Below are 60,948 nucleotides of genomic sequence, written 5' to 3' on the forward strand. Positions count from 1 at the left end.
ATTTTGAATCAGTCTCTGCAGTGGATAGCATCTTATATTAAATAAATATAAGACCTGACGAAGAAGCACAAAAACACAAATTACCAGATTAGATAGCTTGAACATTAGACTGAAAGTAGAAAATAAATTTGCAGTGTGCTTCTATGATGGTCAGGATTCCTCTAGACTCTAGCTCCCTCTTCACATTCCAATAGAGCTTGGACAATGGAATCCATTGTTGGTCTCTTGTTTTTATCTTCTTCCATGCATGAAATTGCAAATTCGATCATTTTCTCAGCTTAGATTCTATTGAACTCTCCATTCAATCTTGTATCAATTGCATCTTCTATCCATGCCACCTCTTCACTCTGAATTTTTCTTTTGACATCCCTGAGAAACTTTGTCAATTCAGTCTCCTGCTCCTCACCATCCTCCAACACCCAATTGGATAGCCGAATGCCTTTCACTAGCTCCAAGATCACGACTCCGTAGTTGTAAACATCAACTTTTTCTGTGATTGGAAGGTTTAATGCCCACTCACACTACACCAAAATAGGTTTTTAGCGGCGTTTTTTTTAGCCTTTAGCGGCGATTTCACAAGCGCCGCAAAAAAACGCCGCTATTGACAGTGTCGCTAACATTTGCGGCATTTTTTAAAATAAACGCCGCTAAAGGTCATGACCTTTAGCGGCGATTTCGCCACAACGCCGCTAAAGGTCATGACCTTTAGCGACGTCTCCCAAAAGACGCTGCTATAGACCATGACCTTTAGTGGCGCTTTTCTGAAAACGCCGCTAAAGGTCATGACATTTAGCAGCACTTCTATTACAAACGCAGCTAGAAGATTGACTTTTAGCGACGCTTTTTTACAAACGCCGCTAAAACATAACTTTTAAAAAAGTTTAATTAAATAATATTTATTTCTATAATAAATATTATATTATGTTTTATTTTTGAAATTTAAACTTTAAGGATAAAAAAATTAATTCAATTAAATTTTCTATTAAAATTTGAACTTTTAAAAATTAATGAATTTAAATTTAGAATAAAATATTATGTTTAAATAAATGAGCAATCTACCTCACAACTCATCTGATCTATATTAACTCGGCCAAATATAAAAGAAGCTACAAAACACGTAATAATTAACAATCATGATTAAAGAAGCTAGTACACAAGGTAGCTACAAAACCCTATTTCAATAACACCTAATTCAAGTTCCGACTAAGATAAACGACCATGGAATGCAACATTAAATAACACTCTACTTGAAAAAGTGCTAAGCCTTGGCTTTTCCAACTTGAAGAGATTGAATCCTCCACTACACCTTCAATATCTAAAGGATGCAAAACCAAATGATCAGATAAACCAACAAACTTGGTAAACAATAGAGATGTTAAAAATAAAAAATATATATAGCCATTAAGGCTCAAAAAAATATATAACAAACAATTATGTGCAGCTTTAGTTGCAGGTTGAACCATACTAACAAACAATCTCAATCATAACTCTTTCATGTGTCACAAATAGGCATTCTTTCTAATGATTGTCTAAACTACTTAATTTTTTAACAAGGAACAATAGTATTAATTTGCAAAAAGCAGAACAGAAACATGCTAGCTGCACTACTGTCAATGAAGTGGAAGTACTCACAGGGACATATAACTACATACAGGTGTGCTACTGTCAATGAAGTGGAAAAGCTTTTTAGCAAACTGCATTCATGCACAGTGACTAAAACCCCATTTGCTTCAAACGATGCCAAATACTTTCTGCACAAGAAATTGTATTAGAAAAACAACTAATTAACCCCATAGTTTATCAAGAGCCGCTATTTTAGAGACCTGAATAGATAATGACACTTGAGCTATACATAATTTCACTTAAAACATGTCAGCCTGATAGGTATATGGTAGATAGAATAATATACAACAAAACAAAGATAAGGCAGATTCCAATATATCCCAAATTTCCAAAGTTAATATAGATAGAATAATAACATGTACCGTTCACCGGCAACATGTACAATACTAATCACTACAAAGTAAAATCTATCCGGATTGAAATTTAATTATAATTTTTTCATAATTAAAATTTAAGGACCATAGAAAAGAATTCCAAAACCAGTAAAGCATGTGTGTGAGCAGCTCAACTAAAATTTGAAGAGATATGTTTAAAGTTTCCTAGCATTGCCTGATTTGGTTCTCTATAACCATCACCGATCGATGTCCCCTCCCATTATTTATCACCGTCATAAACTCATCTTATCATCCAATGTCTCACAAATATAAAAGAGTTGGAGAGAGATTGAAATTATTCCAATTGCATATAAGTATAGGAAAATATAATGGATATGGAAATGCTTTGTAACTCCAAACCAATTTAAGAAGTCCATTTTGACTACCTAATTCCAACGACACAACCTCAAGTTTTTAATGAACTACATAGCATTCTATAATTAAGGAACTGCATCATAGACCCATTGAATTTAGAATTTCATTATCAGTTCCTTAATTTTTACACTAATCCATCAGAGTATAGGCTAAAAAACTATCAAATTTCGGCATCTACTGACATTGTCCCAACATCCAAAACAAACTTAAAGAAGTATATAATTATCATGTAAAAGAAAATATTCATCAAAGTATCTACCTCTCTCAACTCCTACCCTTAACAAAATTTTGACGTGGGATGGTAGAGTGATCTGTTTTGATAGTTGGAGAATTTACTAAAATGATTAATTATATAAGGATAATTATTTATAGTAAAATTTAATAATTTTATAATTCTACAAGCTATCGTTCATGCACGCATTTTTGCCCCAATCCAATGTTTTATTTATGTAATGATCTATATCATACCCATAGAAATCCACGTGAGGAATCTCCACGAATGCCTTTAGCTGTTGGGACCCTGAATAGGTTTTATTGAACCTTGGCTTGTAACATTTCTTCCAATTACTTGGGTCGGCCATCTCGTATCCAGGTAGGTAAGAGCATTTTGGAAGGTTTGGTGTATTAACACAGATCCCATTCCTCCCACAAATGCTATGTACTTTACACAATTCTAGAACAACTTCCCAGGTGATTTTCCACAACCCTGTTCTATAATTTAAGTTATAACGTTAGTCTCCTCTTGATCTCTAAACCCAAATCAGAAGCATCGAATTACAGCCTATCGCTTGATGAAAACCTCCCCATGTCATCTAAAAATGCAATCCTGGTACTGTTATAGCTCGTTCTTTCATTTTGAAATACAGTGTTTGTCAATATTAGGCCAATACAAGCTTAAAGTATCAGACCCATAATACTTCAATCTCAAGACATTATCATTGTCGAAGAAAAAACTAAAATATCCAGTAGCATTACTTCTATTTTCTAACCTGGAAATCAACTTCTTACTCTTGGTAAAGAGTTGTTGAGGAAGAAGTGTATCTTTAGGGAAATCAAAGCTTTCCAAAGAATTTTGTCATGAGAGTTCTGTTGCGAAGTAGCCATTCATGCAATGGCAAACTATTCCTTTGAATTTGCGAGCTCACTTGAAGTTGCCAGCTTAAATAAATCTGTGAGCTCTACATTTGCGAGCTCAATCAAAAGTGCGAGCTCATCAAAAGATGCGAGCTCAACTCAAGTTTCTTGCTAAGTTAGATGCAAGCTGTTATGAGTTGTTGGCGAACCCCAAATCAAGAAGGGTTGGCATATTCTACAGATGATATTTTGTAATTAGTCTGTTTGCTGAGATTACTTCCTAAAGAAAGCAAAGTTAGTATTCATTTGAATTTTTAGGTACTGACTTTTACCTAATCAGTCGATGTATAAGTTTCATCTTTGTATTTTCAAGGTGTTTTAGTGGGGTTTGTTGAATTATCTGTAACCACTGCACCCATATATATTGTAATTCATGTCAAAAGAAGATGAGGATGAGAGAATTTGATAACAGTCTTACGGCACCCTTACGGCACCCATATATTTTCAAGTATTTTTCCTTGTTTTCTCTGTATTTGATAGCAAGTACGACACCCTTACGGCACCCCGAGCCAGTTTGGTCCAGGTCAATGACGACTTGACTGGTCTGGTCTAGCCACCAATCAGACCGTCGGCCTGGTTTTACATACTAGACCCAGTTAAACCAGTTTTTGGGTCTTGGTTTCGGTTTTAGGCTCCCTAGCCCAATTTACGATCTCAGGTCCAATTTTCAAGTTCAATTACCCATTTGACCAATTTTCTGACTTGAAAATTAACTTTCAAAAATATCAAATTAATTTTAATTAATTTGATTAATTTAATTTTACTTGATCAAAATTAATTTTTCCAAAAATCACTTAGATTTTCCAAATTAATTTTTCAAGAAAATTCTGTAATCAAATTCTCTAGTTGAACAATTTTAACGACCACCTAATTTAATTCCACATCAAATAGATCGACTCAATTACATTATTTTTAAAGTCGTAGAATTTTCTTCTGATCCAAATGCAGTCTGATCGAGCTTTTGTTGAGCTAGCGGAGGGACCAATCAGGCATATACAATTAGGCTCTAGTGATTGCAATTATATCTAGAAGTATCGTTCCGTTAATTTGCAATTACCTAATCATAGAGTTAGTCTGCAAGAAGTATCATGATTAAAAACTCCTTATTGTACACTCTTTACGAAAACAATTCATCCAACTGTTTTCTCCAATAACCTCATCATGTGTGTGTTACCCTCATATGATATATTTGATTCCTTTGAGTTAAATCCGTTCACTCAATACAATCATATTTTATCTCATTAACACCATTGTTTCTTCTTAATGATTGATATGATCACTATCAATAAATGACTATGATAAATTGCTCGTTAGAGAACAAGCAACCCGTGACCACATTTCATATTTATCAATCCACACAATGCCAATGAGAGGATATCATTAAATCTTTAATTGATCTATGAATTCTACTGTTGCTAGTAAAGTCATGCCATACACAAGTTATGTACCCAACATACCGGCTATCAGATCGATCATCTTTAGAGCATAAGCCTCCACTTATATTAAAGCATATGAGTTGTATACGTATAGTCAGGGACTAACTCAGGATTTAGGTAAATCACACGATGAACGTGACAAGTGAATTAATTCACAAACAGATTCAGAATTAATCTATCTTGGGTCCAGTCCAATGTATCATTCTACCAATGAATACATCTATGTCTCTATTCGTGGAGTCAACTACTCCGATAGCAAAAACTAGTCATCTCCCCAATTGGAGTTGTAGACGACATGATAATCCTTCTCAGTTTTTGAATCAAATACTCACTTTGATTCTTTTATGGGATTACAGACTCATTTAGATTATATACTGAAGTAAGTTGTCTTTCTCGTAATGTAAACATTCTTTACAATGCCACTTGGAAATTTTGCCACGTTGTTCTAATGCATGCTCAAGTGTTAGTAAACTCTTAATTAAAGTATGTGTAGTAATTTGTAAAGACATCTAAGGATTTTTTTGACTTAAAACTTATGCAAATGTTAAAAGAGAGGATGTTCCATTAATAATGAGTCATTTTGTATTTGTATAATATGAGATGGCGGTGTAGGGTCTTAATATCCGGGATTGGCGACCAGGGCAGATATAGGGTGTTAGAGTCATAGAAGTATTGGTGGACATGTATGAACCATGTTGAATATGAAAAGATTGGATAAGGCCACTATGGAAAAACATATGTCAAAATGCAAATTCCTGCTTTATGTTGAAAAATGTTTATACAAGGTAAAACTAAGAAATATAAGTATAATAAGTACAAAAATAATTAAATGAAAACTATTATGTGAATGAAATGTCCCTTCACTATTAGGGACTTATTTAGAAATTGAATATAAGAAATAAAACCATTATTAATTCATTCTATAGTGACGAATGCCATGAGAAATTTGTCACTGAAACTGAACTTAATACTAAAATGGTTAATGACATATAAAGTAAGTTGAGATTTCTGTTAAACCCTATGATAATGTCATAAGCCATGAAACTGTTACTGAATTCTTTTATAGTGACCTAAGTTATGAAAATCTGAACTGAAACTGAATTAAGTTGAAACGAAATCTTCTAATAACCTGGATTAATAAAACAAAGCCTAGTAACTTAATGAGTGAGCTAAGATATATTGACATGCCAATAGGATGTGAGCGGTGTGGAAAGTTTCCAAGGGAGTGATTCAAGCTAGGCTAGTATTTGAGTAGGTGTTATTATTATCATTATTTGAATTGTGGGAATAAGGCAATGTGGTAGATTTGTTGCATGAATATTGCCATTATGTTTTGGATGATTACTTGGATTTGTTACTCTTTGAATTTATAGATGTTTGACATTAGTTTATTGGTATTGCTTAGCTTAAATCATTGACGATGCTTGAGTTGTAGTTTCGGGTATTTTTTATGTCAAACTTCAGAGTTAAGATGCATGTTGAATTGATATAGGTATGGTTGTGCTAAATGCTCTGCTTTGGTGTTGTTTTGTTGTTTTGTGTAGAGGTATAGATAATCGGGTATTTAGTATCAATACTTTCATGATATTTCAAATGTGCGGGAAGTCAGTAACTTAATTTGGTATCGCTACCGTTTCTTGAGTATGATACTGGGGGTAAAAATACTGATACTTTTTTACTTGTATTGATAGTTTGTTGGATTTAAATTTTGCAAGAAAATAGAATTCTGATTTGGTACCAATTTTCTAAGCGGTATCGATATTATTTATGAGAAATATCGATACCATTGAGCTAGTATCGATACCTACGTAACTTTTGGCAATTTTTGTTAAATAGTCCTTAAGCATGCTTCTATGTCATGATATGAATGTTTAATGTATGTTTAATGAATTTTAACCTTGCTTAGGGTATTCTCCACTTGGATTCTCTATGAATGTTAAAATTTTGTTGATGTTTGCATGCTAATGAGACGTTGTGTAGTATGTGATGTTGTGACGGTGGTCGCCCTGTTACTTGGGCTCAGCGATCGGGCCGAGTATAGGGTGTTCTATTTAGTAGTATCAGAGCTTAGTATATCTAACACTTGGACTTAAGTTAGTGATGTACGGGCTAGGGTTGTGAAACTCATGTTGTAACACCCCTAGCCCGTATCCGTCACCAGATTAGGGTTACGAGGCATTACCAAACATAAGCACAGTCTTTCACAATCACTTAATACAAATCGTGCACAAAATTATATCGATTTTTTTTATAATAATTTTCAACTCAATTAGCAACCAATCACTCATCCATATAAGTCAAGTCTGCAAACACAAAACACATGACCAATATAAATCGAACATACATTATTAATCATATTACAAAAATAATCCATGCTATAAAATTGAACATATCAATATCATTATCTTTTTCAAATCAAAATTTCAATTCAACTAATATGTATCAAACCTTACCACATGTGTCTTATAAAACTTTCATACATGAAACATTTTTCTTAAACAATACCAATTAATAAAATATAATCATGTGCTTTACTAATTCATACACAATTCACTATAATATCTTTAATCATTTTCGAACATCAAAGACATTTCATAACATACCTAATCCATATGTTCAAAAAATCAATCCAAACCAAATATGCCTAACCATTTTAACTCATCACAAGACTATGCATAAGACCATATTAATTTAAACCATGTAGTTCTCAACTTATAATATTCACACATTTGCATTACTTAACCAAACAAAACCAACATGATTTTTACCACTTATAAAACATATACTAATCATGCTTTAGAAATTAAACATATCAATAATATTTATTTAATCATATTTCATTTTCATGTACTCAACTTACATCAAAACATTCATTTATAAGCTTTCCCACATGCGCACATTAGCCTAAGTTGAACTATACCTCATGGTTAACTAAGCAAAATTGTACAAATACATACAAGCATATCCTAATGACCAAATTTCAATTGCAACATAACCAATTCATACATTGCTCACTTGACTAACATTAATCATTTTTTTCATGTAATTTAGCCAATTCAAAGCATGCAAATTCCATATGCTATAAATCATGCCAAAATTACCAAAATTCATGACATAGGCACATATGTATTCATTTACCTGCCATCAACCAAATATAATAGCTCATCACTGCCATTTCCCAAACTAATACATAAACAAATTACAGTCAAAATCAATAATAAACCATGCCCAAACACATCCAACAACCATGCTTAATTCACTTGAACCGAATTTTAACAACCAGAAATGCATATTATACCCAATCATATATCAAGCACACCATAACATATTTCATGAAACATAATTCCCAACACGAACTTATACCATGACCGAAAATGCATAAACATAAGCATCATTACTAGCCATTTTTGCATGGCTTTACATACATACAACTTCAAAATTGACAACAACAATCGGTAGCCTATACAAGCCATATTTCAAAGATCAAGTTTTTTTTATTTAAAAATACCGAAATAGCAATCGATAGTGTGACAGATTTTCTTGATGATCCTTGAGCTCGTAACTAACTTCCAAAAACTATAAAACAACGAACAAACACACACAATAAGCTTGAATAGCTTAGTAAGTCATAAGCAATTAAATTATCAAATGAACATTATATGATTATTTCAAGTAGGCCGAATACTCCTAATCTCAAACACATGTATTTATAATCACATTCAAACAATTAGTTCACAATATTATATTATACAACAACACCTACGTTTACATTCAAACTTCATATAAACTCAAACACATCTGAATCATTTACTTCAAACTCACATTCGGTTTGTCGTACCATTGCCCGTTGAACCGTTCAAAATCAAATAAACTACTCAGATAACTCGAAAAGCTCGTACAATTCCAATGTCCCAGACATGGTCTTACATGTAATCAAATATTGATGCCACTGTCCCAGACAGTGTCTTACACGAAATCATATACAACGCCAATGTCCCAGACATGGTCTTACACGTAATCATATATCGGAATCCTATATCATGACATATGTATCCTAACTATTCCTAAGGTTCGTATGGGGCTTTTGGACGTCGTAATTCAATCAATTCCAGCTCGTAATTAATTCTCCCATACTTATATCAAATTCGGCATATACCCAAATATATTTAATAATTCAATTCAGCACTTATAATTCATATACATTCGAAATTAACGGCATTTATTTTCCTATGAACTTACCTCAGACAAAGATGAATGGATGGAATCGACTACTCGACCACTTTCGATTTTCCCCGATCTAATTTCGTGTTCTTTTGTTCTTGATCTATATAACTTCAAATTTGGCTATTTAATAACGCATTTCATTCAAATTTATTCCAAAAACACATAAATGGGAAAATTATGCTTTTGCCCCTAACATTTCACAATTTTCACAATTTAGTCCCTATTTCACAAAATACAAAATATTCAAAATTTCACCGCACCCATTGTAACACCCCTTACCCGTATTCGACACCAAAATAGGGTACGAGGCATTACCGGAGTTTACTAATTAATTTTCAGACATTTCATTTTTATCTAGCATTCATATTTATAACCAATCAAAATCAATACATTAATGAGCTAACATTAACCGATTTAACTTATACATGCCATTATAACCAGAATCAAATCATCCAAAATTACCGATAGAACCAATGGATACTGTGATATATCTCTTCCAACTCAATTTAGCTTCCGATATATAATCAGCTAAATGTATCAAATAATTATACATATTACCAATAATAATTTAATTCCAATAGTAATACACACATATATATAATTTTCATTACCAAATAGCATTCACTTCAATTAAAATTGTTACAGAATATAGCTCATTCGAGCTTACCAGACTAAATTGCGTAAATACCAAAATTCGGGGATATTTTGGAAGTTTTCTATTTTCTCAAATTTTCACCCAATCTTGATCTAAATTAATATTTCATTCCATTTACTAATTTAAATAATAAAACAATTCATTTCATGCAATTTGGTCACTTTTTGACATTTTACAAATTTACCCTTAAAGTTTTACTTTTATTCAATTTAGTCCCGAGTCTAAAACGTGCAAGTTATCCATGCTAACTGAATATTCATATATATATATATATATATATATATATATATATATTCCTCCTCCTCCTCTGCATTCCACATCCTTAATTTATAATACATGCTTATAAGTAACATTATCTATGATTTCACAATTTACTTGTAAATTTATTCAAAGCTGTCCATCTGAGTCATAGCCACTAAATTATTTTTATCTTGAGATACGGAACTGAAAATTAGGATCCGCTAATTTTACCTGAAACTAGACTCACATACCTTCTTACCATAAAATTTTCAGAATTTTTGGTTCAGCCAATAAGTACAGTTTATTCTTTAAAGTCACCTTTGTTCTGCTGTCTGACAATTCCGACCCTTCTTCACTAAAAATTAATTATCTCTTTGTTCAGAATTCGGATGATGTCCCCATTTGTTTCTATTGAAAATAGACTCATTAAGGATTTTAAACATATAAATTTTAACCCATAACTATTTTTTTTTACAATTTTTAATGATTTTTCCAAGTAAGAATAGGGGAACCCAAATTCATTCTGACCTTGTCTCACAAAATTTATTATATCTCATAATTTACAATTCCATTACTTACACCGTTTCTTTTATGAGAAACTAGACTCAATAATATTTAATTCCATATTTTGTTCATAATATAATTCGACTTTCATAATTTATGGTGATTTTTCAAAGTGAGCCCACTGTTACTATCCAAAATCATTTTAGTGCAAAATGTTTATTACCATGTTTATAACACCCTTATTTTCTTTCTCTACACTATTTCTCGTCACTTTCTCTTATTTTCTCTTCACTAACATATCAAGAACATAGGACCATATATACAAAAACTTTACATTAACATCATTGTCATGCTTTTTCAATAATATCAAACTTAAAAATATATTAAAATCTTGATGTACTTACCTTGTCATATTGATTTCAATCTTTAACTTGATTTTCTCTCTCCTCCAGCTTCTATTTCTTGAATCTAACTTGATATTCTAGCTCCACATAGCCTCCTTGTTATCTTTCTCTCTTGATGGATATGGAAATTCTTTTGATTTCTAGATAAAAATGATGAATTTTTGGTGGAAGGACTAAATTGTAAAGAAAGTAAAACTTTCTTTCTTCTCTTCTCTTCTAACATGAATTGCATGGAAAAGATGGTGGGTTGGATCCTTCCCATCTTTCTTTCCACATATATATATACTAAATATTAAAATAATAAAATAATAACATATCATTTAAAAATCAAATCAAAATATTAATAAACTAATATTTATTTATTTAATTAATCTAAAATATCTCCAACATCATCATTATCTTCTAGATTTCTCTCTCTTCTAATTGACCATTTTGCCCTTCATGATCTTTTAAAATTCCACCTTGAGTCATCACTTAATTTGGTAAAATTGTGATTTAGTCCCTCAAACTTCTTCACCTTTTTCAATTTGGTCCTAATCCATCCATTTTTCTTAGTTTCTAGATCATTCCACCCTTAAAATATTTACACCATTGATCCTTCAACTTTTCATATTTACACTTTAACCCCTTAATTTTTTGAGTATTTACTCTTGGGCAACAAAACTTTTCTCACTTTTACGATTTAATCATTTCTTGAACTAATATGTCATAATATACGACCCAATGTTGACATAACTCCAAAATTTCCCCTTTTTGACGCTTTATTTTCTTATTTTATTATATCAAAGATAATACCTTACTGTAAAGATTTTCGGGGTATTACACCCATGCTTGGCCGAATTTCACTAAGGTCCCTAGCAGCCCATTTCTTTCATTTATTTCATATTTTGACCCCTCAATTTACAAAATTCACAATTTAATCCCAAATAGGCATTTTTACTAAAAATCACTTAATTAAACATGATAATCTAACAACATATTTTTATTTTCCATCATCAAACAAAAAAAAAAAACAAGGTCTCTTCAATGGAAAATCACAAAATACACAACCAATTCAAAATTTCAAGCATGGGCTAACTAAAACACAAAGCAATGATCTCAAAAACGTAAAAATTATCAAAAATCGAGCTAAACACATACCTTAATCAAGCTTAGACAAGACCAAACCCTAGGAACTCTTTTTCTTTTAAGTTTCGAAAATGGTGATGAAAAAGATGAACAAGTGATGTTTTTTTTTATTTTTATTATCATTATTAACATAATTACCAAAGTATCCTTAATGAAATAATATAAAAGCTTAATAATGATTGTCCACTACCGTCCATACTATCATTTAATGGCCTAATTTCATTTTAAGGCCTCCACATTAAAAGAACATAGCAATATAGCACTTTAACAAATAGCAAGCCACTTTTATGATTTACGCAATTAAGTCCATTTATAAAATTAAACAACCAATCGGTAAAATTAATTCACGAAAATTTCACACATGCATTCTAACATGCTGTAAACACATAAAATATAATTAAAATATTTTTTTGACATGGATTCGTGGTCCCGAAACCACTATTTCAACTAGGGTCTAAACTGGGTTGTTACACATGTGTCTAAATTTCTCTGAATACTTGAAGTATTTGAGATGTCTCTATTTGAATTGCATGAATTTTTCTGAATTGGGGCAAAAACGAGAACACATTGCTTTAATTCTAAAGTTTTATTGCAAGAACGTGACTTGGATCATTTCCTTGCCACTCACACCTTTGGTTTTGTTTGTGTATGTTAGATTAGATTCAATATGTCCCATAGACATGTCAATGTGAGTGCGAATGTATTCGTATGTTATGAGTGTATTAGCTAATAAGTGGAGAATCTCGATAGAGACTATTAAATTAGGAACAACGGTTATGAGTTCTTTAGATGAGAGTGTTGTAGTGAATAAAGGAAATTGTTAGAGAAGTTACCGTAGAACAATTTATAGTAGTGAATAGGATCTTCAAGAAAAGCCATAGGAAGTTACAAATGATAGGAATCAGAGTTGTGCAACGAAAGTGTGATGGTTGGTTTAAAAGTAGAAATATCATATTTTGTAATTAAGCAAGAGACGTGTCAGTAGGTACATTTTAAGGACGAAATTCCTTTTAGAGGGAAGAGTTGTCGCACCTCGAAATTAGGTCTAGAAGTTTCGAGGGTAAATTAGGAATTTTGGCTTGAAATAGGTTCAGAAATTTTGAATTGTGGTAACCTAAAATTATTTCCGACTATGGTTTTCGAAAATTAAATTAATTTTTGAAAATAAGGTAAGAAAGAACTCTAATCTTAAAAAGAAGACTGTTTTGTAAAAAGGGTTAAATTAAAAATGGTTTTAAAGCAAATAAACCAAGTTTTAAAATCAACCCATTTCCCCCATTTTAAACCTACTTTTGACATGAATGAAAAAAAGAGAGAGAAAGAAACCCCTTCATCCCTTTTCTTTGTCGTCCATTAGAGAAGAAAATCGCAAAATTTCATCCTTCAATTTTTTTGTCTCTATTACTCCAATCTCTTGTTTTCTATTATCCTTTAAACATAAAAATCCCTTTCAATTCTAAGAAAGACACCAAAAACACCATTAAATCCATTGATTTTTCTTCACATGATTTTTTCTGTGTTCTCAATCAAATGTTTGATTCTCCTTCAATAAAGGTAATGTTTCATTTTCTTATTAGGCTCCGTTTGTTTCACTGAAAATGGCTTCCGGAAATTGATTTCTGGAAAATGACTTACTTTTCTGGAAAAGCTAATATTTTCTGGTGTTTGGATGAATCTGTGTAAAATATTTTCTTTTATTGGCAGGTTCTTTAAAAATATTTCATAAAATTCGTTTTCAATTAAACAAACATACATTTGAGATTTTTTTTATTTTTTCATTGTTTAATTGAGTTTATTTTATATCTATAATTTTACATTTTACATTATTTTTACATATATTAAAAATATTTTGTTAAATTTAGGTTCATTGCAACGATTATTTTTAGTTACATGACTACCAACTGAGTATTTTTTATTTAAAATGTGAAATTAACAAAATTGACAAAAAAATTTAACAATATCAGCAATTAGACTTGATTTTCAAATCTGGAAAGTAGAGGACTAAATTCTTGAAAATAAAAGTACGTAAACTAAATTGCTAATTTGTGAAGAGTATATAGACTTATGACATATTTTAACATTTATACAACAAAACATTTATTATTAATATATTTATAATTGTAATAAATATTTAGTACTAAAATTTTAATATTGATATTTTCAATAATATGTGAATAATATTATTTAAAATTATTATTTTTAAAATTTACTATTAAAATAAAATTTAAATATTAAATAATTTATTAAAATAATAAATTATATTAATTGTACTAATAATTTATTATATGATTAAATATAAATAATTAAATACATATGTTTAATAATATTAAAAATATAATATTTTATATTAATATTTTAAATATTTTTAAAAATAAAAATAAAATTTATTATCAATATAATAATATTAAACTTGATTTAAGTTAATTTTTATATAAAATTAAAATTATCTATTGAGGAGCTCTTTTCCGGAAAATGACTTACGCTTTTCAAAAGGGTAAGTCATTTTACAAGGAAAAAGGTTTATTTTCTGTTGACCTGTAAGTCATTTTCCGTTGACCAAGCTGTTTTCTGTGAAACAAACACAGGAAAATGCAAAAAACATTTTCCGTAGAACCTTTTACATATAAACAAACGGACCCTTAGTTTTTAATTATATCTAGCCTTTTAGATTGAGTTTTTATCTATTGAATCAAGAGTTTTGAATAAATGCCAAAATTTAGGTCGCTAATGGTGAAATTCAGGATTTTTTATGAAATCAATGTTTCAAAGTGTTTTTCAACTCGTTTTGATGAGATTAGAAGGTTTTAAAATTTCCCTAAAGTCTCGTTAAGAGAATCTAAGGTTTTAATGGGTGTCGAAACTGCTTTTTTGAAAAATAAAAATTTAGTTGTCGACTTTAAAAATAAAAATTGGAGTCGCCACCGATCCTTGATTGGGGTGTGATCGGCTCACCTTAAAAACAATTTTGGTCTGCAAAATTTGAGAAAACAGGTTCGGGAGTCTGTTACGGACGAGGAAGGATTAGGACCCTCGTAACGCCCAAAATTGGTACCAAATTGATTTTTTTTATGCCTTGGTGTCGAAAATTTGAAAAGATTTTAAAAGGAAACTTTTTATTTCATGAATGAATTAAAATGATAAGACATTCTTATTTCAAAGAAATAAAACACCACACCCAGTGAGTTAGGGCACAATGTTTTTAAATCCTCAAAATACCCGAATATTGCCTTTTGCTTTTGAAAATTCTTATTTCGAGAAGAAAATGACATGACCAGTAAGTTAGGACCCAACATTTTGAATTCGAGAATAAGCTTTTATTTGAAATTTGTGAATTTATTGCAAACAAACACTTGGCTTTCTAAATTCATCGAAAAATAATCGCAATCCAGTAAGTTAGGACACGATCTTTCTCGAGAATCATGAATGCCAAATATTTTGAAAATTTGTAAAAATATGATGATTTTAATGCTGTGGCAAAACCAAAATATATTTCCCAAAAGGTATGTTAAAAAGTTAATGTACAATATGAAACAAAAACTTTAATTTAAAACATATGTGAATAAATATTTACAAAATATATATACAAGTACAATATACAAGTAAATTTGCAAATATGTGTACACATTTATTTAACACACATATACAAGGATACATATAAAAGATAGAACGGAATATATCAATCAAAACTAATAGAAAATGCATGTATGTATTTGAAAATCATGAAAAAAAATATAAAAGTATGTACATGTGCTCATGAAAATTTTGAAAGTAAAATGAAAATATAAAAATATGTATATGTATATATATTTACAGCATAAAAGAAATGAATATGTATATATCTATAAAATATAAAATATATAAAAGCTAAAAGATAAAATGAAACACAGAAACGTATGTAAAATATATGCATGCGTTTAAGAAGTCTAAGAATATATACGCATTATAATAAGAAAAATATGTATGTATAAAGATATGAAAATAAAATAATACAAGAATGTATATGTATATACATATATTTATATATAAAATGCGCATGGATTTATAAACGTTTAAAGGAATATGTGTTATAAAAATATATATCTTATAAATGGTGTATAAGCATAAAAATGGAATAAATGATATAATAATGGTGTGAAAAAGGATTAAAAATGCAAAATAACTAATAAATGACATTAAAATAAAAAGGAGGACCGATTTGCAACACGCGAATTACATGAGGGGCCAGAATAGAAAATAATCCGCCCCTAAAACACTGCGCAGCAATGGGGACCGTTTTGAAACAAAAATCAAATATGCGGCCCAATTTAAAAAAGAAATAAAAGGGTTTAATTGAAACGAAACGCAAAAAAAAGGACTAAACGCATAATTTCTCCATTCAGGCCAGAACGCGCGATTCCTTCCCTCCGGGTCGGGTCACCGCGCGGGTCTGGCCCCTTCAAAACGGCGCCGTTTGGCCTTTAATATTTAAAACAGTTTCCCTTTTCTTTTTTTTTAAAAAAAAATCTGTAGCCCACAAAATAAAAGGAAAGAAAAAAAATATTCTTTAACACTCTGCTAGGTTTTTTTTAAAACTCTTTTTCGTTCTAAGCCGTCGCTCGTCGGCCACCGGAGCTCCGATGACGGCGGAGATGATCCCAAAACGGCGGCCCGAACACGAAGGTAAACTTCTCTTCCCTCTCTTCCTTTTATAAATCAATAGTAAACATAAAAAACACAAAAAAGAAAACAAAATTTAAAAACCACCTTTATATTCAAAGGGAAAATGTATTTCTCTTTTTCTGTATTTTCGTCTCTGTATTTGTATCTCTTTACACTCAAATCCTCCCCCTTTTTACAGATTTTTTCCATCGGTTTTATACCCGAGAACAAAGAAAGATAAACAAATAAAAACCCCGCAAAATACGAAAAGCATCATTATTCTCTGTTATTGTTGCGTTTGTATATGCCTTCTTTTTTGCTGTTTGTTTCTGTTCGTTGCTGCAGGTGTGACATGCGCGATGTTTGCGGAGGTGTGCGTGCAGATGGAGGCGCGCAATGGGGCAGCAGTTGTGGCACCAGTTTGCTGCCACTGCTTAGGGTTTCTTGTTTTTGGGCTGTACAAGGTTAATGGCTTGGGTCTGTTGGGCCAAAGGGTATTGGGCTGGGGTTAATTTTGTTTTTATTTTTTTCTTTTTGGTTTCTTTAGCGGGCCGGGCAAAAAATTGGGCTCTACAGCTGCCCCTCTTTGCTCATTGCCGTGTAACGGGAATAGAGCAAAGACTAAAAGCCCAATTGTGCCCGATCTTACTGAGCCTCAACTTTATCAGTGCTTTTCTTCCTCAGGTAGCCTCGTTCATTCCTACTGCATCTTCAGGGGTATAGGAACCAGTGCTTCGATCCACTCCACTGCAACGTCAGGGAGATAGGATTCGTACCTTGTGGCTTCTCAAAAGAACAAAATTTGCTATCTCTAGTCTGCTCCACTGCAACTTCAGGGAGATAAGACTTATAGCTTCAACTTGTTCTGGTACAACTTAAAGATAAGATCTGACGCGATCTGCTCTACTGCAACTTTAGATAGATGAGATCTGTGGTTCTAATCCACTCCGTTGCAACTTCAAGGAGTTTGTTCTGTCTGCTCCACTGCAACTTTAGGGAGATAAGACTAGATGCGATCCGCCCTCTGCAACTTCAGAGAGATAAGATCTGTGGTTTTAATCCGCTCCACTGCAACTTCATGGAAATAGGATTATTGGCTTTAACCTGCTCCACTGCAACTTCAGGGAGATAAGATTTGCCACCTTTAGTCTGCCCCACTGCAACTTCAGGAGGATAAGACTTGCTTCCTTAGTCTGCCCCACTGCAACTTTGATCTACTTCGCTGCCTAGGGAGATAAGATCTGTAATCTTCAATCTATTCCACTGTTGCCCAGGGAGATAGAGTTACTGGCTTCAATGTACTCCACTGTAACCTCAGGGAGGTAAAATCCGCCATCCTTGATCTGCTTCACTATTGCTTAGGGAGATAAGATCTGTAATCTTCAATAGAATTACTGGCTTCAATGTACTCCACTGTAACCTCAGGGAGGTAAAATCCGCCATATTCGATCTACTCCACTACTGCTTAGGGAGATAAGATCTGTAATCTTCAATCTATTCCACTGCTGCCCAGGGAGATAGAATTATTGGCTTCAATGTACTCCATTGTAACCTCAGGGAGGTAAAATCCGCCATCTTCGATCTGCTCCACTACTGCTTAGGGAGATAAGATCTGTAATCTTCAATCTATTCCACTGTTGCCTAGAGAGATAAAATTACTGGCTTCAATGTACTCCACTGTAACCTCAGGGAGGTAAAATCCACCATCTTTGATCTGCTCCACTACTGCTTAGGGAGATAAGATCTTTTATCTTCAATTTGTTCAACTGCATTGTTGGGGAAACCAGATCCGCCGTCGTAGCTTCAATCTATTCCACCGCACCGTCAGGGAAGTAAGATCCGCCGTTGTGGCTTCAATCTTTTTAATTGCAATATCAGGGAAACCAGATCCGCCGTCGTAGCTTCAATCTGTTCCACTGCACTGCTAAGGAAGTAAGATTCGCCGTTGTGGCTTCAATCTTTTTAATTGCAATATCAAGGAAACCAGATCCGCCGTCGTAGCTTCAATCTGTTCCACTGCCCTGCTAAGGAAGTAAGATCCGCCGTTGTGGCTTCAATCTTTTTAATTGCAATATCAGGGAAACCAGATCTGCCATCGTAGCTTCAATCTGTTTCACTGCACTGCTAAGGAAGTAAGATCTATGGTTTCGCCGGTTTATTCTCTGGGGAACATGACCTGTATAATTCAATTTATGAACCTAATTATGCCTAGTGATTAGGATGACATGATCAGAATGAATCAAATGCTCCTAACTAGACGTGTATGAATGACATTTGAATGAATGCAGAATGTCATGTTTTGAGAATGATCCTTATTTATCACTTAGGTTATCATTACTCAAAGTTAAAGTTTCATCGCTAATGTGCTATAGCTTTTTCTTGCTCGGCTGGCGTCTCTAAAGAAACACTTGACCAGATTGCCCCCACTGTAAACCTCCAAGTTTGATCTATTAGGGCGTAAAATTTGTACCATCTTTCTCCCGTTGTAACCCAAGAGTAAAAAGATTTGGCTTTTTCTCAATCCTCTGTTATCACAATTCAAGGATACAGGATATGAAACTCTTTGGTTTCTTACACCATTCCCAGGGTGTCCTACCAAATGCTCATGCACAAATGAAGAATTTTCTTCTCCAAGAGCAACTTCTTATTATTATTCGGTGATCATTGCTTGCTTGTTCATCTAAGCTTTGTCACCAACACGACATATTGCCATTTTGTTCAATCGATGTTTTAGACAACAAAATTCAAAGGGATAGTCTTAATTTAGACTCTTCCTTATTAGATTTCCAACCTTTGAACTTGGTGCGTTCTAAACAATAGTCCTGTTTAAGGTTCCTATATTATTCAGAAACTTCTAGAGTAATATGCAAAACTTCCCTTGTGAAAGTTTTATTAGTCCATTAATCATTATTCTAATGCAACATGCTTGCAAAAAAAGATCATGGATAAGAATAGAGTTGGTTCTGAGCCTAGCTCGAAATGAATAAATTGTCAAAGATAATAAAGATGGATAACAAAGAAATTGATTTAGGAATGCATATCTTGGAAATGAATGAAGTGTTCCAAGAATAACAAAAATACTATAAGGATTAGGTGCCCCAGATATCGCAGCTTGAACTTCTCTGTACAAACTTTCTGAAGCCCATTCTGAGTTTAACATGTGTTTAGGAGATCAATAGTACTTTGTCGATGCCCCAAGATGTCACCTACCTTTTCCTATTGATTAAGGTATAGCAAGACCACTGTATGCCCCATTCTGATCAGTATTTGAGCTACTCCGATAATCTCATGCCCCATTCTGATCAATATTTGAGCCGCCTTTTTCGGGTTTTCAACTCAAATCCCCTTTGGTCTAAGGCGTCCTTTGCGTGTTTTCACCTTAGCCTCTACATTTTTACTTTTTCATTTTTCATTTTCATCTTTTTATTTTTCACATCACTTTTTTTTTGGACTCAAACTTCCCTTTGCGGGTTTTTACCTTGGTCCTCTCCTTCTTTAAGCAGAGTATTTCTTGACTGAATCTGAGTTTACAGGACTTTGCAGGTTTATCATCCATCTCGCTCAAAATCAAAGCTACTTTGGAAAAAAAACCTTCTCTATAATCATAAGGTTCATCCCAATTTGGCATCCGCTTCCCTCCAAGATATTTTTTTGTAGAGGGGGGATCTTCAACATTTGGTCACCCTCGTGGAATTCTCTAGGATGAACCTTTTGTTATAGGCTCGCATCATTCATTTCTGGCACATCTGACCGTGATGAATAGCTTTTAGCCTTCTTCCTTCTATCAAGTTCAATTGATCACATTGCGATCGGATCTATTCTGCTTCATCCAACTTTCTCAGCCAATACCCGGAGAGAAAGAATTTCAACTTCAATAGAAAAATCGTGAAGAGAGAGGCACTGCTCCGGTAGAATTTCCACTGCATCATTCATGATATTAATCTTGAACATACTACAAATTTCTGATATCGTGTTGTTGTTCAGATCGCAATGACAGTGCTTAACCTGGGAATATCCTGGTATGACCATGCGTAGACATCTTTGAATTCTTGAAGTAACTCAGCTTTGTCTTTGAAGTCATATTAATTCCAATCTTCACCAAGCTCACAAATTTTAATGATTCTTTGTGAGGTAGGATCTGTCTATCCTCTACCATCCTCAATAAGTCTGGAAATAAGCTACAATCCATGTCACCTTCAAAGCTGTGAGATCCCTCCAAACACATGTCTCACCCAAAAGGAGATTTTGAGTCTGTAGCAGCGTCACTCGTGTCATTGATATCCAAGGACCTATTGTAGGTGCTAAAGGATATACAAAGAATATATGAATAATATGAATGAATGAATGAATGGTTTGGCAGAAAAAATCTGAAGGAATGAAAAAAATCGTAAAGAATGAAAGAACATTTGCTCAAAGATGATTGCAATAATGTATTTCATTAAAATAACAATGTTCAGACATGAGCTTATTTCACAAAGAAGTTCTTATTGCTTCTAGGCTAAAAGCAACAAGTGTGTTCTGAACATTACTCTAACAGACTCTAAATACTTCAGGGGTTTCCTCTACAGTCCCACTATTTACAACACCTCTAAGGCGAATATCTAACAAGAATCCTTTTAATTGTGTCTCCACTTCTTCATTCGTTGCATTCCCTCACCATCAATCATGATTGGGTAATGGATTTTCTGCACTTGATGAGTCACCCAACTTGACAATACCCATATTGATGAATTTTTCAACTAGCTTTTTGAAGGTAATGCAACTCTCTATTGAGTGCCCCGTAATTCATGCGTGGTAGTCACATTGCGCGTTTGCATCATACCACTTAGGATACGGAGGTTGTGGAGGTTTTAAGTAATGAGGAGCAACAATATGCGCATCAAACAAGCTTTGATACAGATCCTTATATGACATCGGAATTGGTGTGAACTGGAGCTTCTCGGTACCTGGTTTCACTCTAGATTCTTGTCTTAATGAACCTTGTTAGTTAGTAGTCACCTCTCTTGGCTTACTCACAGTAACTGATTTAGAGTAACCCGTGTTGTTCACCTCATTTTCTTTTCTCCTTGGGACTAACCTCTTGTTACTCTCCTCTGCATCAATTTTCCCGCTCCTTATGGCGCTTTCAATCATTTCACCATTCATGACTATGTCAGAAAAGCTTTTTGTGGCACTTCCTAACATATGTGGGGCTTTCAATGTATTTATAAAAAGCATCATCGTTTATTTCTCTAAGAGCGGTGGTTGAACTTGGACTGCGACTTCCCTCCACCTTTGTGCGTACTGCCTAAAGCTTTCGCTCGGCTTCTTCTCCATGTTTTGAAGGGTAATTCTATCAGGAGCCATATCTGTCACATGACTATACTGTTTCATGAATGCTTGTGCCAAGTCCCTCCATGAACCAATCGTGGTACGGCTCAGCTGATTGTACCACTTAGATGCTGCCCCTGCTAGGCTATCTTGGAAACAATGTATCAGTAACTGGTCATTGTCAACATATCCAGCCATTCGTCTGCAAAACATGGTGATATGAGCTTCTGGGCAACTTGTCCCATTGTACTTCTCAAATTCTGGCATCTTAAACTTGTGAGGAAGTGCTAAATCTGGGACCAAACTCAACTCTTTGGCGTCGATTCCCCGATAATTTTCAGTGACTTCCATCGCCTTGAACTTCTCCTCGAGCCACCTACACCTTTCCTCTAACTGTTTCAGTAACTCCTCCTTCATTCTTTCCTTCTCAACCACTTCATCAAAGTCAGGAATGGTAGAGTTAACAGGATTATTTTCAGGATTAGAACCCGGCCCAGCTTGGAAGTTTGAAATACCAGCCCGAAACAGCTAAGGCATGATAGTGACAGTAGATTTGCGCGGGTATTCAGCTTGAGCTCGCATATGTGGAGGGGTGAAACCTGAAGGATAAAGAGGTTCATCATCATTTCCCTCATCGGCATTTGCCATGGTGCCCTTTCCTTTATTACTTCCCTTAGTTATCAATTGGGTTAACTTTGCCACTATATCTTCTTGGGATTCTCGCATCTTCTCAAACATCTCTTGTTTCATCTTGTCTAACCGCTCCTGCACCTGTAGCTGAAGTCGGTCCTGCATCTCCTTCTGACACTGTTCGAGTTTTTCCAATCTCTGATCCATGTCCTTAATCTTTGCTCGAGTACCGTAACGGTGTTTGATTGGTTGGTTGGTTTCTAGGTTAACCGAGTAATGGTTTTAGTTAATTAGGATCTTTTAATAATCTTTAATGCATATGATGTAATGTAATGCAAATGCATGAAATGAATGCGAAAAGAGACGTTGATTCATGTTCAATTTTTTTACTAGAAAACTTTACTAGAAAACAAATCTCTTTACATAAAGCGGACATATATATACGGCTTTACTCTCATACTCCAAGTGAAGGCATCGGCCCTTCAGATATTAAGATACATCTCACGAATTTGATCTCCTTTTTGTTTGATCTAGGTCGTAAATCCTTGCTCATTCACGTTCATTAGCTTCTTTATGAGATTGGGACCTTTGATGACTTTTGAATAAACTTTGACAATGTGGATCCTCAGGTCATGCAGCAAAGTCGTATACTCCTCTTGTTAGGCTTTTCATGCCATGTTTTCTTCGGACCACCGGATTATCTTCCACCTTATCACGAAACTCGTATTCTATAACAAGCTTTCTAATCTAGTAATCGAACTCAAATCAACATCTCTTTTCTTCAATGCAAATGCAATGCAATCATGATGTCATGCAACCAAAACAAAATAAACCCAAGTCAGTATTACACCAAAAATATATAATCCAACACAAATATGAAATAGCAGGAACATTTATTCAGGAATCCACTAGGGTTTGGTATAGATCTACCTAGGGCAAGTTCCTAAAGCTCACTAAATGAGGCTTAGTTTCTAGATTTAATGGTACCCGAACCAGCAGATTCCTCGATCCTCACCCATTATAGGCTCATGTGAATCGAGTTCAGTTCAGGGGGATACATTTCCCTGTGGCTGCACGGAGATGAAAATCTCACGAAGACATAGGTACAGATGTATCCCGGAAGTGGTCCACTAACCTGCACGGAGGTGAAAACCTCACGAAGGACTAGTTTCTCGCTCCCACTTAAAGGGGTAAAACTGACCATACAATGCAAAATGCAAATACATATCAACTAACTTGATTCAATCATGCAAATGAGTCACGATGAAAATCAATAAAGGGGAAAGGAAATCATGATTTTTTTAAAAAAAAACTTTTGACTTTCGACAAAAAAGACAAAGCATAATCAATTCATGGCTCGACTCTCAAATGTCCCCAGTGGAGTCGTCAAGCTGTCGAAACCGTTTTTTTGAAAAACAAAAATTTAGTTGTCGACTTTAAAAATAAAAATTGGAGTCGCCACCGATCCTTGATTGGGGTGTGATCGGCTCACCTTAAAAACAATTTTGGTCTGCAAAATTAGAGAAAACAGGTTCGGGAGTCTGTTACGCACGAGGAATGATTAGCACCCTCGTAACGCCTAAAATTGGTACCAAATTGATTTTTTTTATGCCTTGGTGTCGAAAATTTGAAAAGATTTTAAAAGGAAACTTTTTATTTCATGAATGAATTAAAATGATAAGACATTCTTATTTCAAAGAAATAAAACACCACACCCAGTGAGTTAGGGCACAATGTTTTTAAATCCTCAAAATACCCGAATATTGCCTTTTGCTTTTGAAAATTCTTATTTTGAGAAGAAAATGTCATGACCAGTAAGTTAGGACCCAACATTTTTGAATTCCCGAGAATAAGCTTTTATTTGAAATTTGTGAATTTATTGCAAACAAACACTTGGCTTTCTAAATTCATCGAAAAATAATCGTAATCCAGTAAGTTAGGACACGATCTTTCTCGAGAATCATGAATGCCAAATATTTTGAAAATTTGTAAAAATATGATGATTTTAATGCTGTGGCAAAACCAAAATATATTTCCCAAAAGGTATGTTAAAAAGTTAATGTACAATATGAAACAAAAACTTTAATTTAAAACATATGTGAATAAATATTTACAAAATATATATACAAGTACAATATACAAGTAAATTTGCAAATATGTGTACACATTTATTTAACACACATATACAAGGATACATATAAAAGATAGAACGGAATATATCAATCAAAAACTAATAGAAAATGCATGTATGTATTTGAAAATCGTGAAAAAAAATATAAAAGTATGTACATGTGCTCATGAAAATTTTGAAAGTAAAATGAAAATATAAAAATATGTATATGTATATATATTTACAGCATAAAAGAAATGAATATGTATATATCTATAAAACATAAAATATATAAAAGCTAAAAGATAAAAATGAAACACATAAAACGTATGTAAAATATATGCATGCGTTTAAGAAGTCTAAGAATATATACGCATTATAATAAGAAAATATGTATGTATAAAGATATGAAAATAAAATAATACAAGAATGTATATGTATATACATATATTTATATATAAAATGCATGGATTTATAAACGTTTAAAGGAATATGTGTTATAAAATATATATCTTATAAATGGTGTATAAGCATAAAAATGGAATAAATGATATAATAATGGTGTGAAAAAGGATTAAAAATGCAAAATAACTAATAAATGACATTAAAATAAAAAGGAGGACCGATTTGTAACACGCGAATTACATGCGGGGCCAGAATAGAAAATAATCTGCCCCTAAAACACTGCGCAGCAATGGGGACCATTTTGAAACAAAAATCAAATATGCGGCCCAATTTAAAAAAGAAACAAAAGGGTTTAATTGAAACGAAACGCAAAAAAAAGGACTAAACGCACAATTTCCCCATTCAGGCCAGAACGCGCGAATCCTTCCCTCCGGGTCGGGTCACCGCGCGGGTCTGGCCCCTTCAAAACGGCGCCGTTTGGCCTTTAATATTTAAAACAGTTTCCCTTCTCTTTTTTAAAAAAAAATCTGTAGCCCACAAAATAAAAGGAAAGAAAAAAAATATTCTTTAACACTCTGCTAGGTTTTTTTTAAAACTCTTTTTCGTTCTGCGCCGTCGCTCGTCGGCCACCGGAGCTCCGATGACGGCGAAGATGATCCCAAAATGGCTGCCCGAACACGGAGGTAAACTTCTCTTCCCTCTCTTCCTTTTATAAATCAATAGTAAACATAAAAAACACAGAAAAGAAAACAAAATTTAAAAACCACCTTTATATTCAAAGGGAAAATGTATTTCTCTTTTTCTGTATTTTCGTCTCTGTATTTGTATCTCTTTACACTCAAATCCCCCCCTTTTTACTGATTTTTTCCATCGGTTTTATACCCGAGAACAAAGAAAGATAAACAAATAAAAATCCCACAAAATACGAAAAGCATCATTATTCTCTGTTATTGTTGCGCTTGTATATGCCTTCTTTTTTGCTATTTGTTTCTGTTCGTTGCTGCAGGTGTGACATGCGCGATGTTCGCGGAGGTGTGCGTGCAGATGGAGGCGCGCAATGGGGCAGCAGTTGCGGCACCAGTTTGCTGCCACTGCTTAGGGTTTCTTGTTTTTGGGTTGTACAAGGTTAATGGCTTGGGTCTGTTGGGCCAAAGGGTATTGGGCTGGGGTTAATTTTGTTTTTATTTTTTTCTTTTTGGTTTCTTTAGCGGGCCGGGAAAAAAATTGGGCTCTACAATGGGTTTTCATGAAAAATGGCTATTGTATGTCGAAATTTCAGAACCATGAATCTGTGTAGTTTAGAGTAGTATGAAGGTTGAAAACTATTCTTAGATGTATAATTTTATGATTGGAATTGATTATAAGCAATGGGAATGAGTAAAGATTAATATATTTGAGTTTCAAGTTTGTTAGTCAAAAATTTCAGTTCCGAGAGGGACTAGCCTTAGACCTGTGTTTTTGTTTATTTAAGGTGTGTTATGGTTGCTAATTGATTGTGCATATTGTGTGGCTATTAGGTGTGAAGCATCAGAACCGTTAGAGGCTTCTACGAGCAAGGAGAAAGGCAAGGAAAAGCTAGTTTAAGCTTTCGGCAATTAGGCGAAAGTGTGAACGATGAGTGTTTGGAATTGCTACTAGTAGAAACTATTCATAGTGTTAATTGGGAGCTTAGGAGTAGCCTAAACCCCTATCCTAAGTTCCGAGTGTAAGTTTTCTTATACCCTTTGTTTAATTTGCAAAGTATGTGATTGTATGATGTGGATTGAGTATTAAGTTGTGATAATATGACATGCGATATATATTGTGATTGCTCTTGTGAATATGTTAGTTATTGGCATATTAAATATGCTGAACGACAGTGATGATGTTGTGTTAGCAATATAAATGTGCAGTGAAAGTGTGCAGAAAATAGTAAGTTTGTATGCGTTGAATTGTGGAATGTGATGCTAATGTAACAGGTAATGTCTGTTCATTTCTATTAAAACTTGGAATTTGTAATAGCTGGATTTTGACCCTAATCGGACATAGTGGTTTCGGGACCACAAATCTGAGTCAAAAAAATATTTTAATATTATTTTATGTGTTTATTATGTGTGAATTTGCTTGTGTGCAAATTTCGTGTTTTAATTTCATCGTTTAAGTGTCCGATTAAATAAAATGACTTAATCGTGAAATATAAAAATTTGATGGTTAAATGGGGAAGTGCCTAATTGTTGTTGTCTTTATAAAATAGAGGGTTTATGATGCAATAAGGCCAAAAGATAGTTAGTGGGCGGCATTTGGCAAAAACAACCTTGAATAATATGTTATATAATATTATTATTAAAGGTTAATTTAGTAAAACAATAATATGATAATATATGTTATAATTAAAACAAAAACAAGCCATTATCATCATCCATTAGTGTCGAAACTAAAGAAAGAAAAATTAAGAAAAACCAAGCTTCATTTGGCTAGGTTTAGGCTTGATTCAAGGTATGTTTTACTTCGATTTTTGATAATTTTTACGTTTTTGAGATCGTTGCTAAGTTATCTTTAAGACCCATGCTTGAATTTTGTGAATTGATGATGATTTTGAAATATGTCATTATGAATTCATGAGTTTTATGATGTTTGAAGGTGAATTATGAAATATATCTGTTAGAGTAACATGTTTTGTATTGGAATTTTTGGTGAATTTGAGTAATTATGGTTAAATTGTGAAAATAAAATTTTGGAGGACTAAAATGAAAAATAAATGAAATGCATGGACTTGTATGAGTATAATAAAGATTCGGCCTAAGCATAGTCTAGTCAAAATTTGAATGTTTTGTGTTTTGTGTAATTTGGACTAAATTGTGAAAAGTGTAAATGCTAGGGGAAAAATGGTAATTTTCCCATTTATATGTTTTTGGACTAAATTGAGTGAAAATATGTTTGAATGAGTTTAATTTGAATATGTTTAGGTCAAGAAAAGAGAAATTCGGATTTGGATCGGGAGAAAACTAAAGTCGTCGACTAGCCATTCTGTTCCGTTTTACATCGCCGAGGTAAGTCTATAAGTTAATAGATGTACTTAATTTAATTAAATGTGAAGTATATGTGCTGAAATGAAATATATTAAAATATTTGAGCTATTACCAAATATGAAATGATTTGATAACTATGTTTTAGCTAATGTTTTAATTGTGTTTTGATATATATAAAAAAATAAATAAATATGAATATCATGGAAAATTATGAACTTCGATATATGAAATATGTGATAGAATAAACTATGTATCAGTTTTTATCAGGCTATAAGCCTAGCAGCCTAGTGCCGGTGAGTTTTTATCAGGCTTGAGCCTAGCAGGTTTTACACCAGTGCATTATTACAGGCTTTATGCCTAGAAGGCTTTATGCCGATGTGATATCGAATATATAAAATGATCCAGAAGGCCAGGTATGAATTAACTTGTGAGTACGTATGTGATTCAATATTTATTACAAAATAGGTACTTTGATAATGAAATATATATTTATATATATTCGGTTGTCAATGAATAATTGGTATATCATTGAGGTGTTTCATAAATATGTGCATACATGATTTAATGTGTTGACACCATTTTTTTGTGAAAACGGGGTCGACTTGGATTTTAAAAATGAAAACGAAAATGGGAGTCGCCACCAATCCTTTTTTATAAGTTCTGATCGGGTCACCTCATAAAACGGTTGTTTTTAATAAACGGTTTAGATTTATTAAAATAATGCTTTTGGTCTACGAAATTCAAAAAAACGGGTTTGGGAGTCGGTTACGTACGAGGAAGGATTAGCACCCTCGTAACGCCCAAAATTGGTACCTAGTTGATTAATTAATGTCTTGGTGTCAAAAATTAAAAACTCGAAAAGAATTTAAAAATACGATCCCTCTTTATATTGTGTTATTTTAAAATTACTCGAATAAATCAAAATGGAAAATGCCTCCTTATCTCGAAGTAACAAGATGTCACGTCCAGTAAGTTAGGACACAACACCTCGTATTTTCGAGAGTAAGCTTGCCTTTATTTTTTTGTTTAAACCTCATTTATTTTAATTTTAAAGGATATTCGGTTATTTAGGATCAACGCGAGAAAAATCGAAGCTCAGTAAGTTAGGGCACGATTTCTCGAATTTTCTAAATACGGAATATTGCCTTTATTTTCGAAATTTTACCCTTTTGAATTTGGAGTACGAAATAATGGAATTTTTAAAAAAATGCGTGCAATTTTGATTATATTTGAAAAGAAATTGTTCAAAACGGAAAGAATGTCGTACACGACCTATAATGAATATACAACATACACTTAAAATCCATAAAATAATATGCATCATAAAATATACACATAACATTGATACAAATAAATCGAAATGCATGAATAATAATGTAAGAAACAATATAACAATAACATTAATATAATAACAAAACAAATACAATCCTAATAGATTTAGATTTGAAAACATTTGAAGATAACAAATAAATAATTAATAGAATGAAATTGCAATAATAATGGCAATAATTAAAATAAACAAAATCAATATTTAAAATAGTGAATAAATAAATAAAATAAAACCTAATGTAAGTTTGATCAAAATTAAGTAAATAAATAAAAATTAAATGAAATATTAAATAAAATGTTTTTTTATGAGTAGATAAATAAATAAATAAATAAAAACAATTAACCCGACTAGGGACTGAATTGAAAACGGACGCAAAATCTGGGGCTCGAATCATAAATAAATAAAAGAGGTTGCCAAAAAACTGAACTGAAACGCGCTCAAAACTCAAGGGACCGATTGTGAAATATTCCCCCACTCGAAACGCAGCGTTTCAACGAGGATTAAAATGAAATCGCCATAAAATTTATGGGCCAAAATGAAAGAAACGAAAGGATCAGATTGCATTGCACTATAAAAGAGGAGGGGCTGAACGCGCAAATAGCCCCTCCAGGCACAACACACGGATCCCCTGGAGCAGGCGAGTCGGGTCGCGCGGGCAAAGGCAACTAAACGACGTCGTTTCGACGTCCAGGCACTTTGCGCCAAACGACGTCGTTTAATTAGCAATATAAAAGCCAGATTTTTTTTCTTGAAATTTCATTTTTCAGTATTTCTTAAAAAAAACTCAACAGCCCCCATTTTCTCTCAAACCCTCCTCATATTTGGTCGTTTGATCGCCTTAACGCACTTTCGTGGCCATGGCCGGCGTCGTCTTGAGGCTTTTTCGACCAGTAGCGTTGAAGCGTTCAAAGGCCAAAACCGCAGATCAGGGAAACAATGAGAGGAAAAACTTGGCCCCTTCCCAAACCCGAATCCAACGACGGTGAAGGACCACCGACGGCGGGGCGAGTCGGCTTTAGGTAAGTTTTGCTTTCCCTTTTTTATTTTCGTTTAAAAAAATAAAATAATAATAATAACAAAATAAAGAAGAAGAAAGATTTAAAAAAAACCAGTAATCCTCTTAGTTTCTGCTTTTTATTTCTATTGTTCGTAAAAAGGAAGAAGAGAAATACATTCATCCGATTTAGGCTTTTATAGCCTATTTGAACAACTCTCCATTCTATTGTTTTTGTTTGTTTCTGTTGTTTGCTTCTGTTGTCTTTTAGTGCTTGCGTGTTGCAAGCGGTGTCAGAGAGACGTCAAACACGCGGAGAAGGCCTGGTGCACATACGGCGGCGGTGGCTGGTAGCAGGAGGAGCGGCAGAGGCGCGAAAGGTATGCGGGGTGGACCTAGGTGCGGCACACCTAGGGTTTCTGCCTTTCTTTTTGTTTGGCTGAAATTGTTTTAGATTTTGGGCCATTTGGGCTTTAGGGTTTTGGTTTATTTGGGCATTATAATTTGGGTAGTGGAATCTGGGCTTGTTTTATTGTAATTGGACTATTTTGAGTGTGTTGGGCCCGGGCAGATTTTGGGCTTTACATAATGTATTCGGCCATGTAGACTATATGTATATGTGAGTCGTTATACTATGAATCTTGGACTTAAGTATACAATTAAATGTATGTATGGATTTTACGATTAATTAGATTAGACGTTGAATAATAAAATGCTAAAATAACTAGGTGAGTATTCGGCCTAGTGGTGTTTGGGTGAGGAAATCTATTAACTATGAGTTTTAATAGTTTGAGATGAAGTTTGGTAAAGTTAATGTGGTTAGTTAAATTATATAAATTGATTGTTATTAAATCATTTAATTTCTTAAAGACTTACTAAGCTATAAAAGCTTACTTGGTGTGTTTATGTTTCTTTGTTTTATAGACTTTTATATCAAGCTTCAAGCTCGAGGATCGTCAGCGAAGTTCATCACTCTATCTACTATTTCGGTATTTAAATATTTGAATTCAAATTATGGCATGTATAGGCTGAATGATATTTTGAATGTCGCAATTTTGAATTTTGTATGTGTAATTAATAGCCATGCGAAAATGGCTTATCTCCTTTTGTTTGAATTTGGCTTTGATGCATATGGTTTAATGGTCAAAGATGGAGTATTTGCTTATGTCATTTATGTGCATGGTTTGTTGGGTTTTGGTATAACATGTATCCGGTTATGACATATATATATTTGATAGGTTAAACTTGGTCATATTGCTTTTGACATATTGGATTGAAATGATGTATATTGTTTGGATTTATTGAATTCGACTATGAGATTATTATATGTATAATGGTGCATGAATTAGTTGTTATCATGTTGAATGTGTATAGGATAGTAAAAGTCAAATATGTCATATAAGTATGTTATGTTTAATTTTGATATAGTATGGATTTGGTTATGGCATTTAGTCGAATGGTTAGGTTGGTCTTATTGCAATTGATGTATTGAACGGTAATAATGTTGTGATTATGCATTTTCAGTTTTAATATAGGTTCATGATAGGTTATTCGGCTTTGTAATGAAATTGTTAGTAAATACATTATATGGCATGTTTGTGTGGAAGGATAAATATGTGATATACGTTATATGCATCTATAAGCTTATGATGTATATGTATATATATATAAATATTGACTATGATGATTCGGTTGTTTAATAGTATAATGAATTATGTGTATAAACAAATTTGGCTTGTTAAATATGTGATATATGTATGGCATAATTAAATCATTATGTGCGGTTAATGGATGGAGAATATTGGATCGTTGGGTTTTAATTTGCACATGGATTGGTTTAAATATGTTTTATGCTAATTAAGCATTTGGAAGTATTGTATATGCATATGAAGTGTATTGAAACATGTCTAATTCGATTATGCAAGTAACTATAAGATTTGATTTGTGTTATGTTATATTGATGAATATCTATTTGGTCTTATTAGATATTGTCGAAACCACTTTTTGAAAACGAAAATCTTGTTTCGATTTAAAAACAAAAATTGGGAGTCGCCACCGATCTTTTATTGAGGTGTGATCGGATCACCTTTGAAAATGACTTTGGTCCACGAGTTTTAGAAAGAAAACAAGTTCAGGAGTCAGTTACATACGAGGAAGGGTTAGCACCCTCGAAAGGCCCAAAATTGGTCCCTAATTGATTAATTAATATCTTATAGTCGAATGATAAAAATCTAAGATTTAAAAAAAGTGATTCCCCTTTTATTAATACTATATATTTTTTAGAGGAAAAACGTTTGGATAAATTTGAATGAGTGTAAAAGGCTTTCTCGCCTCGAGGCAACAAAATGTCGTACCCCATAAGTTAGGATGCAACATTTGAATTCGCAAGAATAAGCTAACCTTCAAAAACTTTATTGAAATTTAGCGATTTTGAAAAATAAGAAATATTTAGCCATTTTAGTTCGACGAGAAAGTTGAAACCCCGTAAGCTAGAGTATGATCCCTCGAAGTTCCAATGATGACATGTAGCTTGCTTTTAATTTTATTAAAAACATATGTTTTTGAAAATAAAAGGTCATTTCAAGTTAACAAGAAAACTGAGACCCCGCAAGTTAGGGTACGATTTCTCGAAACTCTGAAACGCGTTACAAAGCCGACTCAAAACGTATTTAGTTTATTAACTTAACATAAAGGGGGGAAAAGAATGATCACGTATATTGGAATTTGGCTTACGATATGATAGCGAGAAATACGAGCGTAATTGTATGTATGGCATAATAATACATAGCAAGAATATAAATAACAATGTAAATACAAAAGAGCAAATTAAGGTATACATATACATAGCAATAGTCTCACATCATATATTATACCAACATACAAAGGTTAATGAATTAAAAGTCAATCAAAGCACCAAACAAATTAACACACATGAAATTGTACAAATTTTAAAATAACTAAAAGCGAATAGCATGAAAGAAGGAAACTACAATCGATAAACCATATGTTAAAATAAATTTAAAACAAATAGTATATACATATGAGAATTTAAAAAATAAATAAAAATATAGTTAAAAGTAAATGCTACATAAAATAATAGTATCCAAATAAATTTTAAAATAAATATTATATAAGGAGAAAATCAAAATTCATAAAATAATATACGAATACTAATATTAATAAATAATGTATACGGAATGAAAAACTTCATATAATAGTATATATAGTAATATGTATAAAAGCTTAGAAAAATAATACATATAAAATTAAAATGGTAATATACAATAAATTTAAACAATGTCAATAACAAATTTAAAATAATATTAAGCTTAATCATTAAAATAATATTAATTTTAAAATTAAATGCATTAAAAATAAGGGAATAATAAATACTTAAATAAAATTTAAAGAAAATCAAGCACATTAGATTAGTAGGGATTAAATTAAACCCAAAATAGAATTAAAAGGGAAAAAAAGAAAATAAAACAAAATGAAGGGCCAGTGCATAATGCGCGAATAACATGAGGGCCAAATGGAATATATTCCCTTCCCTCAAAACGTTGCGTTTTGGTATGGACCGAAATGAGAAAAAAATAAAATGTCAGGCAAAATTTAAAAACAACCGTGAAAGGATTGATATGAATGCGTCATAAACGCAGGGGACCATTTGTGCAAATTCCCCATGCGCTATAAAACACGCGAATCTGGGACTAACGGGTCGAGTCATCAGGTTCTGTCCTATACGACATCGTTTTGAGGCCATTGAAGCAGGCCACAAACGGCGTCGTTTCGTGGCAGTTATAAAATGAAAAAAAAAACTTGAAAATTCTTAATACAGAACAGGCAAGAAAGAAAAAAAATAAAAGAAACCTAGGGGTTTCGTCTTTCTCCACCGCCGTTCTCAGCCAATCTGAATCCCCGGCATCCCGTCTAGCTCCGATTTGAGTGAAACAAACGTGGATTTCGACGACGAAACCACGAAGGTAATATTCCCCTTCTTCTATTATTATTTATACAAAAAAACAAAAAAATAAATAAATAAATAAATAATCCAACAACAGAGACGTGATTCACCTTTAATTTTTTTATTTTATTTTTCTCTCTGTATTTTCAGTATGCCTGTGTATTTTTTCCCCCATTACAATGAATCAATCAGCTCTTTTTATAGCCGAAAATACAAAATAAAAGAAAATGAATCCCCAAAAATCTCGCATGTTATCCCATTTTTCTGTTATCCTATTTGAGATTTGCTTGCTATTTGGATCCGCTTTTTCCGCAGGTACGGAGGTCGTGGAGGAGGCACACGCACGCGGGGGCTCAGCACACGCGGAGGAGGACTTGGTTGCAGTTAGGGCAGCGGCGGCTAGGGTTTTCCTTCCCTTTTTGCTGCTGAAAAATGTTTAATTTTTTGGCCATATTGGGCCACTAGGGTTTTTTGTATTTGGGCTAATTGGGTTTGGATTTATTTTATTTGTAAATGGACTGTTTTATTGGTTTTTGTAAGGTATATGGGCTAGGCCAAAATTGGCCTATTACAAATATAATGGTATATTCGGTTAATGCTTGGGATTTATTATGATATAGATGTTAAATATTGTGAAGGTATAAATATGCTATGTATTGAGAGATAAATAATGACCGAATATGCTTAGGTTAGTTATGTAGTATTAATGAGATATGGATGTTTGAAATTGGCTCAAATAATATACCTAGGTTATTTGAGTTAGATTGAGATAAATAATAATAATAATAATAATAATAATAATAATAATAATAATAATAAAATACAACTATGTTTTATTTTGAGTGGTTCGGTATACGTAATTAAATTCTTTGTAAAGAGTACAGATTTGGTGAACTATGAATTGTACTTGTGATTTTAGAGATTGAATGTGATCATAGTGTTCAATGTTTTATCATGCTATGTTCGGTAATACCTTGTAACCCTAATTCGGCGACGGATACGGGTTAAGGGTGTTACACAATTCATCTCTGATTTCAACGAGCTAGTGGAGGGACCGATTAGACATATGTGATTAGGGCTCAAATTATTTATAATTAAGCTCTAGTTTTTCACTTATTAATTATAAACTCATTTAGTCACGAAGCCAGTCCACTATAGTATCGTGACTAAGCTCTCCCCAATGGCATACCATTATAAAAGCAACTACTCAGTGTTTGTCAAATTACCTTATCATAAGTGTGTTACCCTCATAGGATGTCATTGATCTCTTTAAGATAAAATTCGTTCTCCCAATATGATTCTATTTGATCTCATGGTAACCATTACATCTTCCTTCATAAAAATCAATTATTATTGAATAGTAATTAAGTCATTCATCACAAAGACGAAAGGCCTATGACCATGTTTACTTTTCATCAACTATGTAATGCCCGGCCGCCCTAAAATGGAAAATTTTCTATTTATGCCCTTTGAAATTTTTAAACTTTTAAATTAATAAAGATAAAATTACACTTTGCCCCCCTTAAAAATGATAAAATTTTGATTTAATCCTTTAAAAATTATAAAGATAGAGGCTATTAAAATGGTGAAATTGTAATTTTCATTTAGGCCCTTTGAAATTTTAAAATTTTAAATTAGTAAAGGTACAATTGCACTTTGGCCCCCTAAAATGATAAAATTTTAATTTAATCCTTTAAAAAGTATAAAGATAGAGACTATTAAAATGATGAAATTATATTTTTACCATCGTAAAAATTACAATATAATTTCGCCCTTAAAATTTTTTCTAGCTTAGCCCTGAATACAATGTTCATATTGTCTATAAATAATGATATTAAGATTGGCAATGGAATGAGAAACTACTATAAACAAAACAAGGTTTGGTTTTTCTATTAAATTTTTTATTAATTTTTATTTTTTTTATTTTTAAATTTTTTTACTTTGTGTGATTTGTTTTATCAGTTTATTTACTTTATTGGAAATCTTCAAATGAAAGATGAGTTTTCAAAATATTTCAGAATCTAATCGAAAAATTGAATCTTCAAATGTTCTAAATAAATAAACTAACTATTAATGTAACTTCTCTTTTGATTTCTTTTTCCTCTATGTATCTTAATTAATTGTATTTTTTTAAACCATTACAATGTAAAAATCATTTTATTGTGTAACAATAGTCTTCAATTATAATATTATATTCCCTAAAATGAAATTGTTTTATTTAGGCCATTTATAATTTATAAAGTTTTATTGTATTCCCTAAAATGAAATTGTTTTATTTAGGCCATTTATAATTTATAAAGTTTTAAATTAGTAATGGTAAAATTGTACTTTGGCCTCTAATAATGATAAAAATTTGATTTATCCTTTAAAATTATAAAGATATAAACTATTAAAATGTTGAGGTTACATTTTTACAATCATAAAATATACATTTTAATTTTAACCCAAAAAATCTATTTTGGCTCTACCACTTTTACTCTACTAAATTTGTATAAAGTAATCTTAAATTATTATTTAAATGTAAAATAGTAATATTAATTTCTCCTTAAATTTTTAAGGAATTTTTAACATATACACTTCTTTCATAATTATAGCACCATATTTGTTGTTAACATTAATTATTTCTTATTTTCTTTTTAATTTTAAGTAAAACTTAAACTTTTTCAAAACTGACAAATCAAAAAGAATTTTGAAATAAATTCGATAAAAAGATTTTTTTTTTGAATCTACATGTTAAATACATTGAATTCGTATTTCTAATTTTTAAATGATTATAAAAATATTTAAAAAATTAATAAACTAAATTAACTCGGTCAAAAACTAATCTATTTATATGGTGTATATATAACAACATATCTATTTTTATAACAACTACTAAAATTTATAATATATATAACAACATTTTATATGGATACAAAAATCTATAATTTATACCAACCTATTTATTTACATTACAATCTCTCTATTAGTCCTCTTACAAGAAAGATTTTAATCTCTTCTTCTCTCTTTTTTTTTTTTTTATCTTAACTCTAGTTGCCTTCGCCTTCTCTAGCCAATCGTCATCACCAAATGGCTCCTCTTTGCTTCTTCTCAAATCTCACTTCAGATTTCCCAATAGACCTTCAAAATCCCAAGATTAAGACCTTAAAGCTTCGAACAAGGCTTCAATAGATCTTCGCCGTCCACCGTCTGATCACCATCACAACTTTTCTTCGACCAACCATGACTCTTAACCACTCAAATCATCGAACTGGTGGCTTGAGTACTCCAACCCACAAAACCCGAAATGGGTGTGGGTTTCTTCACTTTTGATTCTCTTCTTTTTTATTTTTTTTCTTTTTACTTCTATCTTTTGATGCAGGCCAATTTGGGATTCTTGTTCTCTTTTTGCTGGTTTGATTTTGGATGCTTGCTATTTTGTATTTTTGTTTTTGCTGATTTTTGTTGTTTTGTAGTCGATTTTGAATTGAAGCTTCATAACATTGCCACAAGCAAGAGGTCCGACCAAACTGATGCCGATGAACGGGCTGTGATGGGATCTCCCTTGACGTTAGCCCAAGCAACTGTTTTGATACCAGCCTCAACATTTTCGCCGTTGATTTTCAATTTTCACTATCATGGAAAAAGATCAAGCTTCATGGTAGCTAAGAGCTTTTCCAAGTTCCGTTTGCCAAAAAATTGTTTCCCAATTTTTTTTTCCATTCTAGGCCCTAATTTTAGGTAAATTTTGGGTAAATTAATTGTCAATCTGCCACGTCAGCTAATTGGGTTTCCAACGTGGCAAGTTAACTGGCCACATCAGCTAGTTAACTTGCCACATCAGTGGTCCCATTAAGATAGTAACGGAAAATGTTAATAAGTGACTGATTTGTCACTTTTTGATAATGTTAGTGCTTGTTTTGTTATTTTTCTAAAGTTGAGTGACTGAAATGAAACCTAAGTGACTGTTTTGTCAGCTACCCCAAAATTGAATAAGTATTGGTGTAATTTACACTTCTATTTCAGTGCAAAAATGGGAGGATTTTCCCATCATTAAAAATTGGATTTGTTTTATTGAGGGTTATTACTCACTCCAATCGGATTAAATATTCTGAATTTAAAGATATAAAATGAGGGAAGAGGGACGGATTTGAAAACCGAGAATCCAACAAAAAGGATGAAATCGCCACTGTCCATGATAACTGCAAACTTTTTCCATTTTCTCCAGAGAAAATTGACAGTGACATAATAAATTCTTCAACCTCACATTTAGTAAAAATGATCCTCTTTTATGTTTTTGGAATATTTTTGTTTTGTTATAAAAAAAGATTTTACGTACTTATAATTAAAAAAGACCCTGATTTTGATATTAAAAATTGGGTGGGAGATTTTGTTGCTGACATTAAAAAGGATAAAAAAACATTTATTAAAATGACTCAACCAACCAATTCAATTTTAAATAAATTATTTAAAAAATCATTAAATTTGAAGTTCATTCAGAATTGATATATCAGCTAATTCCCAGTTCAACCCACGAATCCAGGGAAAAGGCTAAAAACAAACCAAGCGGAGAATGAATGAAAACTTGAACCAAATTATCATTCACTAACGGCAGAAATGGGAGAATATTACAACATTCAAACAGGATACAATTGAGTTGACCCATGTTAACACCCTAATTCCCTGTTACTCAAAAGAATTAACTGTACAAATAAATATCTTTTTACACAATGAAAATGGAAATCATCAGCAACAGGAGTTAAAAATAGAGTAATAAATATGGTTAAACTCTATGGCTGATCCTTGCACTTGAGAAGAGCCATCATCTGTGATCTCGAGTAACCTTGCCTGTTTCGAAGAAAATCAATGTAAGTTCGGAGTCTATACCGATCTGAGTTTGTAAGGGAAAATGGAGGATTCAGAATGAGAGATGGTGCTTCCACTAGAAGGAAGACTAATAAACGCTCAGCCTTTGAATACAATAAAGCTGCACTTTCCATATCACCCATGAGCTCTTCAACCTGCAAAACACATATGCAGGAAGCATCTCAGCTGATAAGCCTTTTACTTCAACCTTTTATCACCTTTATTCAAGAAATCTTTTATGACATTCATCAACTCTGTAATAACTTCATTTTATATTATATAAGATCTCCGCTTGATCCATTCTTCATGCCCACTAACTTAGATGAATGAATATCAAGGTGAGAAGAAAAGACTCACTCCTCCATGTCTTCCCAAGGCAAGGGCGGCTTGAAATATTGTCTCCATTGCATCAGGCATCTCTGTACTTCCTGCAACCATGATGACAACATGCTAATTCAGAATCCTTAAATTAAACGAATCTCAAGTGGCTTACTTTGTTTCCTTTCTCATGAGCAATAATTTTCATATGCATTTAGTTGCTTTCTTATTGTGCGAGCAATTTCAAATTGGAACAAAAAATACTAATACAGGGAGTGAGTAATCATTATCAAAGGCTTACCAGGCTCAATAACCTTGGCAAGTTCCTCAGCATGCTCAACTTCCCGGAGAAATTCCCTTTCTATCTCTGAGGATATATCCTCTGGCCCTTCTGGGCTGACAACATTCGTACATTCTTCCGTATCAGATGTTTCATGTTTCCTGCTGGCACCCAATCTGCTTGCCTCTCGGCTTGGACTTCCTTCTGTACCCGATGCAGCCTGGGTGTGGCAAATATGCAATGCTTGCTTCCAAATTGCAAGAATCACAAGCTGGATTGAGAATGCTTCCAGTTGCCTACCTGCCTCAATCTATCAACAAACCATGATAATGTATCATACAAAATAACCACAATAAACCTTGTGATAGCAAGGAAAATAGTAAGAGATCCTAGCTAGCAAGATGTTACAGAAGCAACAGTAATCAACATAGAGAGTGGCATTGAGTTGTGTCATTTATACTATTATACTATTGCAAATATTTAGCATGCAAGCATGGGGAAGAATAAAGGGAAAGACTGGACCAAGTATGCTGTCACCCTACTCTGCATAACGCACTGATAACAGGTTTATTATGAACTAACCTTTTCATGCACTAATTCTGTAATTGTAGATGCACAATGCTGTAATGACTTTATCCTAGTCAAGCAATGAGATGACGGCTGTTCCAGAACATCTCCAATATCCATGGATCCTTGAGAAGTCCCAGGGGCAGAACTCTGACTGTCCAAGCTTCCTGCATGACAGATTTTGACATTGGAGGGACCAATAATTGGCATGGGGGCAGTTGATGCAGTTTTATTGACAAAGGGAATTAGAGGAGGATTCTCAGATTTGTATGGAATATGATTTGGCTTGGAAGTAACTGAAGAAGATGACACATCCAAGGGAGGTCCAGACACAAGAACATAATCTTGGTCAATCAACTCCAGTGACTCTGCAACTGAGGAAACAATGCAGGAGTGACAGTTAAACCAGACATGTTATTCCAAGGATGAAAATTGCGCGAAGAATGTACACTTAGCAATATAAGTTGGGAACTAGATCATAAAAGTATTGGAACATGAGATTGCTGGTACCTCTTGAACGAGTATTCACAGATCTTTGATCCATGGATTTGTGAGGTTCGTGCAGAGCTTCACTTGACACCTTGCAGCTTTCAAGCCTGAAACTAGCATCTTTCAATTTTTGTCTTGCACCACTGTATTTGGATGTAAAGTCTACTCTATTCACAGGACTAGATGTTGCTTCTCTAGCATCTTTTGCATCAGCAGAAAATCCATAAGCAGATTTCATCAAGGACCTCTTTTTCGCAAAGGAAGGGCTACCATCAGGACCACTAGAATCATCATCTAGAAAGAAAGGAAGACAGTCCTCCTGAAAGCTTTCCTCAGTATTCCTCACAGCACCACTTTCAGAAAGAGGAAAACCAGCTCTTGGAAATCTCTGACTCCTGCATATACCTCAAAGTTTCAGTATTAAGGAACTTAGGATAATGCATATAAAAGAAAGATGATAAAAAAAATCATTTGCTCATTTACCTCAAAGATTTGTCAGGTTGGCCCTCAGAAAGAAATGGGTGGTTGAAGAACTCTTCAAATGTTAAACGTTCCACTGCATATACAAGGATAAAGAGAACAGCGAGAATGAAGCCAAGAATATAAATACTTGCTCAGCACTAAAAATACATTGATAGCATTGCTGTATAAACAAGACTCTGATGGCTCTCCTTGCTCATTGTCTTGACACATACGCTAAAGCTTTATCTTAGCATCATCTGCATGGTCTAGCACGAAGAGACGACTACTTTACATTACAATGATTCTTGTAAGCTCATTTAACAAATAGTTGGTTGAAGTCGTTCGTGATTATAACATCAGTGTAAGTGAAAAGGAAGAAGAATGGGTAATTACAAACTAAAGAATTCAGATTGAGGTTGAATCCTAGGAATTATTCTTTCAGACACCTCTAGAGTTGGAAATCCTCATCATCCTAGAATAAAGTATCGTCTAACCATAAAATGGTTGTTTTGGTCTCTAATATGTCAGCAAACAAATCACTTGTATATTGGAAGTTTGTAATTTAATCTACATCTGTGGAATACCTGGGTTACGTCGCAGCAATTTTTGACATAAATCTTTGCAATCAGCTGTCAAATAATCATTTTCCACAGGGAAATGCAACTCAGTTGATTTCAAAATGTTCTGGAGTAACTGCAAACACCAGATATATATATGTTTATAAAGAGATTAATGAAATCGCAAAGGTGCCAAAATAATCACAGGTCAACTCAGGTGATCAATTGCAAGCCAAAAGTTAGAACAATTCAAGAACCCTAGGAGATAATTTGAGACAAACAAAAAAGTTAAAAGTTCATTTAACTTGTATTTGATTGTTTCCAGTGAATGGAGTTTTCCCAGTAACAAGCTGAAACAAAATAGCACCAACACTCCAAAGATCTGCCTGCGTATTAAGGTCAAGTTAGAAGGCAGTAATTTCAGGCATGAAGCAGACGAGCAAGAGGAATCTTGTCTTGTGTGGGAAATAACCATCACCTTTGCATCATACTTCTGCAGCTGCATTATCTCTGGAGCCATGTAAAGAGGTGAACCACATAATGTTTCAGCAAGCCCCCTAGGTTGCAGAGATCTGACAAAACAGAATTGTATGTTCTAACTATTGAATATGGGTGAAAAAAGTCATTTGAAAAGCATATGTGCACAGCACAGTTAGTACTGAAGGTATATATTTTTCATCTTCTTTCCCTCTGTCCATAATTAAGGTCTATATAAACAAATGACCTTTATTCTAATTGAAAATACACAAATGGGTCGCAAATGCAAAAAATTTTCCATTATGACAAACAAGAGAAATATAGTAGATATAATAATGAAGAACTTCCTTGACTAATATCAGCAATTAAAAACCAATTATGCTGGACCATTGCAGCCATAATTCTTTCAGCTATTAATTCCAAAGAATATCCAGAAGCTTCAGTCTCCATTCTTCACTGTGTCAAGCAGCAATATATAAAGTGCTTATGCCCTAAGATAATACCTTATATTTCTTAATTTGAGAATTGAAACCAGTCTCAAACAATTTACAGCTGAACACATAATACAAACTATTAAAGAAGATGGGTAGTCTCAACATGTAATCTTAACAACCAAAACAATTGCTAGCAACGCATCACAAAACTCAAATCAAACAGCCAAGGATAAGGCCCTTGACTAGAAAGATGGAAGTGTACTTTTTACTCACAGGGATTCCTTAATAATAAATAAATAAATAAAGGGGAAGAGAGAAAGGGAATAAGAAAAACACCCTATAAGTGGGTGGATCAATGTGATAGTTTACCTTGCAAATCCAAAGTCCGCAATCTTTAAAACTGCATTGCTGTCATTTGTTGAGAGAAGAAGATTCTGTTCAAAAAGCAACATTATAAAGAAAATATCCAAAGAAAACCTTACAGCATGGACAAGACTGACATATAAATAAATGTCTTTCAACAAAATGAACCTGCTTTTAAATGCAAATTTACCAACATATAGAACTTCATCAAATTCAATAATACTGATCCAAAGCAAACCCAAAAATAGGAGACATCCCTTACATCTTAGTCCTATTTGATTACAATTACAGAAAGAAAATAATACGACTTTTTAGTAGGCATCTTTTTTACTCATAAACATAAGTAGCCAAAAAATTAGATCAACATTCGAACTTGAACTAAACAGAACAAACTGAACCTGAGGCTTTAGATCCCGATGTATAAGATTATTGTCACGGAGAACTAGGAGGCCCGCCGCTGCAAGAAGATGGTTACTGGAGTCTTGAGTGACTGAAATTCAATGGATAAAGAAAAGCACCAATGGTTAGCCGCATACCTAGCTGTTGCATGAAATGCTTTGCAGTTGCCTCAGGGACACTTCCATAGCGTGTAACATACATAGAAAGATCACCCCCCTTGCAGTACTCCAATACAAGATGTATCTTTCCAGGAACCTAAAGATATGCATCCAAACCAAAATTAAGATATGATTAAGATATATGCTATAAGATTACTCAAATAACAAGCGGAAGTAAAAATTTTCTGACATGTACATCAGCATTATCTCAGAACAACTTTGTTTCCATATCAAAGTTTAATATGAGTGACATTTTCCAGAAGACCTCAACTTAACCAATCGATAGAGCAAAATTGCAACTATGAAAATCATTAGACCACTCCGTGCAGCCCATGGAATGAAGGGTAACAGCATTAAATGCTGCAGAAGGAAGAAAAAAGATTTAGATATACACAAAAACAGCCCCGAGCCGGCGAGCTTCACAAACATTTACATGAAATTAGCTTTTTAATTTAGTTTTTCTAGAGCACTGCCGATTTAGCAAGTTTTCCAATGTTACACAAATGCTTCTGACATAGTATTAGTGGCTATAGATCAAAGAGAAACCAAATTTAAATTTGAATTCAATTTTTGGTATTTTAAATCGAGAAGTCTCAACGCAATAGAGATTAACACAGACAAAATAGACAGATAGACTCAAAGTTCTACTCTTAATTAATTAATTCTCTACTTCTTCCTTTACTTTCTCAGCATCCAAACAACTCCTGAAAACTAAACAGAAATATTTGTTTTAAAAAAAAAAAAACGAACCTCAATAATATCATGCAGTCGAATAATATTAGGATGATTAATTCTCTTCAAGATAAAGATCTCTGACATCAAACTATCCTGCAACTTCTTATTCAACCGACTCGTTACGATCTCCTTTATCGCCACTTCCGTTCCATGAACTCGATGCCTCGCATGCCAGACAATCGAGAACGAACCCGACCCGATTTGCCGGCCCACTAAATAGTCCCCTACCACTCTTCCCCTCCCTGTTGGTTGAGCCATTACAGACGAAGCTGGAGAAAAAGAAAACCCTAGGATCCAACGCCGGAATATGAAGCTTAAATATTAAAGAGTATCCGTATTCGACCCGTATTTTAAAAGGATTTCTGATTGGCCATGTGAGGATAATATGGAGAGCAAGAAAAAGGAAAGGTAAGAGAGGAGAGAGGAGAGAGGAGGGAGAGGTTAAAAAAAACAATTAATGGAGATTTGGAGTTTAATTACTATTATGTGCTCAATTATTGAGGTCTTAATTAATTGTGATTAGGGATTTTGATTGCTTCTGTAAGACCACAAGCTTAAGGCGTACAGAATTAGGAATGTGAGACAGAACCGATCTGTTTTTCTTCTACTTATAAATATCTCCTTATTATTTAATAAAATAAAAAAATTTAAAAAAAAGTGCCATTCATGCTTCACCTAGAATAAGAGCCTAATTATAAAAGGATAATAATCTAGACTTTTATGGTTGAATTTTCGTTTTATCATAACTCTCTATTTTTTCAATTGTGATAAAGAAACTGAATTAAGTTAATTAGCATGGTTTATCTATGGATACTTCTATTTTTGCTACTTGCTTTCAAGTTATAATTATCGATTAAAGGAACCCAAACATATTCATTATAAAAATGTCTTGATTTTGTTCTGCTTGCACCTCGGTACAGGTACTCATAAGCCATTTAAACTCATTAATATTTGCAAATAGTTACTACAAATTCATTTATACATACTCTCTTTTTTAAAATATATATTTAGTAATTATATCTTTACTATCAATTATTTTATATTAATTCTAAAAACAATTTACCATATTTTTTATATTTACTTTATGAATATAATATGATATAAATTATATAATATATAATAAAATTCATATTATAAGTTTGAAAATGGGTCGAGTCGAGTAGGGCTCAAGCTTCAATATTCAAAGCTTGAGTTTGTCCCATATTTTAAACGGCCTAATTTTTTACATAAGCCCATTTTTCAGAATTAATATTTTTGTCCAAACGTTCCAAATTTCAAGCTTAAACAATGACCTTTAAAAGGTTTATTTGATAACAAATTTTAATATTTTAGCCTAATCAAATTTTCTAAATTTTAGAGGTTTTTCCTCTAGAAGGCAATCTAGCATGGCCTTTCTCCTAAGGCTAATCTCTAAGCTTCTGGCATCCCGACGTTTTGCCCTTTTTCTTTAGTTCTACATCGTAATGTTATGTTCGGGTTTGCCTTGACATCTAATGAACGAGCCAGGGGTTCTGATCCTCCAAATCATAGGGGTCCCTTAAGAAATTATATCATTATAAATAATGGCAGTTCATATCTCCAAAGAATCAGTACTTCCTTCGGGATGCCATGTATAGGTGTCCTATCACTCAAAAAGATATGGTAAACCATCTGGCAGCCCATGGTATCCGTTCCCCCAACTATGCATATCAATTCAATATCATGACAAGGGAGAGACGCTTGAACAATTCCAATGAGGGCATCATCCTACCCCTATATTTTTTAGAAGCTGGCTTCCATCTTTCCTTATATCCCTTTTTTGGCGGTGTGCTTAAAGAGTATAGTGCACCAGGGTAATTGTTTGGTTTGTCCTGGTGGACTTTGATGGCATATTTCCTGTAATGTAGAAGCTGGAACAAGCCGCCTCTTTTTAGCGTATTCCAACGCTTTTACCAGTTGAAGGTTTTGACACAATGACCTTCAACTATCATGGTTAACTTTAGCGTTCTCTAGGGCCGCAAACCTATTAATAAAGATTGGCCTCCAGAATTTTATTTAGACCACAGTAAATTTATTTTGGTGAAAAATAGATTCCCTAACGGTTTTGACTTTTTGACGAGGTGGCCTGTTCCTACCAGATCTACTTGCCGCCAATCTCAGCCTTTAGACATTGATATCACTGTAGAACAAATTAATAGGTTGAGTCCAGGGTTTATTCTAAAGTTAAGAAGACTCTTTACCCTCATGAACGTCTTTTGCTATTGCTTAGAGGGAAGGAGCCCAAATGATTGGCGTGCATTCGATCGTTATCTCGACGTAGACCCCAACATAGTTCAATCTATCGAAAAGGCATGGCCGTTTGGGGCTAATAGCGAGTTAGCTTGGGCTTTTGTAGGAAAACGGAGGAAGCCCCTTTATTTCTTCAATATTGTGTGCAATATTCCACCTCGCTGTTGGTTTACCTCCACTCTAGGGTTTAGAGGTGAGTCTCCGGGTAGGGATTTAACTAAAAATGTTACTGACCTTGCTGTTCCCCTTGCAAGTCCTACTCATTTCTTAGCCCCGACTCCCTTGTTTCATCTAAAAGTCATGGATACTGAGACCTTATTTGAAAGTGCACAATAAACTATGGATGCAATTTCTTCGAGCTGGTAATAGCGGCCACAAGAGGTCAAGAGCTGAAAGGGGGTATTTTAGTGCCGCAGAGAGCAATGACATCAGGTTGCCCCATCATCAACCTAGTGATCGCGTGTGCGTAAAACAAATGATTTGATAAAACAAATTTAAAGTGTGGTTTTAATACAAGTGTACAGGTCAGTTGTAATATTTATAGTTCTAATGGAATACAAAATATTTCAAAGGGTCGAACCCAAATGAGATGGTGATTGGGTGATAAATAGCATACACTATAGAGTCTAAGCGGCTATTGGTATGATTTTATAGTACAAAAAACCATAACAAGAGAGTTTTGCAAGAAAATTAAATATACTAATCTAAGGACCAAATTGTAAATAATGCAAAACTATGAAATTAACCAATAAATGACTAACAGTGATCAGTTGATTTCGATGTGGTTCATCGGTCTTCAAATGAGGGACTTAAATCACTTAAATTACTAAGTGGCTCGATTTTATCTCTCGATCTCAATTTTACCAACTTAGATAAATTAATTTAGTTTATCTCTCGATCTCACCAGTTAATCCTAGACTAATGAATTGGTGCATAACAAGATTACCTCTCGGTCTCACTTGTCTAATATTCCCTTAGGGGCACCAATTCCTAAGTTTTTAGATCTATTCGGTTTATTCCAATTTATTACGATTTAGTTCATTGTCCAAAAAAATCAACTTACCCACATCTCCATCAACCAACCCTTTTTAAGATTTAACTACTTATGCTGAAAATAAAGCTAATGGACATGGAAATGAAAAATAAAGAAGCCATTAAAGTAAAGCTTAAGAAAAATATAAGAGTTTGGATTTTTATACAAGAAAGCTTAAAAAACATAAAACTAAAGGCATTCAATAAGAAAATCTAAAGCAATAAACATAAAATGAACAAACTTTAGCCTATTTAAAGTAAAATAAACTACAATACATTAAACAAAACTAGAAATGTCATACAACCAAGGTACAATGACTGAAAACGCAAATAAATCTAAGGTAGTAATAATTAACTTAACTAACATTAAGAATACTAAGAACAAGGAGAAAGTGCAAAAAAATAAACTCTAAAACTAAAAAAGGAGAAGAGAAAATAAAAACCCTAGAAAAGTTGCAGAAAAACTAAGAGAAAACCTAAAGAAACTAAAGCTAAAACTAAACTAATGTGTGTCTCCTCTTTCATTAGCCAAATTGGCTATTTTAGGTTGATGGCTGATGAAATGTCATTGCTAAAATTACCTCTACATGAGTCTTGTGTGATTGATGCATCGGGTGGACAAAGACTACCATTTTTCCAACCTTTTCCCCTTACGATATCGGTATTGCGATACCCAAGTAGAGGGTATCGTGATACCCTAGTCAGTTTCAAACTTGAGGGTCTTCTTTGAGGGTGGATATCGCAATACCCAAAGTGGATAACACAATAACACTGAATGGTGGTCTCCAATATTCAAGTCTTTTGGAGGTATCGTGATTCTAAGGTTTGGATATCATGATACCCTTTCCTTTAGTGTCATTTTCACTCATTTTCAACCTCCAACACGTTCATATACCACTCAACCACATGTTAAGGCCCCTAATGTCACTATTGGCCAAATTGGGTTACAAAAATAAGTAAAAATGAGACATTTACACTAATTAACTTAAAATCTAAAAATACGAAAAATTACGAAAAAGACGCTACTTTGCTTGAGAATAAGCTCCTTAAGTATACTAGAAAAGCATAATTTTTCATATCAAATTATGGTAGATCACCTAGAAAGCAGTCGGTCTTTCCAGAAGGTGTATCCCCTATTCCTCTATGAATACCCAATACAATATTCCCTTTATTCGTTTCTCCGGTACGTTCTTTATCTCCACCTCCAGTTCCTTCTGAATCTCAAGTTGAGTTTGTCAATGTTGAAAACCCACTTGTTATCAACCTAGCTTCCCACACATCTCCTATTGGTGCCATTACTTATACTCCCCCTTCTAGGGTGGTCCAAACCTTCTTCCCCTGGCAAAATCATCTCCATGCAGGCCAGTATCCCATTTCTCCTTTTGTTGTCCAACAATGTTAGGACCAAGAGTTGTCTCCAGAATTAAAGGAGTTAGCCTACCATTCCTCTCTTTCTTTTGGCTTTCATAAGCTCACTCTTGCAAGTAAGTGGGTTCATGTTCTATGTTATCAGTAGAGAGTGGCCTAGCGAACTGGCTCTCTTACAAGCTTGTGCTGAAACTGAGGCTAAGTAGGCCGAGTCAGAATGGGTCTATCTCTCTAGTCAATAATCTCTTGCCTAACTTCTCCAATCACATAAGGCTTCTATCCAGCAGATCACTGAGCTCACTAAGTTCGTCTCAGTCTAGGAGACCAAGTACCAATCCTTAGGAACTATAGCAATGGACTTGGAAGAAATGGTTCCCTAGTTGGAGAACCGCGAGCAACAATACCTCACTGATATGGAACGTATCCAGAAAGAGAATAAGAAGGACTTAGCGAAGTACAAGGCAGATACCCACCAGGGCATTCAAGATTCCTACCTAGGTTAAGGGCTAACCTAGTGTTGTACGCATAGGTCGTCGCAGGTCTCTTTGACCTAAGTCAAGTAGACTTCAATTGCATTTATTAGTTTACCAACACTAACTTCGTCATTAATGTTTACAGCCTTTCGGGAGTGAGCTGGAAAGAATTTAATACGGAATAGAGAGGGTTTGGGAAATTCTTTTACAACCAAAACATGAATGTATCCAACCTTGATTTTCCAAAAGAGTCTACTCTAGGGGAGAATTAAAATGCTCATATGTTTTGTAACAATTTCTTTAGATTTTTAATGGAAATTTATTCTTTTTGCTTCCTCTCCTTACCACTCATACTTTGTTTCCCGTTTTTTTCCTCAGCCATGATACACCCAATACTAGATTTCATAACCCGTATAACTGTAGTCACTTCTTTATTATTCGTTAGTCCCATATAATGACCCGAAAGACTCAACCAGACCTATTGTAACATGTTTATATAGTTATATCTCACATTTCTAAGTCTAGAGGGTAGGTTGAATCGAAGCTCTAATACCACTAAATTGTAATACCCATACCCGACTAGTTCTCTAGGTCTGGGTCTAGGCCTTAGATATACAAATTTTGAATAACTGACTAACCTTATTTAAATTATGCTTTCAACAACTCAACAACACGCAATAGTCTACATTAGCTCATACATCTTTTAAAACTATTGCTTAAACAACATATACAATTTCAAATGTAAAACTCGAAGAATTTATGGTTAGGCTAAAACCTCGAGGCATAGCCTCTAGAAGCCCTCCTTTATACACATGTTACGACTATCACTCCTTTTTATTTCAAGTTGGTGAAATCTGGCTTTGCCCTCTACTCGATTTCTGATGAAAACCTTATCCTGCACTTAAGCAGCCCATTTATTAGCTCTATAGAATTTAGTGAGACTCTGCATAATGGACATATAACAATATTCAAAACTAAGGGATTGAAGGTTTAAAAGAATTTTCAATCCCCGACCAACTCTAGTATTTAGTAGAGTATATCAATGAGGCCTTGATCTGCCACAAATTAATGAGGTAAATTAGGCTCTTCTGGCATACTTAAAGAGTTTTTTCTCGAGCAAAATAGCATTTTTAGCATAGTTTTTTGTTATTTTCAGATTTTTAGTTAATAAGTGAAAATGTCTTGTTTTTTCCCATTTTGTGACCTAATTTAGCCAATGGTGCCATTGGGAGGCCTAATGTGTGATTGAGTGGTGTAGGGACGTGTCGAAGGTTGAAAACGAAAGAGAATGGCACCAAAAGAAAGGGTATCACGATATTCACCCCTTGGAATCGCAATACCTCCTAGAAGAATGGGGACACCCTTTAGTGGTATCGCGATATCCTTTTTGGCTATCACGATATCCAAGCTTCAAAGAAGACCCCAAGGCTTGACACTACCCGAGGTATCGTAATATCCACTTCTAGGTATCATGACATCACTTTCATCAAGGGGACAAACTTAGACAAAAAGGGTAGCCTTTGTCCACCCGATCCACCAATCACCCAAAGGCTCGTGTAGAGGCATTTAGGCAATGGAAAATCACTCAAAAGAAAACTTAAAACAGCCAAAATTGGCTAAGAATGAGAGAGGTGCAAGTCAGCTTAGTTTTAGGTTTAGTTTTAGTTTTCTTTAGGTTTTCTCTTAATTTTTTTGCACTTTTTCTAGGGTTTTCATCTTCTATTCTTCTTCATTAGTTTAGAGTTTATTTTTCTATATTTACTTCTTGTTCTTGATGATATTAGTTTTATTTAAGTTAGTTATCACTATAGCTTAGGTTTATTTACACTTTTAGTCCCTTTTCATTGGTTGTAAGACATTTCTAGCTTTAGTTTAATGTATTTCAGTTTCTTTTACTTTAAATCCATCAAATTTTGTTCCTTTCATGTTTATTGCTTTACATTTTCTTATTGAATGCTTTTAGTTTCATGTTCTTTAAGTTTTCTAGCATAAAAACCCAAAATTTATATTTTTGTTAAGTTTTACTCTAATGACTGCTTTGTTTTCCATTTTTATGTTAATTTCCTTTACTTTCAACATGAGTAGCTAAACCTCAAATGGGTTAGTTGATGGAGATATAGGTAAACTAAAATTTTTGAACAAATGACTAAATCATAATAAATTAGACTAAATCAAATATATATAAAAACTTAGGAAGTGACGCCCCTAAGGGACTATTTAGGCAAGTGAGACCGGAAGGTAATCTTGTCGCGCACCTGCTCATTAGTCTCAAATTAACTGGTGAGGTTGAAAGATAAATCGGGGCTAATTTTTTTAAGTCGGTAAAATTGAGAACAAAAGATAAAATGGAGCCACTTAGTAATTTAAGAGATTTAATTCCCTTATTCGAAGATCGATGAACCATATCGAAATCAACCAACCACCATTAGTTATTTATTGAATAGTTTCTTAGTTTTATACTCTTTGCAATTTAATATTAAATTAGCATATTTAGTTTTCTTGCAATATTTTCTTGTTATGAATTGTAGTACTATAAAATCGTACAATAGCCGCTTAGACTTTATTGTGTATGCCATTTGTCACACAATCACCATCTCTTTTGGGTTCTATCTTTGGAATACTTTGATGTTCCATTGTAAAACTATAAATATTACAATTGACTTGTAAGCTTGCAGTAAAACCGGCCTTTAAAAATTATTTTATAAATTCATTATTTTATGCACACATGCGCGATGTTGGTCTAGTTGTTGGCGCCATTACCGGGGAGATGGTGTAAGATTGAGTCATTTTTAGTGTGCACTTTTGAGTAAAGATAAGTAGCCAAAGTAGGATTTATAGATACGACTTTATTTTCTCTGTGTTTTTAATTTTTTTCGCAAGTTTAGTTAATTTTTTTTTACCTTTTTATGCTTGTAGGAGGCGTTGTCTAACTCGAACTGGTAACAGTGTCTTAACATTTGAGCCAGAACCAGAACGTATCATCACACACGCGAGGAGGGCGTAACACCCTAGAGATGTCCCACCTCCACTAAAGAGCAACCTATTGAAAATCATCAAGCAGGATTCAACAACCATCACACCTATCCATGGAGCAACGAACTTTGCGCGACAACGTGATGCCCAACCTAGATGTTGTTCGAGGTAGCATTAATCGCCCAATGGTTAATGCTAATAACTTTGACACCAAACTGGCGATAATCCAGATGATACCATCGAACCTTCAATTTCGAGGGTCAATGAATGAGAATTTGAACCAACACTTAAAAATATTTCTAACTATTTGAGATACTTTCAAGTATAATAGGGTATCCAATGACGCTATCTGTCTTCTGTTATTCACTTTCTCTCTTGCTGATGGTGCTTTTATGTGGTTAGATTCACAATCGAACCTATATATGTACTCTATCGGTATGATTTCCACAGACCATTTTCGCCACTCACTTCTAATTATTATGTCTCCCACTATGGAACTAGCCGGTTCCAATCTAACTAGAGCAAAATTAGAATTTAATCATCCCTTAACTAGCCATTCAAGTTTTCTAAATATCTCATTTGTCCTTTTAATCTTTGGGCTTCTGCAGAAGTAAATGCCTTTTAATCAATTTTAACTAGACCAGGACAAAAAACTAACACTAAGAACATTAAGAACAAGAAGGACAAAAAAGGTCTTTTAATCAATTTTAACAAATCAGAACTTTATCTTAGACCCTCAATAAAACCATAAGCCCAAAGATGGTTCAGTGGCATTCTTAATTTCAAAAGATTAGACAGTTCAGGTCTATACCTTGGTATTGACATAGGAAAAACTCATAGGAAAAGTGAATTTTTTCAAGGAGTAGTCGACAAAATTAATAAAAAACTCTCAACATGGAAAGTTAAATGTCTCTATGTTGGAGATATGCTACACTCATCAAGTCAATGTTCTTATCTATCCATTTCTATATACTCTCAGCTTTCAAAGCACCTATGTGTGTGTGTGATAAGGTTAACAAAATTATTAGATCTTTCTAGTGAGTGTATGACTATGGATAAATAGAATTACATGTGTATAATTGGATTAAATTATGTGCCCCATTATATGAGGGTTGACTAGGCATCCATTAAACCAAACTCATGAATGAGGTATTTTTTTTAAGCTAACTTGGAGAATCATGTCTTTTCCGAATAGCTTTATTACTAGAGTCCTTAAAGCTAAGTACTACAAGTGCTTATGCTTCGAAGTTGTCACTACTAAACCCACTAACTCTAGGGAGTGGAAAGGAATTCTCATTGGAAGAGACATTTTTAATCAAGGTAAAGATGTTCAAATTTGGAGTGGAAATGATTGTTGGATCAACTCGAATTCTAGTGGCACTCAGTTGGATTTAGTGTAGACATGCAACAATATTATTAAAGCTTAACATTACTTTGACTCTTGTAAGACGGAATGGGATGCTATGAAAGTTAGACAAAACTTTGAGCCAACCACTATTCGAAACCTCACCAATAGACATGTTGCTTTTCCTAGGGTAAAAGATAGACTTGTTTGGAGTCATGACCACAATGGGAACTTCTCAGTAAAAAATGCTTACATGTACCTATGGCTCGTTCAACACTCAAACAACCCCATTAAGAATGGTAATAGTATCCTTTGGAAATATCTCTTTAAACTAAAACTACCCTTCAAGCTTATCATGTTTCTTTGGAACATTTGTAACAACTATATACCAAAAAGGGACATTTGCCATAGTGTAATGTCAACATAGATGATTGTTTCCTTTTTGGCCTCTCAAACATGGAATCCATGAAGCATCTATTTATCCATTGTGATTTTGTAAGAGCCTTATGGTTCGAGTGTTGGGATTTTTGCTATAAGTGTATTGATTTCATCATTCTACTTATAATTTTCAAATTGATTGAATAAATAAATTTTCATATAATTAATTATATATCTTTGTATGATTGACCTCAATGGTTTTTTGTATGAAAAGCAAAATTTATAAATAAATATTAGCTCATTGATTACCTAATGTTTAACTAATATAAAGTTACATTATAAAGAATAAATTATAATGTGAGAAGATAACTTATATTAGTAGATAATCTAAATTATCATTAATTCATAGGAATCAAACTAAGCAGTTGATTCAAATAGACTATTATATTATCTATAAATTCGATTTGGGGAGATAGCTTGTCTTTGCTATTGAAGTGGTTGACTTCCAGAAACGAAGACATATATATGATTGTCTAGATTGACTATACATTAGACTAAACTTAAGTAAAATTTATCCTAGATTTGTTTATGGATTTATTCATTTGTGATGTTCATAGTGTGACTTACTTCAATCTTGAGTAAATTATTGACCTTGTGTATGTAATTCATGTACTTTATTATATTGAAAACATGTGCTCTCATGGTAGTGAGCCAAAAGTTGGTATATTGGGTACATGACTTATTTATGACATGACTTTACTCATAATAGTGGGATTCACTTGGATAAGAGTAACTAATATCCTTTCAATGACATTATGTAAAGCTGAATATACATCAAAAGGGAGTGAATTGGTGTTTAAAATTTTTGGAAGGAAGATGACAATAAATTTGACATAAGAATTTATAGTGGTTTGACCCTAATTGCCTACCTCCACTACCTTAGCTTACCACAGCTAAGGATTTCCCAAATTCACTAATTTGAAACTTTTTTAGGACAATGTTTAACCTTCACAAACACTATCTTTTCAATAAGCAAGATAGAGTCACTCTCCCTTAAGGTTTTCTACCCAAAATTTTAAGTAAACCCTCACAAAGATAAGAAATAAATTGGAAAACAAGGAATACCACTAAAACGATGATTTACAATAATATGGCTCACTCAAATGATTTTACAACACTTGAAAGATTAAAAGAAATAACTACCTAAGTGTGTATAAGAAAATATGATAAATATAAAATAAATATTGGAATTATGAACAATAGACTTTGCAAGCATGTTTCTTATGTTCTTCTGAGTGTTCTTGACCTCTATTTATACTCTTTTGTTGATTTAAAGTCGCTTAGAGTGGTTAGAGGGAAAATTGAGTCGTTGGAGACATTAATTCGAGCATGTAATGCAAGTTGTAGGAGAATAAGTACTAGTACTTTGGTTTTTTGGGTTTGGTTCCTTCCTTAAAAATGTGACCATTGAGCTTGTGAATATTGAACAAAAAATGGAGAGGGTCTGGTACCTTATCAGTAGAAGTTTGATACCTCTTGAGTTGGGGTCTGGACTATACAGGGAATTGAGTTCGATACCAACAAGATAAAAAGCTCACTACTAATTTGGGCATCAGTTCCTTTGCCAAAAGGGTCTAGTACCCTAAGGCAAATTGCTTATTTCCAAGTTGGGTATCAGTTCCTTTTAGCTTAGGTATTGCACCTCACCCAAAAGTACTTAGAAATTTTGTTTAAAAAGAATTTTGAAGCTTTAAATTTATTTCCAAGTATGAACAATAACTTGAAAATACTTTCTTGAAACATAATTTATCAAATTAGATTAAGGGATTATTTTTTATATCAAAACATTAGAAAATCAAAGCTAACACATTGCATGGACTATGAAAATGGAATGTGATCAATGGCTATTTTTCTAGAACAAATGACTATCATTACTATTTGAAAGTAATGACTATTTTCATTTAAGAAGATAAAATGGTAACCATGAGATAAAATAGATTGTATTAGGTGAATGAATTTAACCTAAAGGGATTAAGGATATTCTACGAGGGCAATACACATATGACAATGTCAATTGACAAAAGCATAATTTACGTTGTTTTCTAATGGTATATAATTGAGAGATCAATTATGGTATTTTAATGGAATGACTCCATGACTAAATAATTTGTGATTAATAGACGAGAGTCAAAAACTTAATTACAAATAATTTAAACTCTAATTATATATGTTCATTAGCTCATTCGCTAGCTTAATATAACTCGTACAAATTGCATAATAAGAACTTCTTTAACAAATGGAAGAAAATGATGAATAAGAAATAGATTATATGAATTATCATCCGCAATAAATGCATTTTCTTGAGATGACAAGAGATGACGTGAAATTAATTTAATTTCTTTGAAGAATTATTTAATTGGATGAAATAAATAAGTCTAAAGTGAGAATTAAATTAATTAATTATCGCAATTATACTTTAATAGGACAATCAAAGTAAATTATGCATAAATTCTAATATGGTAAAACCGTCATGTTTTTAATGGAACCGACTTCTAATATCACAAGCATCACATTTTCTTTTACGTGTTAAATATTTATTCAATTTTAAAATATTTTGTTTTTAATTATAATAATTATTGTAAAATAATATTTTATTTAAATTAATTAAATATATTAATTTATCAATTCAATTATCATAATAGAAATTTTTAAATAATAATTAAAATATTTTTAACATATTCAACATACAATATAGTTTTACTTTGTATAATTTATGCAAAATAACATTATTCAAAACAATAACTAATTAACTCTAATATTAATTAAGTGATAATTAAGATGCTTAGAATTATGTTCAAGCAATGATTTTATTTTGCTTCAATAAAATTATCACAACTTTTTAAAAATAAAATTAGCACAACTTCTTGGTTCACATCAAAATTTTTAACTAATAATTGTAATTGTAATTGTAATTATCACAACTTTTCTTATATTCTATGCTTAGAGTTCTATTCAAGTAATAACTCTATTTTAAAGTTAGCAGAATTTTTTAGCTAATAATTGTAAATTAAATTATAATTATTTTTAAATATGTAATTATCACAACTTCTACTAAAATATAATTGTTTTAAATGTATAATTATCACAACTTTTATTTTGCTTCAACTATTTAATTTTTAAATGTGAATTTAGTAATATGATTGAAAATAATTATAATTATAATTATATTTAACGCTTTTCCTATATTTTAAGCTTAGATTTTTATTTAAGTAATAAATTTATTTTAGAATTAGCACAACATTTTTAATTAATAATTGTAAATTAAATTATAATTATTTTTAAATGTGTAATTGGTCTCAATTTCAACTTTTAATAAATTATGATTATTTTAAATGTATAATTATCGCAGCTTTTATTTTACTTTAAATTTTTAAATGTGAATTTAGTAATATAAAAAAATAAAAGGTATACTTGTTGGTTCAAAACTTTTTCCTTTTATTTATATATATTATAGATAAAATTGACTTGTGTAAATTATTTTATTGAATTCATTAAATTAATTAATTATGAAAATACATATTTAAATAGAAAATTAAGTTATTGTGCTATACGAACTTAATTTAATTTAATTTAAAATGTGTGCTGCCAATATTAGAAGGTCAACTTTCTATTAAAATATTATATTTTCACATCTTCCTATTCTAGTGCGAATCTTGTGAATATCGCTTTATATATAGAGATTGAGGTTGCCGAAAAACATATAAAAGCAAGTGGGGAAACTCCGTTAAATTTTAGTGAAAATTTTATTTAAATTATTTTCTTCAATTAAGTAAATTTTAATTTTTCATGAGGGTTTCTTATTTGAAATTTGTGAGAATATAATTGTGTTTTTTAGAAATTAATTTTTTATGTTGAATACCTCTAAAAGAGAAAGTTGATTACCCTTGGAAAATTTTAGTTTTCATTTTATGTTTAATTCTTTGAATTAGATCTTACTCTCTAAGCATCTAAGAGTTTGATGATAGTAGAGAAGATCATTCGGTTGAAAGTTAAAAAGTTTTGATCACCAAATCTTAGATTCGACATATAACCTTTGTTTGAAAACACGTATTTTATCCAGACAAATTTAATACTATAGATATCACCACCAAATCTTAATTTTACGGTAAATTTTAAATTGTCAGTGTGCGAATTAAACTATTTTTCATACACATTTTTCCAACATCAAGTCTGCTATTTGTGTGCCCAATGGCTTGAAGTCAAAGAGACTCAAGATGCTTTTGCACATTATTCACATGCAACTTATGGATAATATGGATAATAAGTTTATAAGTTTTCAAATTTTTAATAGATTTATGAATTTGATACATTCATATGTCATTATTTTTAAGCAATACATTGTTATGACATTATTAATATTATTTCAATAATATTATTTAAAAATATGATACAGATTTAATACATTATTTTTAATTGTTAAAATTTAATAAAGTTTATAAATCTTAAAGAGTGTATAATTTAAATTTTATCAACATTGAATTTATAAATTATTGATATTATTCAAATAATGTATTACAATTTTAAATATATGCTCTATTTTTAAGTTAATAAACGAATGTAAATAACACAATTAATTTGTTTCATCATAACATATATGCCACAACGAGTTAATAAACTAAGCATTTGTGTCACTTAGAACCCTAATAACATAATAAGAAGTAAAAACAAAAAGTATTTGTAAATTTTTGAATTTGGTATCACAAAAGCAAGTGTCAGGTCAACCACTGAATATTTATAATGTACAAGTATGTAATATTTATAATGTACTCTAAAAAATTATACGTAAAAAATAATAATTTAGTGTATATTAATGTTTAAATAACATATACCCTTCAGCAGAAATCATTGAAGCCTTTAGGCAGTTCAGCATATAATTCATTTCATTAAGCGGCGCTTAAAGAAAACGCCACAAATCTGACAAATTTTGAGGGCCAACTAAACTCGTCAATGAAACGGCTCCGTTTTATTCAAATTTTCAAATATTATTTGCGGCGTTTTTCATAGAAACGCCACTAAATATTCACTTTATTTATAAGTATTTGCGGCTATTGTATCCATATTTGCGGCGTTTTAGTAAAAAACGCCACTAAAATTTCAAGTACAGAAAGAGACCGTGCCGTTTTATTAAAATACAAGTAAATTTTCTGGCGTTTTCATAAAAAACGCCACAAATGATTAACTGAAACGACGCCGTTTTCCAGTTTAAAGATACTTTACGGCGTTTTTCGAAAAACGCCACAAATAAAAATGCAATAAATATTTGCTAAAATTTGAATAAATTTTATTATTTATTTCTTTATCTCTTGTATATTTAATTTAAATTTTACATAAATAATTATTAAAATTTTAAGTAATATTTAAAAGTATTTAATATAAAAATTAATAACCCCTAAATCCCAAATCCCTAACCCATAACCCCTAAATCATCCTTAACCTTAAAGCATAAACCCTAACCCCTAAATCTCCCTAATCCCTAAAGCATAACCCCTAAAAAATTTTATTATATAATTTTACTATTTAAATTTTACGTAAATAAATATTAAAATTTTAAGTAATATTTAAAAGTATTTGATACATGTATCAATCTACATGCATAAAGTGATCATCTATCTATTATATATCTCTTAAATAATATAAACTATATACTCATAATTTAAATATATTAAATTTATTATTATCTATTTTAGAAATATATAAGAACATATTTGATATAAAAATTAATAAAACTAATTAATCTAAACTTAAACTCTAACCTTACCGTTGCAACCCTAAACCCTAACAGTGTGTTTGGTTCAGTGTATTAGCTAATCCATTACGCCCCGATTACGCGCCTATTACATTACGCTCCTATTCCGGCGTTTGGTTCGCTATAATAGGTATTACGCGCGTAATACAATCCCGACCTAATCCCCAAATTCCCTGCTTTTCTAATCCCTTCCCAAATCGCGTACTACACATTACGTCCGGCTTCCCTCCCTAACTCTCTGTTTTACCCTCCCTCCCTACCCGACCCTCTCCACTTCTGTCCTCATAATTTCTCATCGTCTACCTTTATCGATTTTCTCTGTCGATCGTTTTTTCCCTTTCATTTGTTGCAGCACGTTTGAAAGCCACTGCTTCATTAGGTTCTCTCGGTCTCGGCATGAGGTATGGATGAACTTTTCATTTTAGTTTTCTGTCTTTGCCTTGGATTGTGAGTGCTTTGCATGCTGATTTGCTTGTCTTTTCTGAAGCATGATTAGAGAGGGTTATAAATCATCATCTTCATTGCATGAGAAGCATCAGTTGTTTATTTCTGATAGTTGAATCGATTGTTTATTTTAAAAAATTTAATTGAATAATCATGATAAAGTTGGAGATATTATGAGCGATAATATGTATATATTAATGATAATACGATGTGAGTTATGAAATCATTCTATCGAAATAATTTATGTTTAAAAGAAAATCCACACCCTACCCTTAAGAAATTGTGCGGTCG

General features: G+C 32.7%; 1 protein-coding gene across 3 annotated transcripts; it reads right to left on the reverse strand.

The window, feature by feature from the left end:
* Positions 1 to 39,039: 39,039 nt before the first annotated feature.
* LOC105780097 (serine/threonine-protein kinase ATG1c) lies at positions 39,040 to 45,092 on the reverse strand. Of its 3 annotated transcripts, none has more exons than XM_012604218.2 (14): positions 44,586 to 44,734; positions 44,032 to 44,195; positions 43,815 to 43,932; positions 43,677 to 43,735; positions 43,285 to 43,349; positions 42,483 to 42,576; positions 42,310 to 42,390; positions 42,032 to 42,140; positions 41,469 to 41,541; positions 41,007 to 41,380; positions 40,512 to 40,870; positions 39,951 to 40,239; positions 39,689 to 39,759; positions 39,040 to 39,486 (listed from the first exon to the last, which is right to left on the reverse strand). In XM_012604218.2, the coding sequence occupies exons 3-14, from the start codon at positions 43,876 to 43,878 to the stop codon at positions 39,256 to 39,258; spliced, it is 1,869 nt and encodes a 622-aa protein (XP_012459672.1). In that variant the 5' UTR covers positions 43,879 to 43,932; positions 44,032 to 44,195; positions 44,586 to 44,734; the 3' UTR covers positions 39,040 to 39,255. The 3 variants fall into 3 exon arrangements, with proteins under 3 accessions (XP_012459672.1, XP_012459671.1, XP_012459669.1); XM_012604217.2 differs by having other exon boundaries at positions 44,026 to 44,195; XM_012604215.2 differs by lacking the exon at positions 44,032 to 44,195 and having other exon boundaries at positions 44,586 to 45,092.
* Between the last annotated feature and the right edge of the window lie 15,856 nt (positions 45,093 to 60,948).

Source organism: Gossypium raimondii, chromosome 4, assembly GCF_025698545.1.
Source record: "Gossypium raimondii isolate GPD5lz chromosome 4, ASM2569854v1, whole genome shotgun sequence".
Taxonomy (NCBI): Eukaryota; Viridiplantae; Streptophyta; class Magnoliopsida; order Malvales; family Malvaceae; genus Gossypium; species Gossypium raimondii.

Coding starts and splice junctions, on each gene's coding strand:
- LOC105780097 (XM_012604215.2), bottom strand. CDS start 44,828: ATGGCTCAACCAACAGGGAGGGGAAGAGTGGTAGGGGACTATTTAGTG. Junction 42,577..43,284: donor GCGGACTTTGGATTTGCAAG/GTAAACTATCAC, acceptor CTGTTTTGTCAG/ATCTCTGCAACCTAGGGGGC. Junction 42,141..42,309: donor CTGGAAACAATCAAATACAA/GTTAAATGAACT, acceptor TGGTGTTTGCAG/TTACTCCAGAACATTTTGAA.